Below are 71,767 nucleotides of genomic sequence, written 5' to 3'. Positions count from 1 at the left end.
CTCATGCTCGCTTCTGCGAGCCAAATTCAGTAGGTGCGCTTGCATCAGCAGGCAGCAATAAATTTCAATTGTTCTAAGTCCAAATTTGATCCGTTAACCATCCGGAACTCACCCGAGGCTCCCCGGGACCTCAACCAAACATACCAACAAGTCCTAAAATATCATACGAACTTAGTCGAATCCTCAAATCACATCAAATAACGCTAAAATCACAAATCACACTCCAATTCAAGTTAATGAAACTTAAGAATTTCCAACTTCTACATTCGATGCCGAAACCTATCAAATCAAGTCCGATTGGCCTCAAATTTTGCACACAAGTCATAAATGACATAACGGAGCTATGAAAACTTTCAGAACTGGATTCCGATCCCGATATCAAAAGGTCAACTCCCCGGTTAAACTTCCAAACTTAAATTTCCTATTTTAGCCATTTCAAGCCTAATTTAACTACGGATTTTCAAATAAAATTTCGAACACACTCCTAAGACCAAAATCACCATACGGAGCTGTTAGAATCATCAAAATTTTACTCCGGGGTCATTTGCATATAATTCGGCATCCGATCACTATTTGAACTTACGTTTTAAAACTTGGAACTAAATTTTCCAATTCATTCCAAAACCTCACCGGACCTAAACCAATTACTGCGGCAAGTCATATATCAGTTATAAAGTATAGAATGTGCAGTAAATAGGGGAATGGGGCTATAACTTTTAAAACGACTGGCCGGGTCGTTACAGAATCATACCCAATTCAAGCCTAATAAACTTTGAAACTTTCAATTTCTACAAACGACGCTGAAACCTATCAAATCATGTCTAATTGACCTCAAATTTTGCACACAAGTCATAAATGACATAACGGAGCTATGAAAATTTTCATAACTGGATTCCGACTCCGATATCAAAAAGTCAACTCCCCAGTCAAATTTCCAAACTTAAAATATCTATTTTAGCCATTTCGAGCCTAATTTAGCTACAGACTTCCAAATAATTTTACGGACATGCTCCTAAGTCCAAAATTACCATACGGAGCTATTGGAATCATTTAAACTCTATTCCGGGGTCGTTTACACATAATTCGACATCCGATCACTATTTTAACCTAAGCTTTAAACCTTGGAACTAAGTGTTCTAATTTATTCCAAAACCTCACCGGACCCGAACCAATCACCCTAGCGAGTCACATAACAACTGCAAAGCATAAATTGGACAGTAAATGGGGAAACGGGGCTATAATACTCAAAACAACTGGCCAGGTCGTTACATTCTCCCCCTCTTAAACAAACGTTCGTCCTCGAACGGGTTTAAAATCATACCTGGAGTCTCAAATAGGTGTTGTATTGTCTCTGTATCTCCTCCTCAATCTCCTAAGTAGCTTCTCCGACTGGCTGGCCTCTCCACTGTACCTTCACTGATGCTATGTTCTTTGACCTCAGCTTTCGAACCTGCTAGTCTAAAATGGCCACCGGCTCCACATCATACGTCAAATTACCATCCTGCTGCACTGTACTGAAATCCAGAATATGAGACGGATCCCCGACATACTTTCGAAGCATGGATACATGGAATACTGAATGAACACCTGATAGACTAGGTGGCAAAGCAAGTTCATAAGCCACCTCTCCAATTTTCTTAAGTATTTCAAAAGGCCCAGTATATCGAGGGCTCAACTTGCCCTTCTTCCCGAACCTCAACACACCCTTCATGGGTGAAATCTTGAGCAGAACCTTTTCCCCAACCATGTAAGAAACATTACGGATCTTCCGATGAACATAACTCTTCTGTCTAGACTGCATCGTGTGAAGCCGCTCCTGAATTAATTTAACCTTCTCCAAAACATCCTGAACCAAATCAGTACCCAATAGTCTAGTCTCACCCGGCTCAAACCAACCCACCGAAGACCGATACCGTCTCCCATATAAAGCCTTATACGGAGCCATCTGAATGCTCATTTGGTAGCTGTTGTTGTAAGCAAACTCTACCAGTGAGAGAAATTGATCCCAAGAACCCCCAAAATCAATGACACAAGTGCGTAGCATGTCCTCCAAGATCTGAATAGTGCGCTCGGTATGTCCGTCCGTCTGAGGGTGAAATGTTGTACTCAACTGAACCTGTGTGACCAATTCTCACTGCACTGCTCTTCAAAACTGTGATGTAAACTGCGTGCCCCGATCGGAAATGATGGACACTGGCACACCATGTAGGCAAACAATATCGCAGATATAAATTTCAGCCAACCGCTCGAAGAATAATTAGTACTAACTGGAATAAAATGTGCGGATTTGGTCAACCAATCCACAATCACCCAAATAGCATCAAACTTCCTCAAAGTCCGTAGAAGCCCAACTACAAAATCCATGGTAATACGCTCCCATTTTCACTCCGGAATTTCAAGTCTCTGAAGCAATCCTCCCGGTATCTGATGCTCGTATTTCACCTTTTGTCAATTTAAACATCGAGCTACAAACCCAAATATCATTCTTCATTTGCCTTCACCAATAGTGCTGCCTGAAATTCTGATACATCTTCGCGGCACCTGGATGAATGGAGTACCGCGAACTGTGAGCTTCCTGGATAATCAACTCACGCAAACCATCTACATTAGGCACACATAGCCTGCCCTGCATCTGTAATACACCGTTATCTACAATAGTGACTTCCTTGGCACCACAGTGCTGAATCGTGTCCTTAAGGACAAGCAGATGGGGATCATCATACTGGCGCACTCTGATGCGATCATATAAAGAAGACCGAGAAACCACACAAGCCAAAACTCGTCTCGGCTAAAAAATATCCAATCTAACAAACTGGTTGGCTAAGGCCTGAACATCCAAGGTTAAAGGCCTCTCTGTTACCGATAAGTATGCTAAGCTGCCCAAACTCTCCGCCTTACGACTCAAGGCATCAGCCACCACATTGGCCTTTCCGGGATGATAGAGAATGGGGATATCATAATCCTTAAGAAACTCCAACCACCTTTGCTGCCGCAAATTAAAATCCTTCTGTTTAAACAGATGTTGTAGACTCTGGTGATCGGTATAAACCTTACAATGGACACCGTACAAATAATGCCACCAAATCTTTAAGGCATGAACAATAGCTGCTAACTCAAGGTCGTGGACCAGATAATTCTTCTCATGTACCTTTAATTGTTTGGACGCATAGGCAATTACCCCACTGTCTTGCATCAGCACTGTGCCAATACCAATACGCGATGCGTCACAATACACAGTATAAGACCCTGAACACGTAGGCAACACCAATACTGGGGCTGTAGTTAAAGCCGTCTTGAGCTTCTGAAATCTCTCTTCACACTCATCCGACCACCTGAATGAAGCACCTTTAAAAGTCAATTTAGTCATAGATGTCGCAATAGACGAGAAACCCTCCACGAAGCGACGATAATAACCAGCCAAGCCGAGAAAACTCTGAATCTCAGTAACTGAAGATGGCCTGGGCCAACTCTGAACTGTCTCCATTTTCTTCGGATCCACCTTAATCCCTTCACTAGACACTATGTGTCCCAAGAATTACTCACACTTAGAGAATTTGGCATATAGTTTCCCCTCTCTCAATACAATACCCAAGTGTTGTGCATGCTCCTCCTGGCTTTCATCAATAAATATCATGACAAATGAGTCAAGATACGGTTGGAATACACTATTCATCAAGTGCATAAATGTTGTTGGGGCATTGGTTAGCCCAAATGACATCACAAGAAATTCATAGTGACCATAACGAGTTCTGAATGTCGTTTTTAGAATATCTAAATCCCGAATTTTTAATTGGAGATACCTTGATCTCAAATCAATTTTGGAGAATACCCTCGCTCCCTGAAATAAGTCAAATAAATCATCGATACGCGGCAAAGGATACTTGTTCTTGATTGTAACTTTATTTAGCTGTCTGCAATCAATGCATATCCGCATAATACCATCTTTCTTTTTCACAAACAAAACCAGTGCACCCCAAGGTGACACACTAGGCCTAATAAACCCCTTATCAAGAAGTTCCTAAAGTTGCTCTTTCAATTCTTTTAACTTAGCTGGTGCCATACAATTTGGAGGAATAGAAATGGGCTGAGTATCCAATACCAAGTCAATACCGAAATCAATATCCCTGTCGGGCGGCATACCCGGCAGGTCTGCAGAAAATACATCTGAAAAGTCCCTCACTACCGATACTGAATTAATAGTAGGATTATCTGCATCAACATCTCTCACTAAATCCAAATATGACAAACACCCCTTCTCAACCATACGTTGGGCTTTCAAATAAGAAATTACCCTGCTGGGAACATGATCTAGAGAACCTCTCCATTCGACCTTCAGCAAATCCGGCATCGCCAATATCACAGTTTTTGCGTGACAGTCCAGGATAGCATGACATGGAGACAACCAATCCATACCCAGGATTATATCGAAATCAACCATACTGAGCAATAAAGATCAACTCTAGTCTCTCGTCCCCCCTTGTTACCACACACGACCGATACACACGATCCACAATAATAGTATCGCCCACCGGCGTAGATACACGAACAGGTGAAACTAAGGACTCATGGGGCATATCCAGATAATGAGCAAAATACGATGGTATATGAATAATTGGAACCAGGGTAAAATAATATAGAAGCCTCCCTGTGGCACACTGAAACAATACTTGTGATCACTGCATCTGAAGCAACAACATCCGGCCTGGTAGGAAAAGCATAGAATCGGGCATGACCACCACCTGCTCGGCCTCCCCCTCTCGGGCGACCCCTACCTGACTGAGCCCCACCCGAGCTGGTTAGGCGGGTTGCGTAACTGCTGGTGCTGGTGCCGCCGACCGAGAACTCTGTTGTGGAGCCCCACTCAATAGCCTAGAACAATCTTTCTTGTAATGAACAAATTCTCTGCACTCGAAACAACCCCTCATTTGACGGAACTGCTGCTCCTGATAACCCAAGGAATTACCTGTAGAAGCCTGAGCGGACGACGCACGATGAGAGCTCTGCGCTGGTAGTGCACTGAATGAAGACTGGCCTGAGTGAGAACTGTAAGAACCGTGGCTAGTTGATGCACCACGATGAGTTGGACGAGTCGTCTGAGCGAGCCTATAAGGGCGACCCCTGTTGTGGTAGGACTGTCCCCCAGAAGGTATCCCACCAAAACTGCCCGAACCTCGAGGCCTCTTAGCCTCCCTATCACCATGCTCCTAGCTACGGACCACCTCTATCTGTCGAGCAATGTCAACCACCTCGTCAAAAGTGGCATCAGATACCCTCTCTCTAGTCATAAGCAATTGTAGATGATACGTGAGGCCATCAATGAACCTCCTCATCCTCTCCCTATCAGTGGGAACCAACCAAACTGCATGACAAGCCAACTCAGAAAATCTCACCTCGTACTGCGTCACATACATGCCATCCCGACGTAACTACTCAAACTGTCTACGCAGCTCCTCTCTGCGAGACTGTGACATGAACTCTCCAAAAAGAGAACGGAGAACTCCTGCCATATAAGTGGTACTGCACCAACCGGCCTGCGCCTCTCATAAGCCTCCCACTATCTGAAGGCAGCCCTAAAAAATTGAAAGGTAGTGAACGAGACCCTACTGGTCTCCAGAATACCCGCTGCCCAAAGCATCCACTGGCACTTATCCAGAAAACCCTGAGCATCCTATGACTTAGCACCACTAAATGATGGAGGTCGAAGCCTCCTAAATCTCTCAAATCTCCTATGCTCATCATCTGCCATAACGGGGACTACCGGGGCCTGAGCAACTGCAACTGGCTGGACTGGGACTGCCCCCGGTATCTGAAGTCCTTGTAATACCTGATCTGGAGTACGGGCAACAGGGGTATGAGTACCTCCCCCGGCATGAGAAGTGGAAGGTGCGTCCTAAGCCGAAACCACCTGAGCAAGGCCAGTGCAAACTGTCAATATCTAGGCCAGAGCCACCTGAAGGCCTGGAATCATAATAGGCACAACTGGTGCCTGGGATGATCCTGTCGGCTCAGCTATATTTGGAATCTATCCTTGAGCTAGAGCAACTGGTGGTGCTACAAGTGCTGCTCTAACTACTGTACGAGCTACACCTCGGCCTGTATCTCGACCTCGGTCTCTACCACGGCCCCGACCTCTCACGGCCGTAACTGGTGGCTGACCATTTGATCAGGTAGTACGTGTCCTCACCATCTATGAGAGAATAGAATAACATAAATTTAGTTTCCGTAATCGACATATTCGCACGACAGAATGCAAGAAGGTGAAATTTTCCTAAGGGTTCAACAGCCTCTCGAAGATAAGTACAGATGTCTCTGTACCGATACGCAAGACTCTACTAAACCTGCTCATGACTCGTGAGACCTATATAACCTAGGCTCTGATACTAACTTGTCATGACCCAAAACCTTAACCTGTCGTAATGGCGCTTATCTCAATACTAGGCAAGCTGACAACCTCAATAAGCCACATTTTTCTCTTAAGTTCGAAATCATAATATTTGAATTTTCATAGAAATATCTCACAAATTACTAACATAAGATACATTCCCAAAACTCGGTGTCACTGAGTGCATGAGCATCTAAATGGTAATATAGTCTGACTGATAAAAACACTGTCTAAAAAAAATATAGAACAATACAACAACTAAAAAGAAAAGAGTCATGGTCTGCGGACGCCAAGCAACTACCTCGATAGTCTCAACAGATAAAGCTCCAAAAAACTAGCAACCGCCGTGTCCGAAGGTACCTGGATCTGCACACGAGGTGTAGGGTGTAGTATGAGTACAACCAACTCAACAAGTAACAATACTAAATAAAGAGCTGAAGATAGTGACAAGCTTCATACTTGAGTCCAATTACAGTAATTTCGAACATGAGAAGATAGGCATGCTTTCATGTTCAATATTTAAAACTCAATAGTAATTTCATATCAAGTTCGACTGAAAAAAAAGATAATATCTTTCAGAAATTTCCAAAACAGAAATATGACAATTGTAGTGCAATTAGAATAAAATCAAATGCATCCTCTAAGGACCACAGTCACTCTGCCATTTCATTCATTCAGCACTCAACACTCGCACTTAGTAGGTACCTGCGCTCACTGGGTGTGTACAGATTCTGGAGGGGCTCCAACAGCCCAAGCGCTATAATCCGCACGGACAACTCACGTGTTATATTATCAATATTTGGATCCGCACGGATAACTCACGTGCACTCGGTTTTAGGGACTACTACTACGTTTGCTAACCAATCCGGGTACTTAACCTCCCGGATGGTCCCTATTTTAAGTAGTTTAGATATCTCGTCTTTGATGAATGCATGCTTGACTTCGGACTAAGGCCTCCTTTTCTGCTTGACCGGATGGAACTTCAGATCCAGGCTTAGCTTTTGAGTAGTTATCTCCGGCGGAATCCCTATCATATCGAGGTGGGACCAAGAGAAACAGTTTATCTTAGCTATAAGGAATTGAATAAGTTTTTCCTGATCTCGAGATTTAGCCTCGTGCCTAGGTGTATCTTACGATCAGGCAGGTGTTCGATCGATATGACTTACTCCAGTTCTTCGACTGTTGATTTGGGAGCGCCAGAATCATCGGGGAGTATGAAAGACCTGGGAACTCCATAGTCGTCATCCTCATCCTTCCCATGCTTCTCCGGTTCGATCGAGGCAGGTATCGGTAATTACTATTTGGTTTCGTCTCTGGCCACCGGACCTATTCGATGTCGAAAGTGCGGATATTGGGATCACCTCATCGATCGCAAACATCTCATTTACGGTCGGTTATTCTCCGTAAACTATTTTAATCTATCATGGCATCGGGAATTTCAGCACTTGGGGCAGCGTCGAGGGTACTGCCCTCATATTATGAATCCATGGTCTCCCAAACAGAGCATTGTACCTCATGTCTCCTTCGATCAAGCAGAACTTTGTTTACTGAATGGTTCCGGCGGTGTTCACCGGTAATGTTATCTCCCCTTTAATAGTCTCACATGCCATGTTGAATCCGTTTAGAACCCTGACTGCATGCATGATTTGGTCTTGTATTCCTAGTTGTCCCACTACACTCCATCTAATGATATTGGCCGAGCTACCTGGATCAATTAACACCGCTTAAATTAAGATTTATTTATAAGTATAGATATTACCTGTGCATCATTGTGGGGCTGTATGATGCCTTCAGCATCCTCGTCGTTGAAAGATAATGTTCTTTCTGGTACATAATCTCGAGTCCATTTTCCCCTCGTGATGGATACTATGGTGCGTTTTAACATCAGCTCTTAGGGAACGTCGACCCCACCGATGATCATGTTAATGAAGTGCGGAGGATCCTCCTGCTTGATCTTCTTACTAGAATCTCTATTCCTAAAATGGTTTTTGGCTCGATCGCTCAGGAACTCCCGGAGATGTCCGTTGTTGAATAACCGGGCTACTTCCTCTCTTAATTGAGGGCAATCCTTTGTTCTGTGGTCGTGAGAGCCATGATATTTACATATTAAGTTGGGATCCCTTTGGGATGGATCAGACTGTATAGGTCGAGGCCACTTGGTATCTTTGATGCGCCCGATGGCAGATACGATAGTAGCAGCATCGACATTGAAGTTGTACTCCAATAACCTCGGTGCTTCCTTAGGGCCGATGGGCATGCCGAAACCGTTTTTACTCATGAGTCCCCGGTTATTTTGACCTCGATCGCTTCTCTTTTCACTTTAACATGGTTTTGTTCAGACCTGTTACCCCTACGATCACCGTTATACGGTTGATACCGATATCTACTTGACCTTGGTTCATGATCTATGACTCTTTTGGATCTGTCACTAGCTCGGATGGGATAGACGGACCCGAAAGGAGCCCCAAACTGATCATCTTCAACCCTAATTTTTGATTGGTGCCGGTTATGCACATCGTCCCAAGTTACAGCCGGATATTCTACCAGATTTTACTTCAACTGTTGCGAATCCAATGAGCTTCGAGTATTGAGTCCTTGGGTGAAGGCCTGAACGGCCAAATCATCTACCACCAGCGGCAGGTCCATCTGCTCCATTTGAAACCTTGACACGAACTCCCTGAGCATCTTGTTATCTCTTTGCTTTACCTTGAAAAGGTCCGACTTCCTGGTCTCGACCTTGATGGCTCTGGCGTGCGCTTTTACAAAAGCATCTGCAAGCATAGCAAATGAGTCAATAGAATTGGGGGGGCAAGTTGTGATACCATATCATAGCTCCTTTTGACAAGGTCTCTCAGAACATTTTTAGAAGGACAGATTCGATCTCACCATCTTCCAAGTCGTTCCCCTTGATGGTGCCGTGTACGAGGTCACATGTTCATTTGGATCAGTTGTTCCATTGTACTTAGGAATTTCAGGCATGTGGAACTTCTTCGGGATCAGCTTCGGAGCTGCACTCGGAGGAAAGGGCTTTTGAACAAACTTTTTGGAGCCTAGGACATTCAATATCGGTGGTGCTCCAGGGATTTGGTCGACCCTGGAGTTGTAGGTCTCCACCTTCTTATTGTTGGCTTCGATTTTCTTTTCTCAAGTTTGTACCCGTTTTGTCAATTCCTCGAGCATCTTTATTATCTCAGGGTTGGTCTCGGGTTTAACTTTATTTGGGCTATCTGTGGCTGGTTTATTTCTGCAAATGTTTTCCCGGGACGGTTCGGGCTCAACTCTACTAGAAGCACAGCTTTGGCTCTGCAATTGGGCTATCGCTGTCTGCTGTGCCTGCAGCATTTCTAAGATCACCCATAAGTTAATTCCATCTCCTTCACCGTCACAAGCATTTTGGGATACTGATCGGACTCCTCCGCGGACGCTGTTCTCAGGATAGGTAGGCAAATTCGTGTTAATGGCACATGTGAGTTGGCATCGATCGGGTCCGCGGCCGGAATTCCGTTGGGATCGGCAGGGGGCACCTCGTTACTGGTCACCGTATTATTGTTCTCGCCATGGTGGCCAGACTCAGCATCCGTGTTTAGAGGGGCAGATTGGAAGTTTGACATTTTAAACTTTGACCTGAAATCAAAGATAATTCAAAGAACAAGTGTGAAGTAGGGTGTGTTATGGAAATTTGTATCAAATTGCCACTATTATCCTTAGCCCCACGGTGGGCGCCAAACTGTTTACCCTCAAAATCGGATAACAATTAAATTTGTTAGTGATTTTAAGGATATGCGAATTAATTTGATACAAAATGATAAATTGAGTTAGAATGAACACATAAAGATACAGTAAATTCAAATCACGCGAGAAGGATGATTCCCGCCTTAGTGGAGCATTCACCCTCGATCCGGGCTCACAGTGGACAGCTTTGATGAACGAGAGAAAAAGCTTATAATAACAGTGAAAATAGTAGTATATTGCCTTGGATTACGTGTTATAATATGCCTAATGAATTATCAGACCCCCCTTTATATAGTAGAGGAATCTTACTCTAAGTACAACTCTATAAAAGGTAAAAGAATCTTATGTTTAACTGATTGTCGGTTCTTCATCTATACGTGCCGAGATCCATACCGTGATATTTGGTCGGTCGTGGATATTACTGTCTTCTGTTGGTCGTGCTTGATTGCCCGACAATGTCCTCCGAAGTCTTTCAGGATTTGGATCGATCTCGAATCATAACCCTGATATTCTCGAGGACATGCATAGTGCCCCCGGATTATGACTCGATGAGACCCTTACTTCGGTTTCGATCCTTCGCAATCATATCTCGAGCAAGTTTTACCCTATTGAAGGTTGGAGTGTATCATGAGCTCGGTTTTTTCCCCTATACAACTTTAAAATTTGGTAAAACAAAAAAAGCAAAGAAGAGAAAGATGAAAGCACGTGCTTCAAGGCTTTCATTTTGAAGCTGTGTGTGTAATTATCAAAGAGAGAGAAATTGGACATAGAGAGAAGGCCACGTTCGCCCAAAAGGGCCACGTTTCGCCCACAGTAGCTCACAGCTGAGCATTCATGCCAAGATTAGCTAATGAAATGACAAAATAACCCTCAGTTCAAATTATAATTCTAGGAAGCACACATTGACCTTGAGGTGCTTGTTATTCGGATTGGTGCTCGATTTTGCAATTTCGATTTTTGGTTAAACCGAAAAATCGAAGTTTTCTAATATGGGTCCTAACCTTTGGGCTCCTCTTAAGTTGTGTCACGGCCCAATTTCTCCTATGGGCCATAAGGACGCCCAGCGTCGTCGCTAGGCAAGCCAACAATGAACTAACCACGTGATTTTTCTTTTTAATAAATTTTCAAGTAACTAAATTTGCCTTAATTTAAACGAGTTAAGAAAAACACAGATTTAAAATAAATAAAACGAAAGCAACTGAGTGCAATCATAACCATGAAATAAACTAAGACCACGAGTCTACTAGTGTGTGCCAAGACCTGATGTCACAGGAGTATGGGCTACTAGTAGAATATACAAAAGATTACTACTATACTGTCTGAAATAAAATAGACAGAACAATAACAAAGGAAAGACTTCGGCTGCTACAGAACGGCTCGAAAGGCAGCTCACCGAGTAGTCTCGTAACAAGGATCAAACGTGCGCGCCAGACTGATACCCAGATGCACCTGCCTCAGATCTTGCACATTAAGTGCAGAAGTGTAGCGTGAGTACATAAACAACATGTACCCAGTAAGTATCCAGTCTAACCTCGAAGAAGTAGTGACGAGGAGTCGACTTTGACACTTACTATGTGCTAAAAATAATATGCCAAAATTATAAATAAGCATGGATTACATGAATAATACCAAAAACTCAATAACATGAAATAATAAATAATCCTTTCACAAGTACTCAATCCCGAATTTATTTTCCTCATTTAACAATTTATATCTCAAGCCAATGAAGCAATATCAATTATAAATGGTTCCAAAGATTTATCCTGTGCAAATTTTATCGAGGTCGTACGGCTCGATCTAACATAAAATATTTAAATTGTGCACTGCCGAGGGCCGAACGGCTCGAACCATAGATACATCTATCTTCTACAGAGGCGTTCGGCCCGCTCCACAAAAGAAAATATTTTAAAGAAACATAAATTTTCAATAACAGTCAAGTGTCCCATTCACAACTTTAAGTGAGAGAAATTTAACCTTTTACAATTCTTTTATACATTTTCAAAATGACTCAAGTAATTAAGTTAACTAGTGGGGTGCAACATTTCAAATATAGCATGATATGAGTCCTAGACTACCCGAACAATAGCATGATTAGTAGCTACGTACGGACTCTCGTCACCTCGTGCGTACGTAGCCCCCACAAATAGGAGCAAATATTAATTAATTCACTTATGGGGTTAATTCCCTCTTACAAGGTTAGAAAAGAGACTTACCTCGTCTCAAAGCCTACTTTTCGGTCCGAGAATTTGGTAAAACACTCAATTCGGTGCCAAACGACTCGAAACTAGTCAAATATTATATAAAATGATCAATACATGTTCAAAAGTTCATATCCTAACTATCAAAGTGATTTCCCAAGCCTATTTGAAGAATCCCTAAAATTCACCCCCGGGCCCACGTGCCCGGATTCCGAAAACTTTCAAAGAAAGTTGTTGCCCATAACCTCATGAACTCAAATATATGATTTTTACTAAATTCCATAACAAATTTCGTGGATAAATCTCATTTTTATCAAAAACCTAGGTTTTTACCTAAACCCATAATTTTTACTAATTTACATGTTATAATCCACCCATAAACTATGTATTTAACTCACGTTGTGTAGAAATTACTTACCTCAAAGTGCTAGGTGAAATCCCCTTTCTAAGAGCACCAAGAATCGCCCAAACAAATGAAATAAGTGAGCTAAAATGCCTAAGTCCCGTCATTAAATGAGGATTCTGCCCCCGATCCGCTTCTGCGGAGGTCTTCAAGCCCAGCGAGGGCCGCATCTTCGGAAAGTGTGCCACTTCTGCGCCCTTCTTCATCGCACCTACGCGTTCGCGGGTGCGCACGAAAATACGCATCTGTGGTCTATGGCCAAACACTCCAGAACCGCTTCTGCGGTGCAACCCTCGCACCTGCGGACTCGCACCTGTGGCCAAAAGCTCGCAGGTGCGGGCACACCAGAACTAGTGCACCAGCAGCCCCTTTTAGGTCTAGACTTAATCTGCGCATCGTCCGAATGGCATCCAGGGTCCCAGAGGCCTCATCCAAACATACCAACAAGTCTATAAACATAATACGGACTTACTCGAGCTCTCGAAATGCGTAAAATAACAACAAAACAAAGAATCATACTCCAAAACCAAATCGAATCAAAATATGAACTTCAAGTTCTTCAATTTACTCCCAACGCGCCGAAACGTACTTAGACTACTTGGAATGACACCAAATTTTGCGTGCAAATCTTAAATCACCATACGGAATTATTTTCGGTCTCAGTATCCCATTTGGACCTCGATAACATCAAAACCTACTCCAAACGAAATTTAAAGAACTTCACAACCTTCAAAAAACTAACTTTTACTATTATGCGCCGAAACACTCTCGGGTCATCCAAAACCCGATCCGAACATACGCCCAAGTTCGAAATCATCATACGAACCTATTGGAACCGTCAAATTCTGATTCCGAGGTCGTTTACTCAAAATGTTGACCGGAGTCAAACTTAGCTTTTTTAGCCAACCTTAAGGAACCAAGTGCTCCGATTTCAACCCGAACCCTTTCAAATCCCGAACTAACCATCCCCGCAAGTCATAAAACAGTAAAAGCACGTACGGGGAGTCTTATTTAGGGGAACGAGGTTCTAGAAAGTAAAACGATCGGTCTGGTCATTACAAGTTGTCTAACCCAACTTTTTTTATATTTACATTATAAAATTTGAAACCCAAACCCAAATAAAATCTCACATTCTAAAAATTATCCCTTTTTGTTTGCCAATGCATCTTTCATCTTTATTTGTTTGTGCGTCGCTGCTAAAATTTTATATTCGGTGTTGTCGTTTTTAACGTTTCAAACTAGATGCATGGCAACACGAGATGAGCTAAGTATTTTCTTCTTTAACACTCCATTAAAAAAAGGTGATCACCATTAGACAAATTTTATTGAACTTTCCAGAGTTGATTTGGATTATGGCTTGGGAAATTGGCATGATTTGGGATTTCGGTTGCTGAAGTGTTTAAGGGGTTTGGTTTTGTCATTGTGAACCACGGCATAAAAGCAGAGGCAGACCTACGTCGGGAGGTGGGGGATCACCGGAACCCGTTAACCTCGGCAAAAATACAGTATATATATTTTGTATCTATATGTATATACAGTGAGGACCCCTTAAATATTTTAAGTGTGCCCCCTAAACACAAAAGTTGGACAGAAGCGTTGGTTTAAGAAAGTGCTCAAAGTGCTTTCACTTCCCTGATGTCCCAAGTTCGAATCTCGTCTCCTATAACTTTTATAATTCTATTTTACTTTTACTTTTTTTAATTCAATAATTACTTAGTAGTCAACCAATTATACAACGATGACTGAATTTGAGTCTCTTCTTCTTTCATTTTATTTGAGTCAGTTTTATTCTTTTGAAAATATTACCTTAGCAAAATAATGTGCTACAAACTTCTTCTTTTTCGAAAATGCCTCTCATTTTATAGATGAGTTTGATGTGGAATCACATAATCCCGACCCCGATATGAGTGGACGATGTACTTATGTTATATTAGTACCAAATTAATTATATTCGATAATATCGAAGTTTGTATTTTGATGATAGTTGTCATAATCATTAAGTTTTTATAGACTTGAACACCGAACTTTATCGCTAGCTAGTACTTGGTATACTAAAGACGGTACCCTCGCTATGCTCAAGTCCTGGGTCCGCCTCTGCGTAAAAGGAGATTGGCAAATAAATTTTATTTTATTTGAGGCTTGCTGAATTTGCACGGGGATATACGAGATAGTTATATTATAAGTGATATTTGTCAAATAAATTTATATTTCCTATATCAACTAAATGATTTGGCTAATTATATTATAAGTATCACGTTTCGAGTTTAGTTGCACTAAAACATGAAATTAGTCATATTTGTTAGTAGAAAAAGTTCGATTTAAAAGCTCAATGCGACAAGACCAAATCGACCGAATTGAACCGAAAATTGACTGAACCAAATTAACAAAAATCGAAGAAACCGAACTAATTTTGGTTCGATTATTGGTGCATCAAATAAAAAATCGAAAATCGAACAAGGCGAATCGAACTTCATGAAAATCGAACCCAACGGACAATACCCGCCCCAACTTGTTATTCCCTCCTATTGTAGGTAGTAATATAATACTGTACACTACGTGTTTTTTCATGTCCTTTGGAACTTTTTGCTTGGACTTTTTCACTTTTTGGTCACCCTTTTAACTGTTTGACATCCATATATTCTTCAACTTCTATTCCTTTTTCAGGAACTACTGTACTTCGGTAGACACTTTACAGTAATGTGAAAACGAGTTTCCTCTTTGAATATTGATCGAAGGTTATCTCCAATGTTTTACAAGGTATTTACTCAATCAAGTTGTTTATAAGCTATTACATGTAAATTTCTACATTAATTATTTACTGGTCATAACGAAGTAAAAATGGTAGTACTAATTTATTATGACATATTAAATTACACTGATATTGTAAAAATCTTCCCACCATATAGAAAAACAGATAGAGGATGTGCTCAGAATAAAATGAGAAGAAGCTTTGAGAGTCACCATAAAATGATATAAAAAAAATAACACCACATTATGGTTTTAATTGGTTAGACTTATACAAAAGATTACATGAATTGCTTTATGTAGCAGGGATTCTGCTGCTTCTAATATTTGAAGATTTTCTCCCAGTGGTTGTGCCATTTTTGCCCGAATTACCAGAGTCTTGACGGATTTCCTGTCATTTCAATAAGAATAATACAATCTATAATATATACTTCGCGATTTATAAAAGATGATAAATGACCTGAATATATGTTAAGCAATACAAAGGATATAAAATTTTATAGGTTAGTGAATATGTACTAACTATTCCCTCCGTCCAATTTATGTGGCATCGTTTAGACTTCGAGAGTCAAACGAGTTATTCTTTGACCTTGATTTTTTCATATACTTTTTAGATTTTTTTAGTTGTTAGTTATTGTAATTTTATGGTAGTTTTAAAATATATAAATATTGTTTCAAAAAACTTAAAGATTTTATATTTGAATTCTTTAAAGTAAAAAGGTTTGACTTTCGAAATTCGAACGGTGCGGAACGAAAGAAAGATAACAAAAATTAGAAATCATTATAAAAGATAATGTGAATCACTCTTTTGGTCGTGGAACCGATGAATAATGCAAGCTGGTCAGCCCAGTCAATAGACGTAATCATGATGATCTTGGTTAAACATTAGAGCAGATTTATTTTAAGTATTTTTAAGCCAAAATCGCTTTTAAGTCATTTTGTAGTGTTTGGATAAAGTTTAAAAATATTTTTAAGCACTTGTTTTTAAACTAAAATGACAAAAATAAGCCAAAAGTTAAAAGCTAGAATTCCTAACTTATGACTTATGCTTAAAAATCACCTAAAATAAGGTAGAAATGACACCAAGTAGCCACTCTAAATAGCTATTATTTAAGAATTAACCAGTGCGTCCTGAATTTCATTTTTTTCAGTTCAAATTTCCGTGACTAAAATGTCCTAAATTGTCCTAAAGGTAAGATTTAGTTTAAAATTTCAGAACAAAATAAATACTGGCTAATCTCTAAATAATATCCCTAAGAATGGTTATCTATGCACTTGCCCCTAAAATAAGTTCATCCAAACATGCTCATAGCGGGCCGCAACAAACATAGGATAGTTATGGACATCAGTTGCAACTTAGGCCCAGCCCAATTTAGTTCCTCATTGAAGGTTTCATTGTCTTTTTATGGTCATGTTAAATCACTATATAATTGATTAATCACTACTCGTATATGTAACACGTAAAATAATCTATGTGCAACATTATCCTTTGAAATGAGTAAAATTAGATACACTTACCACATTTGCTGATATTCTTGATATATGCCTTCCAAAACCAGATCTCTCATTTATACAACCATTCAACTTTGCCTTTGTAATTTCCTTTTCTTCATATACTGATTTCCTAGCATTCAAAAACTTGTCTACCATTTTACTGCCAAGAACTTGTGTTGTTACATTCCCCTGTTGAAATTTTGTACTAGTAGTACTAATATCCTGTTTTCGACCACGAGTTACACTGGGGGAACAAGATTGTCGTCTTATTGGTTTTGTAATGTGTGCTGATGATGAAGAAGATGACGATGATGATGATCCAGGGCGTTGGTTAGTTGATTGGTGTTGGTTAATAGACCGGCCCCTGGTTGCTGAAAGAGACCGGTCTGTTCTGAGATTAACCGGTGTTTCATCCGAAAATCCTGGTAACTGAGCCAGGATTTTCGGCCTTCCTGCAGGGGACACTCCCCTGCTTTTAGAGTTACTACTTAAAGACGACTTCATTCCCATAGTTTTTGATAGGTTGGAAGCAAGGAAATTAAGATGTGTCTCTTTTTGCCTTGTTGGTCTTATTGCATTCTGATCAACGGAATTGTTGGATTTGATCACTTTCAATTGGTTTGTCGCTGTTATTGTTGTTGTTGTTGCATATCTTGTGTTTTTCTTGTCTATTGATGAAGCACCTTGTTGTTTTCCTGTTGGTGTTAAGTTTCTTGTGGCTACTTTTGGTTTTGGATTAGGTGATGCAGATCTTATAATAAGAGTACTTCTTGTTTTAGCTGCCCCTGACTTGTCTGCAAACTATTGTAACAAACTTTAAGTATATAAAACTTGATCATATATTTTTGAAGATAGATATAAAAGGGATGAATCAGTCCTAGAGTAGCGGAAGCAGGATTTCACCAACGCAAAGAAGATAAGGAAATTCAACACCTAATATATATACGTAAAAAAAAAATAAACCTTATATATACGGTGTAATTTTTGGCAAGGGTATGCCCACCTAGCTCCCCCTTGATCCTCGGGCAAAGAAATTAATTTCATGCACAAATTGAATTATGAAAATTTAAAAAATGCTGAAATACACACCCTTGAGAGAATAATTGGTTGAATAATTGGAATCTCCTTCTGAATGACTAGTTCTGGAGCATTGGCTTCCATGTCAAGAGATGGAAATAAAGGTGTAGCAGGCGGCGTTTTCAACCTTCAATCAAAATTCAAAGTTATAAGTACGAAAGAACAATACTATCTCTGGTCCATATTATCTGTCTTTTAAGGTTTATAGGCACCCCTTAAGAAACACATTTAAAAGACTAAGCGTGCACTATTACTTAGTGCGACAATAAATCAATAATATGATCAAAGTAAATTAACTTACCAGTCATAATCATTCTTTCCAGTTTCATTCATCAAGTAATCCAATCCTACTTGTCCTTTCTTGCTAGAAGCCATTCTGTATAGTGCATAATTACCTGCAAGTTCCACAACTCTCAATCACGACGACGACAACAACAACAAATCCAGTCTTATCCTACAAGTAGAGTCTGAGGAGGATAGTGTATACGCAGATCTTACTTCTACCTGGTAAAGGTAGAAAAGTTATTTTCCGTAGGCCCTCGACCAGGGGCGAATTTATGGGGCGGAAGGGGGTTCACTTCGCCGAAAAATTCCACTGTATATATAATGCAAAATCTGTTTACCTCTATATATTATGTTTTGAATCCCCTCAACACAGCCCAAATGCATACCTTAGTGGTCAAGGGGGTTCAAAACCTTGTGAGGTCATTGGTTCAATTTCCACTAGCTACAATCTCTTTAATTTTTTAATTTTTTAATTTTTTGAATCCCTTAACGGAAATCCTGACATGAAAATAAGATAGCTGAAGCGAACGAAACAATAGGATGTAAATAAAGCTCTATGAAAATATAAGAGTGCTACTAATACAACCGATAAGGAACGGAAAAACTCTCAATCATGAACAACCAAAAAGAAGCAGTGAAAATTTATGAAAAACAAAAAATAATTAAAAAGCTTAAAATTCATACCATTTGCCTCTAATTCATTAGAGACAGGAAGAAGAAGAAAGCTAGCAAGTTCATTCTTTTCGCGCTTATACATGTCTCTAAATAGAAGAAGATCTTCATCTCTATTCATATTTCTTGATTCTTAGTATGGTATTAATCTTTAATTAAAGACAAGCTAAGGTAAGGATTAATTAAGGAGTTGAGGCTAACATATATTGTTTTATAGTAAAATGGTGAAATGTTGCTATTTCGCCGGCAGATATATACTGGAAATGGTCCAAATAGAGAATGATAAGAAGAGGAAATTAACATTTGTTAATAATGTTTTCCTACATTTGGCACCAGTTTGTTTGTTGCAGGCCTTGTTGAGTTAAATACATGGACATTTACAAAGTTCTTTTGATAACGACTTAATTTGTTGGATTAGCCACCTCCTGCAGAAATTAAAAAAAAAAAACTCCTAATATATAAGGATTTAAGTTTTATACAATAACAATGAATTTTTTTTAACCTGTTATAGTAAGTTATTATTTTATTTTTTCGATTATTACATCGTATTAATTATTAGTATGACAAATTACTTCTTGTTATAGACCGACAAAATCTTGCCTTCTTCTCATATGCGGGCACATGTTCCCTTTTTTTGTTTGTTTCACATTGGCACTCAATTTGGAGCCCGACTAATACACAATCACGTAAGAAGTCTCACTTCAGAGGTATAAATCGTTGTGCAAAAAGTGATTCTATTCATGACTTCTTATTAAAGATTAAAAAAAGGTGATTCTATTCATGACTTCTTATTAAAGATTAAAAGGTACTTACCACCCTAATTTTTGGTTGGGGCTAATGTCCATTAAAATAAAGTTGTTTGTCCCATTAAAAACTCCCACGGAAAAAATGCTTTAGTTCATGTTATGCAAGTAAAATTGACCTTCCTTCTAATATCATGTTATCTAAAATGGAGAATTTTAACTTAAAAAAGGTCTGAAGGTTCTAATTTTCTTTACTTTCACATATAAGGGATAAAGGAGAATTACCCCTCATTTTACCTCAAATATATAGCTAATATGATCATTTGAAGATGTAAATTCAAAAACAAAATTAAAAAGCTAAAACGACTCTCAAAAGTATAGTCCATATATATTAATTATATATGATTATATGAAGGGAAATGATAATGTATAGTCAATTTTAAAAAAATATTAAAAAATTATATATATATATTTGTGCATATATATATATATTTCTGTATGTTATATACAAATATATATATTTTTGCGGTAATCGATTATAAACAATTTTGGCCACATGATAAAAGTGATTTTTATCTTATATGAATTATATAAATTCATCGACTATTTTGAATTTAAATGATTGGGTGAATGGTACTTAGGTTAGTTGTCAAATCATCTTTTTATTTTATTTTAAAATCAAAATACTCAAAGTGGTTAGTTGTGGTTATTTTTTTTAAATTTCTTTTTTTTTGATATCCTCCACCTCTGTATTGAAGGGTTTTAGAATCTCTAATAAGGCCTAAAACCCTTCCCCTTACGCGCGCTCCGAAGGACACCGGCGTAATATTCCGTCGGAGGCTAATTTAATCTCCGGTGAACGTCGCCGGAAATACGCCGGTGTTACGATGTTACGAATAGGTCCAAGTCTCCGTACAGCACGAAAGCTCTTAAACAGAAATCTCCACTTTCAATCCCCTATTATCGCCGGAGATGTAGCTCCGGTACATCACCGACGTCAAGAGCTTCATCGATTTGTTCGGCGCTGCAATTATAGCAGCACTGTTGGTAATACTTCTGCTTCCGCCTCATTTTTTTCCACCTTGAATAACAGCAATAGCTCAACAACTTCTACGACACCTCATGCCGAGAGAGCTGAGGAAAATGATAGTCTTCAATCCAATGCATCGGAAGTAGAACCGGTGGCGGCGGTGGAGCAGCGATTAAGTAGTGGAATGGTGGATGCTTATTTAGCAATAGAGCTAGCATTGGATTCTGTAGTTAAAATATTCACTGTTTCCAGTAGTCCTAATTACTTCCTTCCATGGCAGAACAAGTCCCAGCGTGAAACTACGGGCTCTGGTATTTTTATTCTCTTTCATTTACTTTCTAAATATGTTATTCTCTATCAGTGTAATGCTTCCGTTTTTTTACTAGCCATTTGGTTATTGTGAAAATCTTACATTGGCACTTCATTTACTAAGGAAGCCTTGTCAAAAGGCTACTTTTTATGAAGTTGTTGTTCATTGAGATCAGTGGCGGAGGCATGCTTTTCATTGGGGTGTCAAAATATATATAAGTAAATAGACGAAAAAATTAAGGGGAGAACATATATATAATTTTTTTTACCTACCTATGTAGTATATTTTTTTCCCGTGAAGGGGTGTCAGGTGTCAAATTGACACCCCTTGGTATAAGGTGACTCCGCCACTGATTGAGATAAATAGTTTGTTGTTGTCCCAAGGGCTGCAAGTATTAGAGATTTGTTGTCCCAACTCCAACGCCAACTAGTTTAGGATTAAAGCATGAAATTATTGATGTTGTAACTACAATTAGTTTAGGATTGAGGATTGTTGATTGATTTGTTATGGGGACTCGATTTTGGAAGGTTAATTCTCTTATCTGCTTTTGTTACAAGTTTGGGTTTCGATTCCCCACTTGTAATCCCCTCCCCCATTTCCCCTTCCCCACCCTCTATGTGTAATAATTTCTTTTTCTTAAAAGAAGAGAATACAGAGCTCATATCAACTTATCAAGTATCTGACCTACTAATAATTTAAGAGAACATAAAGCTTACTTTCGGATTTTGCATTCTTAATGTTATAGGTTTTGTTATTCGGGGAAAGAGGATCCTAACAAATGCTCATGTTGTGGCTGATCATACGTTTGTACTTGTAAGAAAGCATGGTTCTCCTACCAAGTATAGAGCAACAGTGCAAGCTGTTGGTCATGAATGTGACTTGGCTATTCTGGTGGTAGAAAGTGAAGAATTCTGGGAGGGCATGAACTCTTTGGAGCTTGGTGATGTTCCATTTCTCCAAGAAGCTGTGGCTGTTGTTGGTTATCCTCAAGGTAATTTTTTTTTTAATCAGCGGTCATCCTCAAGATAATTATTTTTCTTGTAACTGATTCAAGATGTAATGTAAACACCCAACCCCCCATACACTTGAATCGAACTCTGAACCTCCCTTTCCCCCCTATTGTTTGTGTGATATACAACATTCATGTTTAGCAATGGGATGCTATACCTATTCGAAATAACTGAGTTATTGATATAATTTTCAGAAAAATAAAAATAACTGAGTTGTTGATACGGTGTCGAGTTAATATGAAATTCACATTCTTCTTTTCGTGTCTTAAAATACAACGGCAGATGAATCACAATTCACAAGTGAGCTCCTTTTATTCATGTTTTCTCACGAAATCAACCAATCAGCTACACCTCAATCCAAATCAATTGGGAACAGCAGTACGAGTACTATATATATTTCACTCCAATGGGGCTCTTTTTGGTCTATAGTTCAAATAAATTAGGCTAATGTCATTTGGTTGATTGGAATAGGAATATTTTGTTTTTTTGTGCGTTCCCCTTTACTATAGTTTTCTGCCAATTCAATTGACAATTTCCTTCCATTTATCAAATCAAATCCTATAAAAAATATGTGCTTCTTTTCTTGTGGAAACACAATGTTTCCGACTTGAACTTACCTTTAGAGCTTCTCCGACTACGTTCAGCTGGTCTATTCTGCACTCCCCTAGCAGCATTCGTCCGTCTGAACATTGTAACAGTAACGACAAAAATTCCCCACTCCTCCACATTCATAACAGTTACCACTGAGCCTTTTCTTGTCTCCTCTGCTCAAGTCGCTTATAGAATGCCGACGACTATTTTTCACTTAATTAATAAGCGAAGGGGAGAGGGAAGCGAGGCTTAGCGAGCTTTATAAGGCCGACCACTACATAAGCCGCTGGCGGAGAAAGCTTGAAGAGCTTCCCTTCATTCATTACTAAGCCAAGGTCCCAGGTCTCCGAGGTAGCCTGCGCTTTTTCGAAGAATTGTGCACCCATAGGCATACGGCCTGGCATGCCTTCCCTTTCCGCCAGAGCTTCATGGGCATTGCCCCATTCCCTAATCAGATGTTTGGATGTGAGCTATACTCCGCGAGAGAGTGCACTATTTTCTCGGATTCGGTGTACCCTTTTCGAGGGCTCATACGAGCAGCGAACAAATAAGATCCAGAAGAGTGAAAAGGAAACTTTCATGATGTATTTTGTTTCTCTCTGGTGTCAACTAGGTGCAAGGCTGGATATTTGTAGCTTGCATATACTAGATTCTTGTCTTCAATAGTGCAGATCCTTCTTAATCTTTTGTTGACGTCTAGTTATATTTTTGTTTTCTTCACTATACTATGTTCTCTTTTTTTTTTCTTTACTTAATTGTAAGCCACAAATACCTTCACCTGAGGAGTTCTCTAATAATTTTTGCTTTTTTCTAGGGGGAGATAATATATCCGTGACAAAAGGTGTTGTCTCAAGGGTAGAACCTACGCAATATGTACACGGCGCTAGTCAACTATTGGCAATACAAATTGATGCGGCTATAAATCCAGGGAATAGTGGAGGACCAGCAATTATGGGTGACAAAGTTGCTGGAGTTGCTTTCCAAAACCTCTCTGGTGCAGAGAATATTGGGTAAATTAGAATTTTATTTTGGTACTTTGTGTCTCTGTAACTACAACAACAACAACAACCCAGTTGGATCCCACAAGTGGGGTCTGGGGAGGGTAGAGTGTACGCAGACCTTACCCCTACCCCGGAGGGATAGAACTACTATACAGATTTAGTTCCATTGCATCATTTATTGCTGGGTCTACCATATATTATTTAGTTAAATATTGATGGGGTATATACTCTAATATCCACTTGCATCATCACAAAATTCAGATTTTTCTCTCCTTTACCTGAATCTGACTGCATGTTAGTCTTCCCTTCACACATGTATTCTCCTGCAAATCTTCTCTTCCATTTTTCTTCGTCATAATATTCAGATTTTTCCCTTCACGCAGTCCTTGTTCATGCATTCACAAATTTGAAGCTTGAGTTGTAGCCCTTTGGCTCTAGCTTCATAATATTATTCTTTTCATCTCAGAGGGGTTACAAAGGATGGCATATGTGGGAATGCCTGAAAGCTTTTAGTTGTGATGACATGCAGTTGATAAGGAGATTTGGTTGATGACATTTACTAGTTTTAATCAACATTTGCTTAGCTTGTGGGAACATTTAGTAGCTCTTAGACATGAGATAAAAATTCCAGTATTTCACTATGATTTCAAATAGCGGTCTCGAATTCAAGTTCATTCTATTTCGACTCTTCCTCAGTGCTGCAAACAATCAAATCTAAACTGATACCCTTGATTAAACAATCTACCTTGGAGAAAAACTGTTGTAATTGGAAAGGAAATTTACAGTGTGCATAGTTGGCCTTAAAAGTTTCAGTTCTATTTGGATTTTGCAGCTACATTATTCCTGTTCCTGTGATAAAGCATTTTATAGCTGGAGTAGAAGAACGGGGTGAATACATTGGGTTTTGCTCTCTGGGCTTGTCATGCCAACCTACTGAAAATGCACAAATTCGAGAGTACTTCCAAATGCAGTCCAAATTGACAGGTGTGCTTGTTAGCCGAATCAACCCACTTTCTGATGCTTCTAGAGTATTAAAGAAAGACGACATAATCCTCTCATTTGATGGCGTACCCATAGCAAATGATGGAACAGGTAAGGCTTTCTCTTATTGCCTTGCTTCTCTCTATTTCTTGTAATTCTTATGTACGACAGTTAAACTAGTACAACATTCTTCTTCACAGCTTTTTCTTACATTTTATGGCACATGCCTTTTTCTTTCTCTAAATGTTTCGTGACGTAAAATGACGGATTTGGATGAAACATGGATGTGGTTCTTGCTGTAGAGGCTCTTTTAGGCAGGCCAGCACCAACTAAAAAGTATTCATGTTCAACGAGCAACTATGAGTAACAAATAATGACCTCCTTTTGAGAGATGGAAAAGCCTAGAGTCTAGTCGTTTTTAATTCTGAGTTTCTTCTCTTGCCATGTGAATAGCTGATAATTATACCAGAAACCAGATAAGTGGGTGTGCAGGATATGAAAATTGTAAGGCTAGAATAACTTATTTTCTGTTAGAAAAGTTTGCCCTTCTGCATTTTGACTAAAATGCATATCAAAATTAGCAACCTTATTTCCCTGGACTAAAGTTTTGAGATTGCTTATGATCTGCAGTTCCTTTCCGAAACAGAGAGAGGATCACATTTGACCATCTGGTATCTATGAAGAAACCTAATGAAACTGCTGAACTTAAAGTCTTGAGAAATGGCAAAGTGCATGACTTCAAAATCACGCTTCATCCTGTAAGTCACTTTTATTTACCCTTCATAATTACCCTTCTATTAACCCTTCATAATTAATTGTTGTTTCGAATGTATCTCCCAGTGATTTTTCAAACTTCTGCTCATATCCTGGGTGCATGTAATCAGACGAATAGATCGAAATCACTGCATCTACATTGTTCAATTAGAATTACTCTGGTAAAATAATTTATTGACATTATCGCTCCGGTAGAAGTAAATTCATCATTTGCACAAGTTATAATATGAAGGTTGAACAATGCATCATCCTCTTTCAGGTATCTATAGTTGCTCTCATCAAGTATCCTTTTGTTAAATGGAAAACTTAAACAATCTGATCTTTTACAAAAATAGAAAAATAGAAAAGATGAAAGAAGCCTTGAAGTATTTGGGGGTGTCACATAATTTATGTAGTTAGAAGTATTTTGGTGCGGTATTGGAGCAAGGTAAATTTTTGTTTTGTTAGAAGTATTTTGGTGTGCGAGTGGACCAAGGTTATTTTTTGCTTTGTCGCTCTTGGGAATCTGATGCATAGGAGTAAGGTGTTGGGAAGGTGACTGCACTTTTTGCTAAGCCTTAGATTTAACACTTTATCAACTTGTATGATTGGTAATCTAAAGGTTTCTCTGATGCTGTGTAACTGACTACTGTATCTAACAACTAGTTAACATTATGCAGTTGCAGCCACTTGTTCCAGTTCATCAATTTGACAAGCTTCCGAGTTATTTCATATTTGCTGGTCTCGTCTTTATTCCATTAACTCAACCATTCCTTCACGAGTATGGAGAAGACTGGTATAATGCCTCACCCCGTCGGTTGTGTGAACGAGCCCTTCGGGAACTACCTAAGAAACCTGGTGAACAATTCATCATCCTTTCTCAGGTATCTAGAGTTTCTTATCCTTTTGTCAAATAGAAAACTCAAATAATTTGATCTCTTATAAAAATAGAAAAACAAAAAAGCATAAAGACGCCATGAAGTTCCACCATAATTTCACATGCTAAATACATACTGAGACACACAAAACTGATGGTGGACGGGTCTATCCAAATGGGCAGACATTGTTAACGTATTAAGGTATTTGCTGCTAGATAACCTTTTGTAAATGTTTCCAGTAAGATTTCTGACATGGGAGGAAGGCATGTCTTATTTTACTTGACAATCTATGTCATTTGGCTAACTTCATAAATAATAAACTTTGTATTTGTTTACTTCAATTTTTTGTGCCTTAACTTTTGCTTCGCAACATGATTCCTAACCTATACATAGAGACGGAGGTCTGTTTTTCCTTTAGGATTGTACTCGCAGATCAATGAGCTATATGCTGCTAATATGACCGTTTGCAATTAATTAGGTGTTGATGGATGATATTAATGCTGGTTATGAGCGCCTTGCCGAGTTGCAGGTAAAACACTTGTTGCTTCTATTACTTCATTCTCCCTTAAAAGACAACATAAGGGCGCCTTATAATTATTTTTCCTCTTTGTTTTCGGGGAAATTTTGAACCGTTTTGTACAGGTGAAGAAGGTTAATGGCGTAGAAGTTCTGAATTTGAAACATTTACGTCAGCTTGTGGAAGATGGTAACCAAAAGAATGTAAGATTTGATTTGGATGATGAGAGGGTGATTGTTTTGAACTATGAATCGGCAAGAATAGCCACATCGCGTATATTGAAACGCCATAGAATACCTCATGCCATGTCTAGTGACCTTACTGATGATGAAAATGCAGTTGAACTTCAGTCAGCTTGCTCAAGCTAATTTTTGTATTACTTCTCTTCACTATTCTTTCCAAATTTTTGCTATGGCTTATTCAAAATTATGTTATTATTATTATTTTTTTGTGGTTTCCCACCCGGTGTCAAGTATCAGCATTGGAGCCTGACTATATCTGGATTCGCGCTGCGTAGGGCCCCATTTGGGGGGAAGTGTTCCCTACCAAGGATTTTTTCATACCCAGGGCTCGAACTCGAGACCTATGGTTAAGGGAAGAGCAGCCCCATCTGCTACACCACATCCTTTGGTGGTTATGTATTACTCCCCCTGTTCCAATTTATGTGAACATGTTTGACTGAGCACAGAGTTTAACAAAAAATGAAGACTTTTGAAATTTGTGGTCCTAAACAAGTCAAAAAGGGGGTTCAGAGTACATTGTGTTGTTATAAAAGCTTCTCACTAATGGTAGAATTGAAAGTTTAAGCTAAATTGTTTCCAAATTTAGAAATGAGTCATTGTTTTTGGAACAAACCAAAAAGGAAATAGATTTACATAAATTGGAACGGAGGGAGTATTACTTTACTATTACTACTATTTTATAGAAGCCGCTAAGGAGAGGAGCTTGGGGTATTCTGGGAATTGCAATTGTTTTGGCTTTCTAGGGTCAGCATGGGGCTTCAGCTGAAATGGAGGGTGTTTTCGGTATTTAATACGAAATTTGTCCTTTAATTAATTTGTACTTGACTGTTTTAAGGGTGTACATTTCTCTTTCTGGACAAAACAACCATACCTTATTTGCATGTTCCATGAACACGTGTGAACAATATAGGGGTATTATCACTTTTAGCATGCGCCAGAAATTATTTATATTTGATAGCCGAAAAAGTATATAAAATTTGTATAATTTTTATATATAACATACATAATGTGTATATATATAAATTTTATATATTTTTTTTGCTATTATTTTTACAGCGGCTATACAATGTCATTTTTTCAACAATAATTTATACTGAACCAGTGGGCCTACTTTAGTTTGCTGTCTTACGCGTTCAATTATCTTTTTCAAGGCTATTTTTCCCACGTAAGCTCCACCTTAAATTTATCAGTTGGGCACTATCAGTTACACGTTCATCTGAGCAATGTCTTTTTCGAGTATAATGAGCTACTAGGCTCTTCCTAAAAAGTAAAACGTTAATTGTTTTTGAGAAGTCTTAGTGGACGTTTGGACATTAAGTATTGTAAAATTTTGAAAAAAGTGAATTTTTTTAAAAGTAAAAATAGTATTTAAAAATTAAAGTTGTATCCCTTCGAGATGACCTAGTTGGTTTGGAGGGCGGTCATCCATACAGATGACCTGGGATCGATACCCCCTCAATGCCTCCTGGGTCAAGCCTGTCGCACAGGGCTTGCCTAGTGTGGTTTACATCCCCTATGTGGTTTGCATAGTGGAGGGTTTACCCAATGCTCACCGCAGAGTGCTCACCCGAAGATCAGAGGCTGTAGCAGTTGCGGGTTTTCCTGAGATTCCAAAAAAAAAAAAAAATTAGAGTTGTGTTTGGACATGAATACAATTTGGAGCTATTTTTAAATTTTTGTGAGTGATTTGAAGTGAAAATTTTGAAAATTAACTTTTTGGAGTTTTCAAATTTTCAAAAATTTTGAAATTCAACTTCAAGTGAAACTTAAAATTTTCATGGCCGAACATTGATTCCGAAAAAAGTAAAAAAAAATCGAATATATATATATATATTTACACTAATAACTAACATTGATTCAAACGGGCCCTTAATAACTAACACTAGCACTTCACCAGATAATATTTACATCGTCCGCCTTAAACCATTGAGAAATTTACTGATTAACACTCAAAAAAGATTAGTGCAACACAACTCCAAAGCCAATCTGCATATTATTAAGGGTCGTCTGTTTAGAAGAATTAGGAGAAATCTTACAAGAATAAAGTTCCTCTTAAAATAACACAAAGTTTGATTGATTATGAAAAATAAATTTCACATAAGTAATGCACTTTTTATTTGATTGTATAAGAGAAAAAAATTCGTCCCAATATATGATAGTGTTTGACTGTTTACGGGGTCTAAAAAAACTTTTGAAACTTGTAGCCTAAAATAAGACATCGATATTTGTGTTGGCTATAAATTATTTCATTAAGGGTACAATAGACAGTTTAAAATTAAATTATTATTAAATATAAAAAGATAATATTTTTTTAGTACTAACAAAATAAGAAAAGTGTCACAGGACGAAGAAATATCATTTTATATGAGATAAAATGTAAAATAGAAATACTCATCTTAGGGTTAAAAAGGACAAGCTAATTACTACAAACCTATATTGTAGGGTTCGTAAAATGTTAATTGTGCTTGAAAAGCAAATAGAACAACACAAGTATTGTTATTTAATGAACTAGTATTGAAAGTACCAAATAAGAATTTATTCCATAATAACACACACTATATACATAATTGTTCTTCATATTTCGCCCTTTTACGTTTTTATAATTTTGATGCTATGTTGCTTTCAGTGTTGCAGTAATAAGTAATTTATGAAATAGAAAAATTATTTATTAATTAAAATATTATATATAATATACAAAATAACTTATTTTGGAACGTGCTTTATTATATTTATGACTATGTATAGATTTTATGTTATTTAAGGAAAGTCAAATTTAATAATAAAGATATATGTAGCGGGGAGAGGTTGGTAATAAATCTATGTAAAAGGGGAGCTCCTTAAGTAATAACAAATCTTACTCTTTCCAGTCAAACGATGAGAAATTTTTATAACCTTGATTAAAATATTACTATAACTTTCACATCTAAAAAGAATACTATTATAGTATACTCATCCTTTGTATTATTGAATTTATGTAATCTAAAAATAAGTCAACTAACGTAAAAAACTGTCGAAGAATTGCTCACACATAATAGCGGCATAACCTCACTAGTCCTTGTATATTTAATCATTACAAGTACTGAAGAAAAACAGTTAACCATTTTACTTATTGATTTGGAGAAAAGGAGAGGAATGGGATTATGGGAATGACAAATTCAACTTTACCCCTCTATGTACATATTCTATGTTTAATTAAATAAATAATTTTATTAGCTTTGTTGGGTATAACAGAAATTGTGCTTAGGAAAAAATATTGAAGCAGAGAGAGATTAAAGGAGGACCAAACAACAAGAGAAATTAAAGACCAAGAGGAGAACGTTGTTTACGGGCAACGAAGGAAAATTTGAATGGCTATTACCCTTTGAATTTACATTTTAAATAGCCATATTCCCCTTCAGAAAACCAATATCCAATCTATGTTCTTTTAAGCTTGTTTTCCTCTTTTTTTTTTCTCTGGTTTTCATTTTGGTTTTTTCGATTCAAAATAAAACCAAGTTTAAAGAATCGAAAAACCAAAAGAAAGACGAGAGAAAAAGAAAATAATGAATAATATGTTGAGGTTTGTGCTAGCAATTTTGCTAGTAATTCCTTGCATTTTAGTAAATGGAGAGGATCCTTATTTGTTTCACGAATGGAAAGTTACATATGGCACCCTTTCTCCTCTTGGGGTTCCACAAAAAGTCATTTTGATCAATGGCCAATTCCCCGGCCCTAGAATTAATGGCACATCCAACAACAACATTATTGTCAACGTGTTTAACCAGTTGGACGAGCCGCTCCTTTTCACATGGAATGGCGTCCAACAGAGGAAGAACTCGTGGCAAGAAGGTACCCATGGTACCAATTGCCCGATCCCTCCGGGGGCTAATTTCACCTATCGTTTTCAGGTCAAGGATCAAATTGGAAGTTACTACTACTACCCCACCACCACCCTACACCGCGCTGCTGGTGGTTTCGGTGGTATAAGTGTCTTGAGTCGCGCATTGATCCCTGTCCCGTTTGATACCCCTGAGGATGATTTCATGGTCCTTGTGGCTGATTGGTATACCAAGAGCCACACCGAATTGAAAAACTTGTTGGATAATGGGCGCGCTCTTGGAAGGCCACAAGGTGTGATTATCAATGGAAAGAGCGGGAAAGGCGACGGTAAGGATGAGCCAATGTACACTTTGACCCCCGGAAAGACGTACAGGTTCAGGTTTTGCAACGTTGGCATGAAGGATTCTATCAATGTTAGATTCCAGGGCCACACAATGAAACTTGTTGAAATCGAAGGTTCTCACACGGTGCAAAATGTGTATGAATCACTAGACGTCCACTTGGGACAATGCATGTCCGTTCTGATAACTGCTGATCAGGATCCCAAGGACTATTTCCTCGTGGCTTCCACGAGGTTCACCAAGGAACCACATGTTGCTACCGCCACAATCCGTTATGCCAATGGCAAGGGCCCCGCCTCACCCCAATTGCCTAAGGCACCAGAAGGGTGGGCCTGGTCCCTGAACCAGTTCCGCTCCTTCCGTTGGAATTTGACCGCGAGTGCAGCTAGACCTAACCCGCAGGGATCTTACCATTACGGTCAAATCAACATCACGCGCACCATCAAGCTAGTGACTTCGGCTGGCAACGTTGATGGCAAGCTTCGCTATGCCATCAACGGTGTCTCGCATGTGGATCCCGCAACACCAATTAAATTGGCTGAGTACTATGGTGTTGGTGACAAGGTGTTCAAGTATGACTTGATCAAGGATGATTATGAACCAGCATCTGGGAAAGAAGCACAAGATAAAATAACTCTTGCACCTAATGTTGTCAATGCCACTTACCGCAACTTTGTGGAGATCATTTTTGAGAATCATGGCAAAAGTGTTCAATCTTGGCATTTGTCTGGACACTCCTTCTTTGCTGTTGGGTAAGTATCTCTAATAAATAATCTAAATACTTGAAAGTTCTTATGTTATCTTATAATTACTTTGGATTTAAGTTATGTATGTCTGCGAAAGGATGTTTTACACTATCAGTGTAGTTTAACCTATTATAGCCTCTTCATCTTAAAATTATAAGAACTTCGGATTAACCAATTGATACTTACAGTAGCGGTGTACCTTTAGTTATCTTATAATTAACTTGATTGTGTTGACGATATGACTCATAACGATATGATTTATGTTGCACGGACTCTCCAAAGTATTGTCGCACCCGTGTCTGATCCTCCAAAAATGCATTGCTTTTGAAAAATCCAATATGCACTCGACGATATTTTCGGAGAGTTCGAGCAACATAGGATATGACTAACAAAAGGCAGTGGTGGAGCTTAAAGTAATGAAGGGGGTTCACGTTCAACCGAATCCCCCTCATCGGAAAATTATATTGTGCTAATAGGATGACTATAAATTTTTTCGTATATATATACACTGTTGAATCCTCTTAAATACGGGAAGTTTCTAGGTATAGCATTTTTTGTAACTTTCTTGAATTTACATGTTAGAATTCCCGGTTCCGCCGCTGACGAAATACATGAGTGATACATGCAGGATTGAACCAGGGAGGTGGACCCCAGAGAAGAGGAGGAACTACAACTTACTTGATGCAGTGAGTAGGAACACAATCCAAGTTTACCCTAATTCATGGGCAGCAATTATGACAACTCTTGACAATGCTGGATTATGGAATTTGAGATCTAATTCATTGGAAAGAAATTACTTAGGACATCAATTATATTTCAGTGTCCTCTCTCCAAATCACTCAGTTAAAGATGAATACAACATGCCCGACAATGATCTTGTTTGTGGTTTCGTTAAAGACATGCCACGTCCTACTCCTTATAAATCTGGTTAAATTTAATTCATTCTTGTGATTTTTTTTATAAAAAAAAATTATTTTGTACTTTGTACTGTGATTTTTTATTGTACATTGTTTGAGCAAAGAAAAAGCAAGAGTGAGTATAAGCAGGAGAAGGACAAGTTTTTAAGTCCAAGTGAAACAGATATTTTTTTGGTCTCTTTCTTGTGTAAAATATAATTTTAGTTTTGAAATGAATGTATTATTTGTTCTCTTAATGCGTTCATTTATAAATAAGAAATATAGAGATTTTTGTCTTTGTATTCCTGGGGTGCCTTTTGACTCTCTTCTTTGTCCTCTCTATTCTTTTATTCTTTTTCTCGTTCTAATTACTAAGATTATTCAAAATTAAAAGTTACTCACCCCAATGTCTAAAGCTCTTGTCTTACCTCAAATGATTTTATCAGATTTCCTGTTAAACATTTTAATAATATAAAAATAAAAAATAAAATAATTTACAGTTATTTTAGTTATAAGTAAAATAATTAGGAGAATATATATTATATAGTATATAATATAGAAGGTATTACATAAATGGGAGAATTTATAATGTCAAGGTATAAGAGATTTTCCGGGTGAAAGTTTTATAAAATTTGACAAAAGTGACTATTGTGATAATTAGAGCAAAGTAAAATAATTTTTGTGTACAAAAGATAAAAAGTGACTTTTCGGTAGTGAACATAAAGCTGAATGACTTTTTCGTAACAAAAAAAAAGTGACTTTTGGGTATGAATATAAAGCTGAATGATCACCCATGAAATTTACTCAGTTTTTCCTTGTTCTATATTTGTTTATTTACGGGATATTTAGCCAGCTTCTTCATTTATTTTCTTATATATATTTTTATTGGCATGTCAAATATTCAAAATTAAGGATTACTATAATGTTTTGAATTCTATCAAGAGACTCGGCTTTAAAAGAGAAAGTGTGTAAATACATGCATACAAGAACAATATATACTATCATTTTAAACTGCTAAAAGTATGTGCATCTACCAATAAAAAATTTTAAAAAAACTATGTGTGATAGCAATTCTTAACCATATTTAATTCAGTATTTCATACACATCATAGATTCAACTTGCTTTTTACTAAGATAAAATCCTAAATCTGTGATTCAGAAATTGATGAATTGAAGCTCCAGAGTTAGTTAATCCCCTCCCCACCCCACCACTCCCTCCTCCCCAAAAAAAAAATAATTTCAGATTTTATAAAATTAATCTCTTTATCGGAAACAACCTCGCTACCTTCTCAAAATAGGGGTAAGGTCTGCATACACAGTTACACACTACCCTCTTCAGATCCCACTTGTGAGTTTATACTGGGTGTGCTGTCGTTTGTTGTTGAATTTTTGCACCCGTTTGGACATAAATTTTGGGTACATTTTTACAATATTTTTTTTGTTTTGAAAACATCGTTTGTTCATAGAACATGATCAATTTTTGAAAAAATATTGAAATTTTTGTTCAAGTTTCCAAAAACTTATTTATGGCAGTTTTTGGGTGAAATTTTTTCTTCCACTCTCAATTATTTTTCAAATAAAATGCATGTTCAAACACAACTTCAACTTTCAAAAATTATTTTTCTAACACAATTTCAAAAACTCTTTTTTTCAAGTTTCAACCAAATTTATGTCCAAACGCTAGCTTAATCTCTTATTATACTCTTGTCACATTCTAGTATTTTTGAAACTTTTTTGTTACTCTTCGACAAAAGATTGTTTGCACATATTTTACAGTACTTCGCTTTTTTCTTCTTTTAACTCTTCAATTTACTTACCTCTCTTCTACCATATTACTAAAGAGGTGTCTGTGCTATTGGTATATCACGTCTGTTTACAATTTAAAATTTAGAAAAATAACATTTTTAGATCTCTTATGTGTAATTGATAGATCTCTAACGTGTAAAAGTAAATCTCTCATATGCAAAATAAAAAATAAAAAATAAAAATAATAATTAAAAAAAAAAGAGATAGGGTCATAAAACTAAAAACAATAAAAAAAAAAGTTTTTTTTGGAAGAAAAATATATGATAATTCAGGAAAAACTTGTGTTATCTTATAAAATAATTGTAAGAAAATCTCGTGAACTTAGGTTTGAGAAAATATTTAAGCAAATAAACTTTTTCTCTGCATGTATATGATTGCTAACCTTTGTCTTGCGCAGTTGCAACAAATATTAAATGTTATAAAACATAAACATCAATATAGACCAACATTCTTTATACTAAAATAAATTTAGCCCTTATCTTGAAGCAACATACAACCGTATAATAATGCTCAAGTATCTCCCCCTGTTATATTTATATATCATATTGATTTTATGATCTAGTTGTAATGCAATTTACGTATCACAAAGACGGATGAAATATAAGATGCTTACATACATACTAAGACATAATAATAAATTGAATTAATAAATACAAATACAATATATATATTTGAGATATATATATATATATATATATATATAAGAGATAAATGCAATTTATAATAATTAGGAAAATGACATTGTATAGCCACCATCAAAATAATGGCCAAAAAATACATATTTTTTGTATATATATACATTTTGTATGTTATATACAAAAATTATATATATTTTATACACTTTTTCAGCTACTAAATGTAAATAATTTCTGACGTGGGCTAAAAGAGATAATACCCTATTTAATTATATAGTGTAGTAACAAAAAATTGTGAATAATAGAAAAATAGTAGCACATAGAAGAAGAGGTGTGACCGTGTAATGCGATATTTTCTTATAAAAAGCAGACGAAAAGAATTGAAGGGAAAGATATCCCTTTAAATTATTCCTGTTACAGAACAACAATAATAGTAATGACTTCCAATAAAATACTTCATAGGACTAAATGGCACTATAAAGGATGAGAAGCTGAGTCTTGTAGCTTAATTTAGATATCTTTGAAAATGGAAAATAAATCGCCATTGATATAATCGTTATCGACAAGGCTGACCAAGTAGTAACTGTTTTGAACCTGTAAACAAATTGAAAGAGCAATATTATCAGTAAAGTAAGCGTTCGGACAATATTTGGTTGAAGTCGAAAAAAATGAGTATTTGAAGTTGAATTGAAAAAGTTTATATGGACATGCTTGGACATGAAATTTATACTCAAAGGGAAAAAAAATTGAAGTGTTGCGAGTGAAAAACCATTCTTTCACTCGAAATACTCTTCAAGCTAGTTTTTCAATACTTTACTAGCATTTCAAATACTTAAGTTTAGTATTTGCAAATACTGAAAGGGAACCTTGGCATAATCGGTAAAGTTGCTGCCATGTAACCAGGAGGTCACGGATTCAAGCGGTGGAAACAACCTCTTGCAGTAATACAGGGTAAGACTACGTACAATAGACCCTTGTGGTCCGACTCTTCACCGGACCCCGCGCATAGCGGGAGCTTAGTGCACCGGCTTTCTACTTGCAAATAATGACTCAAGTATTTGCAAGTGAAGTCATGGCCAAATACCATAGCATTTCGAAAAAATTATAAATTGTTAAATCAAGACATGAGACACAAAGTGTGAAAGAATACATACTTGTTCAAGCAATTTTCTAGATGGATCAGTCTCTGGGTATAATTGAGCCCATCCTCTTGACCAGATTTCAAATGCTTCATCCTTCCACACCATGAAACTGGCGGGATCAACGACTGTCGGTTGTACAATTTCCTTAGCTGGGAAGGCTCCCCATGTCACCGCATTGACATCAGTTTGGCTGATGTTGGAAATCCAGTTTCCTTCCTTGTTTATAGCCATGTATGTTAGATAGGGGAAAGCCTTGCATTTTTCGACGAGGGTGTTTAACTTCTCCCCGGAGCAGAAAAACTCCAAGTAAGCCTTTTGATAAACATATCCACCGGGACCGCCCCATCCTGCAGAAAAAAAGTAAATAATCTCGTAAACAAAAAGGTTATATAACCAAATCCCACGTCATGTAGTTATAAAGAATCAGCATACATGTCATGGAAAAAGCAAAATGTTTTTGCAATAAAAAGAAGGCTGACTAAAAGGATGTACAGCTCGTAGATAAGTAATGAGGTGATAAAAAAAGGCTGCTATAACAAAATCCCTCGTCATGTAGTTATGGGACGAGGTGATAGAGCATCCTAAACGCGCTAAGCAGGAAGTGACATAAAGATAGTTAGCAACTCAAAAAGGATATTATGGGAACAGTTGAATCTCATTTCAAGAATGTATGGACTTGTTTATTAAATAGTGTAAATTGAACTTTGACCATTCAGTAGAAGTTAATTGGTCTCTTTTCCTGGTTGATGAAGCAATGAATAGGTTTTATCCTGACAAGTTCCCATAAGAGTTGGACAAGGACTTATAAAGAAAAGTGTGAAACAGATGCAATTCTTAGAAGACGGTATCTGTGGATAAGACATTTGAGGGTATTGAACAAAGTTATACTAGAGAGGACTAAGCCTTGTTGAATTCCAGTGCATATTAGCGGAACTGTTTTATTTTTTGTACACTTTGGGAGGACCTACAATATTTCAGTTAGTATTAGTGATTGATGCTTGCATCAGGGTAGGCTGCCTACATCACACTCCCTTAGGATGCGCTCCTTTTCCGAACTCTGCATAAACGCGAGATGCTTCGTGCATCAAGCTGCCCTTATTAGTGACTAATGCTTTTTGTTGAGAATCATATTTTTGTGTAAAACTCTAGATTTTCTGTATAAAATCTTGTATGAAAGGTTTTCCTATCACTTTTTAGTTATCTACTATCTGATTAATAATTTTAGGTTCAACCATTCGAAAGTAAAAGAAGAAAAATGATGGAATTGTGCTTACCAACAGAAGGAGAGTCAGACTTCTCAGCATTAACTGCAGGTTGGCTGTTAATAGTCAGGAAACCTTTTGTATTGATATGACCCAACTTTTCGTTTATGATCTTTGTCTCTGGCTGAAGACCGTCTAATTCAGACCAAGGGCAGCTCCTCAGCTTCCCAAGACAGTAGTCCTTAAATCTCTGAAGTGAAAATTCTATAAGTATCAAGACTTAGAAACCAGTCTTCAGTTTTAACAAGAAATGAAAAGTATAAATCATACCTCATAGATATCGTCCACACTATTCAAAGCCACAGCCCATTCCTCTTGCAGCTTCTTATCACGTGACCGTGCACGCATGAACTGTAGAGGTCCAAAGGAAGCTATGTTACAGATAACAAACGTACCAAAACAACTCAGAAAAATGCACAAAAAAGCTAATTGTATCATCTTGATTGTGGTTGACCAGCTGAATGATGATTCGAAGAAAGGAACTACGCAAGCACTAAAACAGGAAGCGTTATTTAGGAGGACAAGACAGCTTTTAAACAAACTTAGAAAAATAAATCAAGTGTACATCCCAGACCACAAGTTTCCTTCTTTTTATAAGTGCCTAAACCTAGGTAGTTCCCACAGTATTTCACAAACAATATTAGAAGTTAAAATAACTTTGATTTTGCCTCAAACAACATAAGCACTGTAAAAGATAAACAAAATTTCGTGTCTCGTCTTCCCAGGGCCAAACGTCATTCGTGATGTAACGATAAGATATATTTAATTTTTTTTTAAAAAGGAAAGATTGCTCCAGGGTATGCTCAAGAAGGTATGTGATATCCTATAGTATCTTCTGCTAATCAGACGTTTATTAGTAAATATTTAAACTAATCATTCCCCAGAGAGACTTACACGAACAGAACAAGTTGCAATTACCTGATAGTCGGTAAGTGCCCCGTATGATGGATTTTGAGCATTGCCCCATCTACCATGTGGATATTCATCCCAACCTAAGGTCCTAGAGATGTAGCTCTTTGGACGATTTGCCCTACCATCATTGACGACGATAGATCAGATTATCATCACAAAGTAAAAGGTGTATTCTGACATTAATTCACATCTCTACATACCAGAATATAGGACGAACATCTTCTTTGACACGGAAAACATTTGTAGGACGTCTCCAAGGCAATGGCCTAGAAATTTTGGACTCTTCTATTAATCCAAGATTCTGCATATCCAAGACATCTCACAATTGTGAGTTGAATTCTTGCCTATACTAGAAATAGTGACTACTTCGTAAATCTCAAAGTAGAAAGTTCAAAAGGTAAGAGAATTAACCATCAAAATGGCTAGTGCTGATTTCTCCATGTTTAATGTATAAAGATGCAAAGTCTTAATGCCGCTGGCCAAAATCTTTTTGCACATTTCAGTTCCAAGGTGAATTCCGTAGGCTTTGACAGCCTCCTCGTTGTCCTTAATAGGTTCCAACGCAGCCATTATCTCTTCTGGAATCTACAACATAATAAAGGAAAACTGAGTATCTACAAAGCTGAAGCAGGAGCTGCTAATCAGCCTTTAAGCAAGCATCAAACATGATCAACTTATTGTCTTAATCAGCAACATCGCTTACGTAAAACATAACAACAGGTAAGGAAAGCATGACCATTTAGACACGGATTCAAAATACGAACAACTCAACTAACATATTCAATTAAGGAAGACGACTCACAGTGTTACAGCAAAAGCAACAGATGGAAAGAAGATGCAAAAATCTAACTAGGAGTGTGAAATAACGCGCAAATGAAGAAAAAATAAAAATATGTGTAATGCAAAAAATATAACAATAAATAAAAAGCAATAATTATTTGGAGATTTAAAAAAATATAATAAAGCGAACTACATGAAGTAAAAATCATGTCAATCAAATTCAAAAACCCTTTTAAATTTTTGTTTTAGATGAAAGATGTAGTTTAAATTTTTAGTGCCTAGTTTTCTTATTCTAAATTACTAATTTCTTGTTCCTAATCACAAAAAAAGTTTAGTCATAATGTTTTTTTAACAGTTAATGTATCATTTTGTCAACGATATTTATTGTCTATAGCTTCTCTCTTAAAGACAGAGCACATGGGCAATGAGGCACATGCCTAAGCACCTTACCGCCTACACTACTATAAGTGAGCAAAGCACACAACATACGTATCACGAGCTTTAGAACTTAAGCGCACATCAAGCAAGCCTTTAACAACACTGAGAGACCATACTATTAAGATTGAAGAAAAGCACTAACTTGACGGTACCTAACCGAACTTTTGGGCAATATAACATCTCCATATTTTTGGGGTTACCATGCATTTTAATAGGAGTGAAGTAATATGTCGTTCCACAAGCTAACATAAAAATAAACACAGAGGTAAAGTCTGTACTCCAAAATATGGGGATACCTTAGTCTTGCAAAATCCAGTCATGCGCAAGAAGCCCTTGTAATTGTTAATGGGCATGATACCCGGGACGATGGGGCAAGTAATTCCAAGTTGGCGGCAATCGTTGACAAATTTGAGGAAAATATCAGTATCATAGAAGAGTTGAGTTACAATAAGATCAGCTCCAGCATCAACCTGTAGAATACAAATGTATAATCTAACGCAAGTACCACAAACTCATTATATTCCTCGGATGACAATTATAATGCTGGGAATAGACTACCTTTCTTTTGAGGTAGGCAAGGTCATTTTCATATATCTCTTGTGTAGCTATTCCATTAGCAGGTATAACATCAGGATGTGCCTCTGACAAAGAATCAAAATAGTAGTCAGTAACAGCACACAAAACATCAGAAAAAAACTCATTTTGCTTCAAAACTAATGTGGAATAAGTAAATCATGGTCCATATTTGTCCAAATAAATAACTCAAAGCCCAAGATCTTAGTAGCTAACCTGGATAACCAGCAACAGTTATCCCAAAGTAGTCCCCATACTTGGCACGAATATGCTTCACCTAAAAACAAAAAAGAATATCAATTAATACTAACACAAATATTACACCAGCCATAACATAATTACTCTTTAAGCAATTAAAAATGTGCTCTTTCCAAAAGTTTAAAACTTTTAGACGAGGTGGTTGCACAATTTAACATGGTATCAGAGTAGGTAACAGGTCCTCAGACCAAATCTCACTGCCACCCAAAAAGCAAAAAGTCTTTCGATAAGTTGCGTCCAAGAATCAAGCTCACACACGTGAAGGGACGTGTTGAGATACAACATAGTTTTTTTTCCAAGATATCATATAATTAAGTAAATCTTTTGTGATGGTAGGTTGTCTCATGATATGTTGTGGCTAGTAAGTCATTTCGTTTGCAAAATTATGCTCGCCAACATCATTAGATGTGTTGGGTCCATGAATCAGGTCCACAAGTGAAGGGACGTACCGAGACATAATATATTTTAAGTGACTAAAAGTAATGCTATCTCTAACCGATTAAATTTTTAGATAAAATGATCACACAATTCAACAAGTACAATATTTACAACATCGATGAGGTGGTTGCACAATTTAACATGGTATCAGAACAAGCAAACAATAAGTTCTGAGCTGAAATCTCATCGCCACCCAAAAGCAAAGAATATTTCAATGAGTTGGGTCCAAAAATCAAGCTTACATGTGAAAAAGGGTAGCCCGGTGTACAAAGCATTCTACATTCACGCAAGGTCCAGGGAAGGGCCGCACCCAAGGGGTGTGATGTAGACAGCCTACCCTAATACAAAGCATTAGTGGCTGCTTTTTAAAAGTGTGCTCACTCTAACAACTTAAATTTTTTCATATGTTAGGTCCATAATAGCCCGTTTGGCTAAGCTGCAAAAATCAGCTTATTGTGAGAAGTGATTTTCTCATTTCGTGAGAATCAGTTGGTGTTTGGCTAATTAATTTATTTATTTATTTATTTATAAATTAATCCATCAGCCCGGGCTTTCACCTCCCGTGGTGATGGGGGTTTGGCATTGACCCCCAACTTGTTTATTGATAATCAAAGTAAAGTACAAGAGGAGTGGGACATAAACCTAACCTCCCAAACATGGCTAATTAATTTGAAAATCACTTATGAGAAGTAATTAGTATTTGGTCAAACTTTTAAAAAGTGTTTCTAAGCGTATTTTTATCAAAAGTGTTTTTCAAAGTGCTTTTAAACAAAAGTTACTTTTTCTGGTTCTCCTCGAAAGCTTTTTTTTTTTTTTCTAAAACCTTTGCCAAACACTTCTAACTTTGGAAAAAAAAAACATTTTTTTTAAGGATCCGAGAAACTTAGCCAAACAGGCTATGAATCAAGTCCACACGTGTTGAAACATAATACTATTACGTAATTAAAAGTATGCTCGGTCTAACAACTTAATCTTTTAAATGAAAAGATCATACAATTCAACAATTCATATTACACAACTAGATCACAGATCAAAGAATAATTAAGTAGAGAAATTACCAGATCCAAGGCACAAGCAAAACCACCTTCAACTTGAACAAACTTATCTTGACCATGAGGAGGATCACCACGAAGAGCAAGAACATTTTGAATACCATTAATCTTAATAGTATCAAGAGCATGATCAATCTTTTCAACAGGCATATTTGTACATGTTAAATGCATCATAGTTTCAACACACACCATATTTTGCATTCTTTTAGAAATCTCAAGTGTTAGATCTGCTGTTGAACCACCTGCACCCCACGTTATATCACAAAATGATGGGTTATGTGCTACCATTCTTTCCATTCTTTCGAATAGATTTTCAACCCCATCTTCTGTCTTTGGTGGGAAAAATTCAAAGGAAAATACTACCCTGTTTTCATCTTTAGCTGCCTCTTGGATCTTCTCAATTACCTTCATTTTTCTGTCTTGCAAAATTGAGAAAGAAAATGAAGATGCTCAAGATTTGGCAAGAATCTTGAAAAAAAAAAATGCAGCTTTTTTTAGCAGCTGCTGCTAATTGGGTACAGAGGGGCAAGTGAAGAAGTGAGGTTAGGAGGATATATAATAATAAGTAGAAAGATTGGGAAGTTGGTGAGTTGTGATGGGCTACCACTATAGTCTATAATAATAGACTATTTATAATAGTAGTAGCCGACGTATTATATGTGTATAATTAATATATAATCTATTTATATGTCTAGCAAAAGTAAATAATAATATAATCGACTATTTGGATAAAGAGTCCTTCTTTTTAAAATTTAAAACTAAAATGGCACGCAAAAATGATTAGTGGTCAATGGAATGAGTTGAGAATAATGAGATCTCAAATTCAAATTATCACATATAAAAAATACTAATTTTTTTCTCATTTATGCAAGTCTTGTTGAATAAAATTAAGGGTTTTATTCACTTTTAGCCCGCGTCAGAAACTATTTATATTTGTTAGTCGAAAAAGTATATAAAATTTATATAATTTTTATATATAACGTATCGAATATATATAACATACAAAATATATATATATATATATATATATATATATATATATATATATATATATATATATATATATATATATATATATATATATATATTTTCGCCTATTATTTTAAGAGCGGTGATACAATATCATTTTTTCTAAAATTAAATTAATTGAGATGCGCAAATAGATCCGAATTTCATGATTTTATATGTCCTTTTAAGAAAGATATATTTAGAGCTCGTTCGGATTAACTTGTTAAAAGTATCTAATAAGCATTAACAATTACTCCGTATAAAATAATTTTAAGTGTTAAAGCTCATATCATAAATAAATAATTACTTATTTGATTGAAATATTAAAATTGACAATAAGAAGTAATAACGTTAATCGTAAAAGTTTTTATCTAGATTATTATTTATGTCTCCTTAAATATCTCATTTGGGTAATACTTCACTAATTTAAACAGTAAAAGTAGATCCGAAAGGAAGTAGTAAATGACTTCTTCTTTTCTAAAACATAAAATTGTCCCAAACAAATTCAATTTACTTGTTACATTTGTATAGAATTTCATTAATAATTTTCTTGTATTTTAAATTGATCAAATTACTACTTTTAGATTATTATTTTAATGAATTCTTTTTACTAATGGTTATTGCAATAGGAAGGTTAAATAAATTTTAAAATTTTTGTATCCAATCAAAAAGGTATAAAATCAAAGGAAAGGAATAAGTTAGATGACGTAGTTTGTAGGTAGGCTGTGTTTGTCGGTAGCTCGAGTCTTTCAATTTTGAGGGTGGGCGGTACATTTTGCCTTTCTTGTACCTATATTGGATTTGAATAAATTAGAATTTTAGAACGCTTCGTATTGAGGATAAAGCACTATTACTAAATGAGAAGTATACATAAAATTTAAATTCAAGATAAATTGTATTACACCTTTTTATATATGATTAATTTCACTGATGTCCATTCAACTATCTTTTAATTTTACTAAAGTCACATAACTATTTTTTGTCACTTAAAAGTAATTAAACTTTATTATTGTTACTTAAAAGTCATCTTAGCTCAAATCCTACCATAAATATGATATGTCATAAAATTTAATGAGAACAATCCAAAAATAAATACCACATAAGCTTAAATGGGTCATACCCACTAAATTCATTTCTCCCTTAATGTGATTTGACCCATAACCTAAATGGGTTTCAATAGAGGGAAAAACACATATCCCTCATAAAATTAGGTCTTGTGATTTTTTGGGGGGTTTTGATCGTACAGATACAATCTTTCGTTTGTCTAAACAATTGCAAAATGTTGTCTATAATTACATGTCTATTGACAATTTTTGTTATGCACTTTAATTATATGTGTTGCTTACTAAGCAGGTTATTTGTATGATGGTGTTGCTTAATAAGCAATATTTTGAAATTAATAGAATGGTAGTTTGTGAAAATATATTCTCACTAGCCTTATTATTCTTGTATGCTTATGATACATTCATATGTTATGTGAGATGGATACAATACTATTTTAACTTCACTAGAAAATTATAAATATGTTATGTGAGTTGGATACAGTAGTATTTTAACTTCAGTAGAGTAATAAAACGACTCGGATGGGGCATACAAACAAGAGAAGAATTTTTTAGTATAAAATAATTATAAATGGGCATTATGTATCAGAAAAGGCAAAAATTGTGTAGTGTAGGATAATTATTTTAAACTAATGTGGAATTTGTTTTAAAATTGAAATCATTTGGGTTATGGGTCAAATCACATTAAGGGAGAAATGGATCTAAAGTTGGTATGGTCCATTTAAGCTTATGTGACATTTATTTTTGGATTTTTCTCATTAAATTTTATGCAATGTCATATTTAAGGTAGGGGTTTAAGCCAAAATAACTTTTAAGTGACAATGATAAAGTTTAGTTACTTTTAAGTGACAAAAAATAGTTAAGTGACTTTAATGAAATTGAAAGATAGTTGAATGACCATAAGTGAAATTAACCCTACTATATCCCAGGCAAAAATTCTCAGCAAAAATCATTTGCTACCATCTTATGAGTCTCATTAAGCTTCATCTTTTTTTTTTCTTTTTTTTTGTGATTACTCAATTAGTCAATCTGAGCAAGGAGAAAGCAGCAGACAAGGTCAAAATTAATTGGAAAAAATATATAGTTGATCTATCTACTGTAAAGATAATATCACCTAATTCTAGTTTATTTTATCCTACAATTGTTATTCTACCACGTGCTGCTTTCCAATTAGAAGTTGAAAAGAACAAACGTGTCATTATCATTCACCTATAAAAACTTTTCACCTAAAAAAGAAAGAAAAAAAAAGGAAAAAAGAAGAGAAAGAGGAATGAGAAGATATAATCTAAGTCAACAATATTTTTGGTTAAACTGCAAAATTTTATTTAACCAAGTAACTCAATATGTACAAGATGACTCGCCTGGACTATAGAGTCATTCCTCAATTACAATTGGAGCTGCTATTTCACTATATATTCACTAATTTCACTTGAACTATACTCACTAATTCCATTTAATCTATACAGGGTAGCTATTTAACTGTTCTAACTCTTTCTTCCACTTGAGTATCTTCTACCCTTTCATATGCAGTTGTAGTATGATCTCTCTGATGAGCTGTTTGCTTTCCAGTTTCTGGTTGGTAAACCTGCGTCTATTTTTTTCTGACCAGATCTGGTAGACTGTTGCCGCAAATAAGAATCCCAGGATACCTGCCTTTGGTCTGCAATTGTTAACTTTACTGGAGTACCATGTTACCTCTTCATCCCAGTTGCCAATTGGTCTTATTATCCCTGCCCATCTTGTTAGGATCCTCCACATGTTGTTTGAATATGGACAGGAGAAGAACAGATGCGCAAGATCTTCAATAGAGTCAGTCTCACATAGCACACAGTTCTGAGAAACCTGCACCCTCCATCTCTTTAGTCTGTCTACTGTGGATAGTCTTTTTTGGACAGCTAACCATAGTATGAATTGGTGCCTAGGTAGTAAGCCTTTAGCTAGCACCAGACTTTTCCATGAGACCTTTTCATACTGAGGCATAAGAGATCTGTAAGCTTTCTTAATGCTGAATCTGCCTTTGTCAACCATTCCTTCTAGCATTGTGATAGGATCTCCTGCTTCAGCTAGCCATTGCCTTGCTTCAAAAATCTTTTTAACTAGCCAGCTAGCTTGCTGTGGTGTCTTCATTTGCATTAGATCTTGCGTCTTGATGTAGATACCATGTATCCATTGTATCCATAACCTGTCCTCTTTCAATGCTACTGCCCATAGGAGTTTGCACAAAGCAGCTTTATTCCACTTGAAGATGTCAATAATGTTGAGTCCCCCAGCAGATCTAGGCAGGCATAATTTATCCCATGCCACAAGGGCTTTCCTGGAGTGATCAGTACTTCCTGTCCATAGGAAAGTTCTGCAAATGTTAGTAACCATGGTTAGAATCTTTTTGGCAACAAGAAGACCTGAGCCCAATAAGTTTGCATCTCAAATAGTACACTCTTAATCAGTTGCACTCTCCCACTGTATGACAAGAACTTTGTTGTCCAACATCTGACCCTTGCAACAATTTTGTCCACCAAGGGCATATACTGATGTATGTTTAGCTTTTTAGAAGAAAGTGGCACCCCCAGGTATTTGAAAGGTAATTCACCCGCAGTAAATTTCCATTCCTTAGTGACTTATGCTTTAAATTCTTGTGATACTCCTGCCAAGTATATGGAGCTTTTATCCAGATTTGCTTGTAGCCCTTCGACTTCAGAGAAATGTTGGAAAGCTTGTAGCATCAGTTGGATTGAAATCTTATCTGCTCTACAGCACATCAACAGATCATCCGCGAAGCAGATGTGTATCAATTCTCGATTAGCACACTTGGGGTGGAAGTTAAAATTTGGGTTATGCCTCAATTGTTTTAGAGATCTGTTTAAGTACTCCATTGCTAAGACAAAGAGATATGGAGACATAGGATCTCCTTGTCTTAGTCCCTTCTTTGCTTGAAACCTTGAAGTCAGTCCTCTATTTATCAGCAGTGTATAGCTAACTGTAGTGACACAAGTCATAATCAAGTTCACTATTCTAAAAGGAATGCCAAACTCAAGTAATATCATTTTCAAGAATCTCCATTCAACTGAATCATAAGCTTTTCTAATGTCCACCTTGATAATGCATCTAGGAGACACCCCTTTCCTTGAGTATCCTTTTACCAGTTCATGTGCTACTATCACATTGTCCAGAATGCTCCTACCTTCAATAAAAGTAGATTGGGACTTACTAACCAAGTAATTTACTGCCTTCTTGAGCCTGTTGGTAAGGAACACCCTGTCTTCCTGTGCCGCTAGTCTATCTGTACATATAGGTTTCCCTAGGTAGCTTGCAATTCTTCCTAAGTTTTCCTCTGTCCAGTACAGTAGTGGACGTCTAGGAAAGCAGAGCCACAGTGGAATTAGACGAATGGGTTCTTTGCTCATCTGGAACTCAGGCGTCCATGTCTTCAATATCAAGGGTCTGTTATTGTAGGTGTAGGGGCCATTCTCCATGATACTGGCTTTGTCTTGCTCAGATTCAAACCGGTAGATAAAATAGCCATCATCGTGCAGATAAACCTTAGGTGTAGCTACAAAGTGCCATACCCCATAGACAAACTTTAGCATATCTTTGAAATTGGGATTTCCCCCTAATACATACCCAATCAGTCCGCAATCCCATTTTCTATGCTGTTTTTCAATTTCACAACCTTTACACCATCCTTCATGATTGGAGCATAGTAATTCAATTTCATACCTTGGTGTTTTAGTCGATTGTCCTTTAATACCTCAGCCATGGTTGGCTTCGTCTCCCTCGCTTCATTTGAGAATGTTAATTTCCTCGCAATTACAGTTGCTTCCTCTTCACCTTTGCTTTCTGTTGATTCAGAAACTTCAATTTGAATTGGTACGGCAGTTCTCTCTGCTCTAGGAATCCAATTGACCAGTTGCAATGGAGCTAGGTTTTGGGGAATTCCAGAATCTGGTGTTACCATTCTATCTGGTTTAGTCATTGGAGGAGTGGGCTTATTAACATTTGGTATAGGTTGTAGGTTTGGTTGGGGTGGAGGAACCTGTCGTTTCCGGCGAGGCATGGTGAGTGGCGCACGTTAGCAGACCGTGTCTAGCATGCGCTTTCAGAGCTACCCTTGATTTCTTTTTTAATCTAAGTCAACAATTAAAAGCTCTTTAAATCAAGATTGTATTGGGTATAACGAAAATTTTTAAAATGTTATAAGACATATCAAATTACGGTGTATGTCTACTTTTTCTCCATGATCTTCATCTCAAATATTTAGTGATATATTCAATGATATATTTTCTATGTTTAATGACATATTCAATGCCATATTTTCTTCACTTTTCATGCTTATATAAAGACATTGTAATAGATAGGAAAATACACACAATTGAACAAAAAATAATAATCTCTCCTCTCTTTCTCTCTATATCTCTTAGCTTATTTTTCCTTGTTCTATATTGTTACTTTGAGCTATATTTATAACACGTTATCAGCACAGGACTCTACCGTCTCAAGAAGCTCTTTGAGAAGACTAATGTATAATTTTTCTCCTCTTTTAATTATGACGGATATTATGAAAAGAAAGTTCGTTGCCCTTGAAATTTCGAGCAATAACTATATGACATGGGTATTGGATGCTGAAATCCATTTAGATGCAATGAGTATTGGAGACACCATTAAAGATAGAAATAAAGTATCTACCCAAGGTTGTGCTAAGGCCTTGATTTTCTTACGCCATTACCTTGATGAATGGTTGAAAATAGAATATCTCACAGTCAAAGATCCACTTGTTTTGTGGAATGGTTTAAAGGAAAGATATGACAACTTAAAGTTGGCCACACTTCCACAAGCACGATATGATTGGGCTCATCTAACGCTCCAAGACTTTAAGTCTATTTTTGAATATAATTTTGTGATATTCAGAATTACTTCTAAATTAAAACTCTGTGGAGATAGTATCACTGACTATGATATGCTTGAAAAAACGTTCACAATGTTTCATGCCTCCAATATGGTCCTGCAACAGCAGTACCGAGAGAAAGGTTTCAAGAAGTACTCTGAATTGATTTCTCTTCTCCTTGTAGCTAAACGAAACAATGACTTGCCCATGAGAAATCACGATAATCGACCCATTGGGTCTACACCATTGCTCGACATGAATGAAGTGTATTCCCATTATGCTATTCGTGGTCGTGGTCGTGGTCGTGGCCAAGCAATATTCTTCTTTTCTTATGTGTTAATATTATATTATTTCACTTAACATTGAAATTAGTACTAAACAAACCTTGGATTTTTTTATGTCAATATGACTTAATTATTTAAAGTACCAACAGTATCAATGCCGCACTTTGTTCAAGCAATTGGTTTGTAAGCCTAGTAATCTGAGTTCTAATAAAGCGTCATTAAATTTTTCTTCACGAAGGATGTCAATTAAGAGGTTACATGTATAACTTTGACCATTTTTTTATTTAGCATATTTTAAGAAATATTTTTGTTACTTAACTATTATATAATATATTATTTATGGTAACTCGTTAATATAACTACAATATTTCGTCATTTTGTTTATTATATACCTTATGAACGTTGGTCCTGTTTTTAATATTTATACAGTTTATTGTCTACTTTTGTGTTTAATTACCTTTATTTGCACACTCATTGTTTCATGTGTATTAATATGTCTTAAGTTTTTCTTGTTTTAAAATCATATAACAACCTAAAAATAATTGCATTATTTATAGCTATGGAATTATTTGTATCATAATCAGAGTTTGCTCGAAATTGCATTAAAAGTCACTATTGAATCATTTGGTTAACTTTATTTTTTTTTCCTTTTCTCTGAAAATACTAATATTTATTCATATACTTCTGTTTGTATATCAAACCATGGGAAGCAAATATGAATATATTTCAAAGTAAACTTGGATCAAAGTTCAATTGTAAAAATATTTACTTAATTAATTCATGTACAACACATACAATATTCAAAGAAAAGAAATATTTCTCTCATTTAAGTATGTGTAAGGTAGATGTTACTACAATTTCTGGTAGTAGTAATCTAATTGAAGGCTCTAGAAGAGCTAATATAACTCTGCCTAAGGGAACAATACTTATCACAGAGAATGCGATGTTCTCCTCCAAGTCCTAGAGGAACTTGTTGAGTTTTAAAGATATATGTCGAAATGAATTTCATATTGAGACAATAGATGAGAATAATCTTGAATATCTCATCGTTACCAATTATGTCTCTGACCAGAAAAAGGTTATTGAGAAGTTCTCATCTTTATCTTGTAGCATGTATTGGACAAGAATTAGTGCAATTGAGGCACATTTTATCGTAAACCAAAAGGTTTCTAATTCCAATACTTTTGTACTTTGGCATGATCGATTGGGACATCTTGGATCAATTATGATGAGACGAATTATAGAAAACTCAAATGGGCATCCATTAAAGAATTTAAAGATTCTTTTAAATAATAAATTTTCTTGCACTTCTTGTTATCAAGGCAAGTTGATTATTAGACCATCACCAACAAAGGTTGGGATTGAGTGCCTTGTGTTTTTGGAACGTATAAAAAGGGATATTTGTGGACCTATTCACCCATATAGTGGGTCGTTTAGATATTTTATGGCCTTAATAGATGCATCTTATAGATGGTCTCATGTATGCCTATTGTTATCTCGCAACCTGGCATTAGCAAAATTAATGGCACAAATAATCCGATTACGGGCACAATTTCTCGATAATTCAATTAAGTCTATTAGACTTGATAATGCCACAAACTTTTCATCCCAAGCATTTAATGATTATTGCTTATCAATTTGGGATAAAAGTGAAACATTATGTAGCTCATGTTCACACTTAAAATGGCCTTGCAGAATCTTTGATTAAACGTCTGCAATTGATAGCAAGACCATTACTCATGAAAACCAAGTTGCCCACTTCAGTTTGGGGTCATGCCATTTTGCATACAGCAATGTTAATTCGTCTCATACCGATAAAGTATCATAAATATTCCCCGTTGTAATTAGTTTTGGGTCATAAACCTAATATATCCCATTTAAGAATTTTTGGATGCGTTGTATATGTGCCTGTAGCATAACCATATCGCACCAAGATGGGTCCCCAAAGAAGGTTAGGAATATATGTTGGGTTTGAATCGCCCTCCATTATTCGCTACCTCAAAACATTAACGGGGAATTTATTCACTGCTCGATTTGTGAATTGTCGATTCGATGAAGCATTTTTCCCAAAATTTGGGGGAGAAATCGGTGATATCAAATGGAAATTTTCATGAAAAAATCCATCATTGTCTCATCTTTATCCATGTGCCTATAATTGTGAAAAGGAGGTGCAAATAATTATCTATTTGCAGAAAATAGAAAATCAAATGCCAGATGTATTTACGGATCTGAAAAGGATAACAAAATCACATATTCCTGCAGAGAATATTCCAATCCGTATTGATGTACCTGTTGGACAATCTTCTAGTGTCATACCTAATGAGTCAATAGCACGCCTAAAGCGTGGCAGACCATTGGGTTCTAAGGATCGAAATCCTAGAAAAAGAAAAATAAATGATCAAGATGACACTACGAAAGAGTCTCATAAAGAAACCCATGATTTAACCAATCTTGAGATTCATGAGGATATCGATGAGCCTGAGACTCAAGAAAATAAGGAACTATCAATAAATCCAATCGATATTAAGACAAATTTGAATCGATTGAATATAGTGGTGGATTATGTCTTTGTATACAATGTTGCATCTAGCATTATGCAAGATAATGAGGATCTTGAATCTCAATCTGTTAGAGAATGTCGATAAAGACGTGATTGGCCAAAATGGCAAGAAGCAATCCAATCTGAGTTGGATTTACTTGCGAAACATGAAGTTTTTAGGTCTGTAGCCCAAACTATACTTACACACCTTGATACTTTTGATTCTCTTCTTATGGATTTAAGTAACATAGATGCTGAAATCAAAGATGAGGATCAAGCTGTGTTATTGCTTGTTTCCTTACCCCAGTCATTTAAACATATAAGAGATATTATGCTTTATAGAAAGAATAATATCTCTTATAAAGATATCAAATCTATTTTGAAATTAAAAGAACAAATAGATAGAGATATTACTGGAGAAACTAATGGGAACCAAGGGGAAGGCTTATTCATAAGAGATAGATCCAATAAGAAAGATTCAAGTAGTGAGAAACCTAAATCAAGGTCAAAATCCAGATACAGAAATGTCATGTGCAAATATTGTCATAAGGAATGTCACATTATTTATGAATGCTTTAAATTAAAAAATAAAGAAAAGCATACAGAAAAGAAAAATGAGCATAAAAATACTGACACTGCCGAAGCAAGTGTAGCTGCTGATGAGACTGAGGGAACTATTTTTTTAGCAACTAATAATAGTTTCAAATCTAATAATCAGTGAATTTTATATTCGGGTTGTTCTTATCATATATGTCCCAATCGGGATTTATTTACCACATATGAATCTATTGGAGGTGGAGTTGTCTTGATGGGCAATAATGCTGCCTGCAAAGTTATTGGAAAAGGTATAGTCCGAATTAAAATGCACGATGGTATGGTGAGAACTCTCACCGATGTTAGACATGTTCCTGACTTGAAGAAAAATCTCATCTCTTTGGGCACTCTAGAATCTCTTGGGTGCAAGTACACATGTGAAGGTGGAGTTCTGAAAATTTCTCATGGTGCTCTTGTGATCATGAAAGCATGCAGATCTGGTACGTTGTATACTCTTTTGGGATCTACTGTTATGGGTGCTTCTGCAGTTTCAATATCAGATAAATCAGATTCTGACATCACCAAATTGTGGCATATGCGATTGGGGCATATGAGTGAAAAGGGTCTTTCCATCCTCAGCAAAAGAGGTCTCTTATGTGGCCAAAGTACCGAAAATATAGAGTTCTGTGAACATTGTGTGTTCGCAAAGCAGAAAAGAATCAGCTTCAAATCTCCAGCGATTCATAGAACAAAAGGTACTTTGGATTACATTCATTCAGATCTTTGGGGTCCTTCACATACCCCATCAATAGGTGGTGCCAGTATATGTTAACTTTCATTGATGATTATTCAAGGAAAGTTTGGGTTTATTTTTTGAAAAATAAAAGTGATATTTTCTTAAATTTCAAACAATGGAAAGTTTTGATTGAGAAGCAAACAGGAAAACAGGTTAAGCGGCTTAGAACAGATAATGGCTTGAAATTTTATAATGATGAATTCAACGAATTTTGCAAGAATAAAGGAATTTCTCGACATCATACTGTGAAAATGACACCACAGCAAAATGGTATGGCAGAAAGGATGAATAGAATTCTTTTGGAAAGGGCTCGTTGCATGATTTCAAATGCTGGGTTGACAAACGCCTTTTGGGCAGAAGCTATCTCTACAGCTTGTTATATTATCAACCGAGCTCCTTTTGCACCTTTGAACTTAAGACTCCAAAGGAAATGTAGTCAGGTACTCCTGCTAATTATTCTGATTTAAAGATATTTGGTTGCCCTGCATACATGTATGTAAATGATGGAAAATTAGAGTCAAGGGCTAAAAAGTGCATTTTCCTTGGGTATGCATCTGGGGTGAAAGGATACCGACTATGGTATCCTGATCCCACGACACCAAAATTTATAATTAATAGAGATGTAACCTTTGATGAATCCTCTAGATTACATTCTAGAAAAGAGTATTCTAGTTCTTGTAATACAAATAAAGGAAAGAGTACACAGAAGCAGGTGTAGGTTGAGATTGGCATTCTTTCTGAGCCAAGCTCATCAACTTTGGAGCAAAATACAGTTGAAACTCCTGAAGTTGAGCCAGAAGCTGAAATTCCTGAAGTTGAGACTCCTGAAGTTGAATCAGAAGAAGAAGAGTATTCTATAGCCAAACATAGACCAAGAAGAGAAGGTAAACAACCATTAAGGTTTGGAAATTATGTTGCATTTGCTTTTTCAGTTGCACAAAAAACTGAAGAAATTGGGAAACTATCAAAATATTCAGAAGCAGTTTCTGGTACTGACTCAGCCAAATGGCTAATTGCAACGAATGAAGAAATTGAGTCTCTCCACAAGAATGGTACTTGGTCTCTTGTGAAGCCGCCATCAAGAAAAAGAATTGTTGGTTGCAAATGGGTCTTCAAGAAAAAGGATGGCATTCCAGGGGTTGAAGATGCGAGGTATAAGGCACGATTAGTTGCAAAGGGCTATAGTGAGGAACAAGGAGTTGATTTTAATGATATTTTCTCACATGTTGTTAAACATAGCTCTATTCGTGTCTTGCTTGCCTTCGTTGCCATGTATGATTTGGAATTAGAACAACTTGATCTTAAGACAACTTTCTTGCATGGCGAACTTGAGGAACAAATATACATACATTAACCCGAAGGATTTGAAAGTGAAGGAAAAGAAGATCATGTTTGCTTGTTGAAGAAATCCTTGTACGAATTAAAGCAGTCTCCAAGACAATGGTATAAAAGGTTTGATTCCTTTATATTGGGTCATGGTTATTCGAGGAGCATGTATGATAGTTTTGTTTACTTCCGGAAGTTAAACGATAGTTCATTTGTGTATCTATTATTATATGTTGATGACATGCTCATTGCTACTAAGGATTTAACAAAAAATTCACAATTTGAAAAGTCAGCTGAAAAGTGAATTTGAGATGAAAGATTTGGGAGCAGCTAAGAAAATCCTTGGCATGGAGATCAAAAGAGATCGAAAAACCAACAGGCTATTTCTAACCTAGAAGAAGTACTTGGAGAAAGTCTTGGAGAGGTTTGGCATGAAAGATGCTAAACCAGTTAGTACCCCTCTTGCTGCTCATTTTAAGTTATCAACTGCTTATTCCCCGCAGTCAGAGGAAGAAGAGAGATACATGGCACAGGTTTCTTATTCTAGTGCAGTCGGCAGTATTATGTATACAATGGTTTGTACACGTCCAGACATTTCACAAGCAGTGAGCGTGGTAAGCCGGTAAATAGCTTGCCCTGGTAAAACACATTGGCGTGTTGTGAAATAGATTCTCAGATACTTGCGAGGTACTTCAAACACATGTTTGGAGTTTGGGAGAAATAGTAACACTTTGGTTGGTTTTGTAGACTCAGATTATGGAGGTGATCTTGACAAAAGAAGATCACTGACAGGCTATGTATTTTGCATCGGTGGTTGCGCTATTAGTTGGAAAGCTACATTACAACATGTAGTAGCTTTATCTACTGCCAAAGCAGAATATATGGTAGTGACCGAGGCGATCAAAGAAGCTTTATGGTTGAAGGGTCTATTTGCGGAACTCAGTTTACACCAAGGTGGTATTACCATTTACTGTGATAGCCAAAGTGCCATTCACTTGACTAAAGATCAAATGTATCATGAGAAGACGAAGCACATTGATATAAAGTATCATTTCATCCGATAAATCATTGCTGAAGGAAAAGTCTCTGTTCAGAAGATCAACACTAGAGACAATCCTGCTGACATGTTCACGAAACCTCTTCCAGTGTCCAAGTTCAAGCTTTGCCTGAACTTGATTGGCATTTATGAAGAATAATTTTGCCCATTGGGATTTTTTGCGGAGAAGGTAGAGCAAATTTACTATATATAAGCCGAAATTAGGCCAAGGTGGAGATTTGTAATATGACCCTTAATTTGGCTTCTTCTCAAGTGGGCCAAATTTTTATGACATTTACTATGACATAATATCCACTATAACAAAATTTGTGGATCATGACATTTGTCATAACATAATATTCACTATTAGGCCAAGGATTTCTTGCTATAAATAGAGGAGATTCTCCCCATTTGTAAACACACCAATTCAAGAGTTTTTCACTCTTGTCTTTCTTTCTCCTCCTTTATTTCATTATAGAGAATATTGTAAGAGAGTGAGTGTTGGAAAACACTTGTGTGAACCCTTTCTTTGGAGTGATCTTGTGAGGTTATTCTCTTGGGGTATTTGGGACTAATTAAAGTATTTATTCTAATTTTATACTCTCTTTTGTACTCTTATTGGTATAGTGAAATTGCTCCTCTCCGCTTGTGGACGTAGGTCACCTTGACCGAACCACGTTAAATTTGTGTCTTCTTTATCTTCTTTAATTGCCGTTATTATCAACTTGCATTGTCTTTGTTATTGTCATTATAACATTGTTTTGCTAAATTCCGCACTACCCGATTTACCGATCCTAATATTAAAAGTAAACATGAGATGTTATAATTGCATTGATTGCTTATGTTGTTATTTATGTGTTTTATTTTCGTTCACGTTTGTTAATTTAAGAGTTTCCTTCTTCTGTTCTTGTAGGAAACATTTGAATGTCACTCCCTAAAGTTCCTTTTTAGCTCTTCTATTCTCTATTTAATAATTTTCCAAAATATATTTTTTGTCGGTGATGTTTTAGTTTAATTATCGTGTTTATATTCCGGCGGTGATAGCTACCGTTCTCCTTCAAGAAAAAAATGTCCAATTTAATTTGAATATTATTCACAATCAAATATGTCTACGTCATATATGCGTACAGTCAAACCTCTTTATAACAACCTCATTTGTTTCGAATATTTTTGAATGTTATAGCAAAGTGTTGTTATAGAAAACATATATTATAACATAACATAAAAATTGGTTTCGAAAAAGCTTGGCTTTTATAGAGAAATGTTGTTATATAGGGATATTGTTATAGAGAGGTCTGACTGTATATCAAATTTAAAACTTTAGGACAGTAGCTATTTTTCAAAAATAAAGTTGAAAAATGACCAATGAATGCTATTTCTACCCTATTGTCCCAACTAATTATTACATCTTTCTTTCCACATTAAATAATTTTGCCGAAATGATTTTTATTGTGATTGGAATTTGTCACTTTCCTTTAACAATATACTCCATATTTGATAACCATCACTCTCTATCAATAACAATAAACTCTCATCTTGATTAGAGTTGCATTCACAATCCTACATCTAAATATGTGTAAGGTTTTGAACCCATCAATATCTTTCTTTTCTTTTTTGGTTTTTACCGGGTGTTCAATATTTGCATTGGCGCCCGACTAAATCTAGTTTCGCCTCAGAAAATTTTATATTGGGAGGTAAAGTATTTTCTAATAAAGGTGACTCTATATCTAGGACCCAAACCTATCAAGATCTCACCATCCAATTCATACACCAAAACCAATTTAAAACGTCGTGTTAGCCAATAACGTTTTTCAACTGTCAATTAGGGTCTAATGATCCTAACCTAAGTTGAGCCAAAATCTCGCAAAATTATTCACTAATTTTCAAATATTTTTTTGGGAAAACAATTTGACGAGCTGAATTCTAACAACATCTAAACTTTGATAAAATTATTATCGTTGAAGTCTCGTTAGAAAATATATGATTTCTGACGATATTTTGATGGCTTCTTCCATCATAATACTGAAATTATCCAAACAATAATAATAATAATAATAATATAAATGAACTTATTTATTTTCTCCGAAAGAAAAAGGAAAGAAAATATACATTTGAATGTTTTTTCCAACACCGACAAACTATATAGGCAAGTAAAGCAATCATAGTACAATACTTTTGACAAGAACCAAAATCCAATTTTGTTTTGGATTGGAAGACATAAAACAGCAGGCCAAAAATAATCTAATAAAAAAATTCGGCATACACCATTCATTACCCAAACGTGCATAATTTATAATATTAATATTAATAATAATAATAATAATAATAATAATAATAATAATAATAATAACAATAATGAACTTATTTATTTTTACTGAAGTAAAAAAGAAACAAATATACATTTAACTTTTTTCCCACACCCAACAAACTCTATAGTCAAGTAATCCATCCAAGTACAATACTTTGACAAGAACCAATTAAAGGTAACATTGACACAAATTTTCCAACATATAAGAATTACTTCATTCAAATTGATCCTTTTTTGACAGTGGGAAACGAGCCTGGCTCAGGATGAACACTGACGACATGCTTAACACATACAAGTCGGACGAAAAATAGTGTTTCCAGTGGCGGATGAGTGAAAAGCGGTAATTAATGAATTAATTAATAAGAGGAGCTAGCCATGGAAATGTGATTAGGGGAGTGAGGTGAATGAGCAATGGCAAAAGGAGATAAAGGGAAATTAGAAGGGAAATGAGTGAGGAAATTATCATTAGGGGATTTAAGATGATCCCAATTTCTTGTTGAAAGGCTAGAAGTAGAATCACCATCTATTCCAATGTGAGTTACATGCTTCACATCTGTTGGTAATCCTATTTCCATTCCCATCTCCTCCTCTTCGTCTTCCATTTCTTCCTTGTCCACTGGTTCACAAAAATAAAATAAAAAAATAAGTATACACTTAAATCAAAATGGATGCATCTAACAATATTCGAAGAAAAAATACACAAATATATATATGTAAATAATATCTTTAAATATATGTGTGTGTGTCTCTCTTTATATGTATATATATATATATGGAATAAATGGATATAGGCGAACATCTTTGAGAGTAACGAAAAATAAACATTCATTTAGAATAAGAAGTAAAGTCTTAGAACCTCTATAACTCCACACCCAAATCTGTTATTCCCGGTCAATATTCCTGTATTTGTAAATATTAATTCTGCAAAATATAAGTTAACGTAATGAAACAATAATAATGAATTCGAGCCCACTGAATTCACAGTGTTTCCTTAAGGAATTTAATCCCCTCCTAGTACCCAAGGTAATGGATTATTTCCTCCCAGGATAGAACGAATTACACACTGGTGTAGCGGTACTTCAAACCCCAGTGTTTCGGCGAACACAAAGTTCGGTAGCAAATCACACTTACAGTTGCTTTGTTTGAATCGATCATTTGACCGAATCCGAATCCGAATCCGTAGCCGTAGCCGTAGCCGTAGCCGTAGCCGTAGCCGTAGCCGTAGCCGTAGCCGTAGCCGTAGCCGTAGCCGTAGCCGTAGCCGTAGCCGTAGCCGTAGCCGTAGCCGTAGCCGTAGCCGTAGCCGTAGCCGAGCCGAGCGAGCGAGCGACGACGACGGCGCGAGGCTTGCTTTCTTCTTAACTCTTTAAGAGCTACAAGAAGAGCAATCATATATATACCCACCAAAAATGTCTTCCACTTCCAATATGGGACAATGTCTTATTGTTAAGAGGGGGAAACTTAAAATTTTACTCAAAATTTCATTTTCCCTCCATTTCCCATTCACCCTCATTTTAAGAATATTACATCTTAAAATAAAACCTCAACAAAATCTACATACAAACTGAGTTGTGCTAATAGACTGATATCGTTTTGTACAAAATCTCAACGTGTTTTTTATCCATTATCACAAATTAAATGACTAGTTTTTCTTTAAATCTACAAAGGAATATTTGTTTAATGGTAGTAATATGTATTCGCTGACTTAAGAATCTAGATGATCTTGAGTGTAAATTAAGAATACATTTTTATTTTGCTGAATAATATGTTAAAAGAAAAGGTTATAAGCAAATCCAACTGATTTTTTTTTTTAATTATAAACTTTACATTTTTTCACGCTGATTGTGTAGATCTTGTTTCTTTTTTCCGTTTTTTAACTACAAATTAAGTTGACAATATACAATATTTTAATTAAAAAACTAAGTGATATGTATTCTCATTTAAATTTGCATCTTGATTAAATTATTTGATTTGATATAAACACGTAGTATCGTATGAATAAATTAAACACAGTGCATGCATTAAACAGAAGGCAGCCAATTCCATCATAGGTATTATACTAATATTTGTTTTTTTTTAAAGAAGAGTATACTAATATCCAAGGAGAACTTACCAAATAACTGGGACAAGTTCTTGAAAAGCCTCTGAAACTTGGGAAGGGCCATAAGGCCTAATGTACTCTTCAAATTTTCACCCTCCAAACCTTTGTCATCTTCATCTTCTTGATCTTGCTCCTCCTCCTTTCCTTCTTTTTGGCTTCCTGCATTATGACAAATGTTAAATACCAATATAAACCAGAAATTGACATATGAATTTATTAAAAAGGGGAAGAGAAGTAGCGGGGCATGCGGAAGCAGCCACTAATGCTTGTACTGACTGTCCACTTCACACCTCTTGGGATGTGAACCTTCCCCGACCGATCCGTCGTGAACGCGGGATGTCTTGTGCACTGGTCTACTTTTTTAGAAGTAGTGGGGTGGTGTAGTGGCGGAACTACATGTAATGAACGGGTTCAATTGAATCCCTTTACGAAAAATTATATTCTTTAAATAAGGCAAAAATAATTTTTTTTTGGACATAAAGAAACTTTTAGTGAAGTGATAAAGATGGTTAAAAAATTACTTTATATCGCAGGTTTAAATCCTAGAGCTAACATTCTTGATTTTTTTTTAAAATTCTGTTAAAATTTCTGATTTCGCCACTAAACGATGTCTGAGAAAAAGGAAATAAGACATACTTGGGAGAGTTAACTTGGGTTCAGGACTTGGACTTTTATTAAGCTGATGATGATGACCAACTGCAACACTTGATTCAGAGATGCAACCCACAGAAAATGGAAGTAACACAAATCTTTCCATTCTATACCTCATTATTGTTGTAAACTAAAAAACCTAGTAAAGAAAAAAAAACACTAAACTTATCAAAGGGTGTATTGTTTTTCTTCTTTAGAGTTGTAGGAGGTTGAGATATAACTGATGGAGGAGGAAGATGGTTGGTGAAAGACAATAGTTTGTTATATAATGTTTGCTAGTTGCCTTTGTTATTAAGTCAGAATAATGGTACGTATTTAAAAGTCTATAACAAATATTTAGCTGAAAAAAGATAAATAAAAAAACCTTAGAATATCCAAATCAAACGTAAACTAAAGAAGAAATCCCAACTGTACATTCTTCATATCTCTTTCTTTGTCTTTATTTTGTTTCTTTATATATATGTTAGAAATTAACTTCTATATATATGATATCACAAGAAATTTTAACACTATCAAGTTATTTAAAAGGTAATTATAAATAATTTTTCATAATAAGCGAGATTATAACCTAAAAATAAAGTAAATAATTAATTTGTTACAGCTGGTTCTTGAAATGTACTAATAGTCCGTGGCGTAGTCACATAAAGTGAAGGGTGTTAAGTTGAACTAAATATCCTTTATCGAAAAATTATATTGCATATGTAAAAATTATACTTTGTATATCGGTTAAAAAATACTTTTTGTATACATATTTTAAACTTTGAACGCAACAACAACAACAAGAAATCCAGTGTAATCCCATAAGTGGGGTCTTAGAAGGGTAGTGTGTACGCAGACCTTACTCTTACCTTCAAGAACACAGAGAGATTGTTGCCGTAGACAACCTTTGAATATTCTTAACGAAATTTCTGACGGTTAATAATGCATAATATATTTTTTATATTAACAGTGTATCTAACTTAAATCCTATCTGTTGAGTGGTAGAAAGATGATGGGCTAAATGCATGGTGGGGTCTTCTCCTTTTTACTTGCTACACTTAGAGGAGAAGTCACCATTTGTTTTTGTTGGAGAGATCATACCAAACAGTACTCTCCCATTGACACTAAACATATATAATCTAAAGTTCTCTTTTCCTTTTCTTTCATTTCATTTCTAGTGGAATGTTCATATACTTAAATTGGACTCCACCTCTATGGAGTCTATTACAAGCAAATGTAGGATATTAAGTGTAAGGAATATATCAAGTGTAACTAACTTTGGATCCAAACGTCTTGCATTGAATTATTCCTTTATAGAATAAGATATTTTCTTTGTACCTCGTGGATATTAATTATAACTTGTGTATAACTTGCAAATGTAGTAAACATTGCACTGTCTTTTTGTTAATGGTGGTGTCCGGTCAACTGGCATACACCTCGATTATTTCACTAAGTATCTGCCTTTAGTATAAGTGTCAATAACTGCAAAACTTTATATTATACATGTTAAATGGGGAACTTTATGAATTGAACTTAGCTAGCATTCTAGAACATGCTTATGTTTCGGTTTTAAAATTAAGACAAGACTATGTTTGTCTTGAGCCGAGGGTCTATCGGAAACTTCTCTACCCCACAAGATATATATGGGGAAAAATTTGCATATACACTACGGACTTCAAACCTCACTTGTGAGATTTCACCGGGTATGTTAGTTATCCTTAGAATTCTAGAACATCCTCAAAGTACAACTCTTTAGTTAAGACATAAAAACCAGCATATATCCATAGAGTTACACCCAAGATAGCTAAGTACAAAATCAAACTTTTTTTTAATGAAGAAATAAACATTCCAAAAGGTCATGTCCTTGCAAAATTTTCTTGATTGAGTTCTTTGATGTGGACATTTACCCAAGTTTAGGCATTGAGGTAGACAAATGCCTATACATTTGTGGGGACGGAAAAAAACTAACAAACCTAACAAAAAGGTTATATTATCTGGTCCCTAGATGCAGTGAAGTAGAATTAAGTAGTAAAAATAAGTAGGCAGATAGAGTAAAAGTTCATACTTTTTGCTGAAATTTTGCATTAAATATTTTCTGTCTTTCATTTTCCTTTTCTAATATGAAACAAAGATAGAATACCTAACTGCTAGTCAGTCCAAATTGTCTGAAATATAATCATTAGAACAAAGAAAAGATCAATAAATTTAGTCTCATTTTTGTAGGAAGGTGGCTTCATGAGTAACTATTTTAGGACCTTTTCTCCCTCAAATAACCTTATCTATGTATTGCTAGTATTCCGCATTCTATCTCGTATAAAATAAGACAAGATTCTCGCTAACCAAAAAGGCAGCCCGGTGCACTAAGCTCCCGCTATGTGCAGGGTTCGAGAAATGGCTGGACCACAAGGGTCTATTGTACACAGCCTTACCCTGCATTTCTGCAAGAGATTATTTTCACGGTTCGAACCCGTGACTTCCTGGTCACAAGGCAGCAACTTTAACAATTACACCAAGGCTCGGCTCCCCTTCAGATTCTCGCTAACCAAACGCTGAATTAGTTTTGCGAAGATAACCTTTTCTTATGCAGCCAACCAAACTTTGTATTAGTTCCCCCCTTGTTTCCAATATTCTAACTCGTAAAGGAGCTCTTAGACATTAGGCATTTGATGGAATAAATTGACAGGAAAATAAATTTTAGGGGATATTCATAGTGAAGTTCCTTCACAAGGTAGGGGTAAGGTCTGCGTACACTTGTCCTGCCCCGACTCCACTATGTGGGATTGTTATTTGTTTGTTGTTGTATTCATAGTGAAGTTAAAAGCAATAGCACACTAAAGGAGAATACTCTAGTGTAGGAAGTCATCTCAATTTTTCATACTTCTTTCTAAAACAATGTAAACATAGACAACTGCCCATTTTTCAACAATGTTTCTGATTTATGTAAAACATGTTCCATACCCTTGCATTTACACACAAAAAAATAAGGTAAAACTCCTGTAGTACAAATAATTCATTTCCTTCTTAAGCCTATTGAAATAACCGAAAAATTGGATTCAACAATGCCATTCCGGAAGAATTAAGGTCGATTAATGAAGCCAAAATCATAGAGGTGGATAGAAATACGATGACAAGGAAAACCCGAGGAATAGAAGCCCTCCGACTGTAGCTACTGTTCGTTGTGAGATCTTCGATGCGAGCATGCTTCCACCTACCACTGCCACTGAAGTACATATAGTGTGTCCTATTGTTGCCCCAACAGCAACACCAATTGCATTTTTATGTGTAGCTAACTGCAGAATGAAGATCATAATCAATTAAACACGTCGCTTGAACTTAAATGACACATATTACTAAGCTAATAAGCCCTGTATGTTTCTGCTTAGCCATATTCTTGCTCGAGACAGTGAATACCTCTATAGCTTCTACTTACCAGTAATCTTCTTTACTTTCCTATTATTATAAGCTAATAATTTCTTGACTTATTAACTATTTTAAAAAATTGCTACAACTTGAAAACCAAGAGATTAACGAGCACGTGAAAACAAAGGTAGCACCCAGCTTTTTGTGAGCCCCAATCAAAAGGAAATAAGAATATCTTACAGCAATTGTTGCTATCTGGCTGCGGTCTCCCCACTCTGCGAGAAAGGTCAAGATAAAAGACTGCACAGACGACAACAAATTAATGTTAGTTATTTTATAAATTTCATAGATTTTAGGATTTTAATTAAGTAATAAACTGATATGGTCGGACCAACAAAATACAACATGTGACACAATTGGAGGAAGCAAAATAATGGGAAATTGGATAGAAATTAGAATGTGGGAACATGTCATTTAAGAGGGAAACGGGGAAATGAAGTAAACTTGAGGAAGATATGTCAGCACTTCCATTCCACATATTTGATGGAAGAAAAAGTAATACTCTCTACGAAATTAAGAGGAAATCGGATTACTTAGATTCCCTCTTATCACAATTTTCTGGTCTATCCATTGGACACACCCTTGAGTGAAATTAAAAAAATAACAGACATTCCTTTGAATGGAACATATATTGAGCTCAAATGCAGATAAATACCTCCAAAAATATGGGTGTGAACAATCTAGAAAAGAATCGCCTGACTGCTGCTTTGCTCTGTCCAGCTTCAAGTTTTTCTTCCACCTGAAAGATTTAATATTCACCAAGAGATCAAATTTACCGGGCAACTCTGGACTAAGAGAAAATCAAAAGTAATACTCCAGGTTTAAAGAAAGACCATATAGCAATATAAAACATCTCACAATAGAAAGGGGAACATCCATTATCAAAAAAAAAAAAAAAAAAAACAATAGAAAGGGGAACATACTTCCTCTATTTCCTTTTTCTGCGAAGCCTTTGAATCTGATGATCTCCATGCAATATAGAGAAGCCGAAGCCCAAAAAAGAGATAAAGAACTGCACAAAAATAGGAAAAATAGAACTTTGTAACTATCTAATCGAATGAAATAAGGATGGGAACGATAGAATCAGTCTTATCCCACAAAATATGCAGAAAATAGGCATGTCAAGAAGAAAAAAACAGAAAAAACGTAGTAGTATTGCAACCCAATAAGAAATCACAATTTACATTATGTTGCATAGAAAGAATGAGTAGCTATTCACTAATTCAATTTTCTACAAAGGAAAAATCAAAAATCTGGCAAGAAACTGGAATAAGAACACCGGAAAAATTACTGTCAGGTTTCAAGTCGAGATCTTAGAGACAGTTATAGAGCCAAAATCAACAGAAAGGTATCACATTGTTAAAGTAAACCGAGACAATTACAGAACAGCAATATGTAAAGTACCAACCTGTAGCTGCACTATTTGTATGCTTCCTTGATATCAAATTTGGCACTATCCTACCAAGTCCAGTAGAAAGTATCTAGTTATATGAAGAAGAGACCTAGAGTTAGTACTAAACATATTTGCACATACTAAAAGTGAGAACTGTAAATGTAGGAGAAATAATTTAACATAATGAAGGGGAGAGAAGTAATGATGTATGTGTGAAGTAACAAAGTATTGAAGGAAGTTCAAATTACTTACAGTCATAACAAACAAAGCGCTGAGTGCACCAGATAAAACGATTGATTTGGGGTGACGCATTGCCATCAGAGCTGCTATTATAAATGTCTCATCACCAATCTAGCAGCATAGCCATCCATAAAACACTTATTAAACAAGAGTAAGGCAATGTTTTGACGACGGCACAGCCAAAATGAATAGTTCATCGCCAAACTGCAGTTTGGTTTGAGAAACAGAAGTGTTCAATTTAAAAGTCACCAACCAGCTATTTTGAAGTAAAAGATTTTCAACAGCTAACCTCATAGTCATCATCACTAATATCGTGAGAAGCAGAAAATCACAAATAACTGATAAGTGTACAACCTTTGTCATGAAGAAAAGCAGACTAACCAGAAATTAACTGCAACGAAATACAGCAGTAGTAAAAGAATAAACTGGCATAGTTACTAACCTCACTGACAAGGATCATCGACAAACTAGCAAAAAAGGCATCAAGAGTGCCAAGATTAGAGTCCAAGTCCAGACCAAGATCAACGGAATCTGGATCATCATCCCTCACAACACCAGACTTCAGTTTCTCAACAATAATCTGCCCAGTAAATAAATGCAAAAACAAACTAAATTAGAAACACGTGTGGTAGAAATGCCAAGCAAGATTGTATAAGCTAGCGATGAGTATTATTTCCCTAATCCCCATTCAAAGACATGTTCCTATTATTTGGAGAAATACCAAAATGTGTAATGCCATTCAATTATTTTATACAACTTTAAAAGTCTCAAAATCAAACTTCATTTTATCTAAATAAATTAAAACTGGATATGATGTTTTTACAATAAATCTAACTTTCCAATTACTGTTTTAATAGTTTTTTGAGTTGCTGCTTATATAATACACAAGTCAAAAACATATTAAACTCCTCAAATAGTGTCACATTAAAATTTGATGTTCGGTTATTGGTAACCCATTAGTTCTCAAATCATACATAACAGAAGGAACCATTTCTTGTTTGCAGTTCTTTCAATTCTTTATTTAACACACTATGGATCAATTTTTTTTCTGGTCAGCTGGAGCACGGTTCGAAACACGATGGATAATGAGCCCGCCCCCCCTATCCACTCCATGTGAATACCAGACTTTTGTCAAGTGCAGAGTTCGAACTCGTGGCGTGCGCCTAATCAAGACATCACGCGTTTTGCTCTTACTACTAGACCAAAGCCCAGGGGGCCACTACACATCATTTATCAGCAGAGTTATACCAAGGTATCCATTCAATCATATAACTCCCAGCCTATATCGTTTTTGTAGATCTTTTTTCACCTGACTCGATGATACACAGACAACTAAATCACTGATTCGCAGTAACTTTCGAGTATAAAACTGCTGCTCAGACAAAAGCTTATTAAACTAAATTGATACTCTCTCTGATGGATGCTCATGCAGTGCATATAACATGTCACTCTCCGCACCTGGTAAACATGCTTGCATCTAATCTTAGCTCCATCCGACATTGTACTCTATAGCAAGACTAATATTCCACCGCTACACTTCTACTTCAGTAAATATATAGGGTCTTTATAGGGGTATGTCTTTAGTTCTGTATGCATCATATCTCTTTAAGTTTACATCGATTAAGGTTCTACTTCAGTATTTGACACCAAGCTTCAGTAGATATGGAGAAATGAGCAAAAAGTAATCACAAGATCTTCTATTCCACTCTCTGCGTAATCCTATGACATACTACTCCAGCATCAAGGTCGAATGAACTTAGTATATACGCAGTGCGTTCAGCCGAACCTACTGCTTCAAAAAATACAGTTACAGTAGTGGAATTCCAAGCAAAGGCGGATCCAAGATTTGAGCTTTATGGGTTTTGGATTCTAGAACCGCGACCTCAAGTGCTAGCAACTAGGTTCTCAATTTCAATTTTTACATATTTTGTGGATTTCGTTACATATATACAGGGTTTGAGTCATATCTTAAAGCCTACATCTACCCCTGATTCCAAGTCCACTAACTCTAAATTCTGGATCCACCTCTGTGCAGCACTATAATAAGCAGCTGCCAGCAAGGTAAAACAGTAAAAGTAAATGACTAAAGACAAACACATACACTCACACACCAAACTAATAATGTACACCTTTCAATGCATAAAAATCACACACATTCAGTAAATTTTCAAAATATCAAACAGATAAAATTGCAAATTAAGCTAAAGTATACTCACTTTACTACGCCTACCCAGATCTTTGAACCGTCCACCTGACTCAACAATTTCAGTTTCATCCACAGCATCCTAAGTAAATCCAAAACAATTAAAAAAATCAAAATTAAAAGGACATCATACATCATTTGCACCCCCAAAATGTTAAAGAACCGATTTTAACACTACCTGAGCAAAAATCAGAGGGGTAGTAATGAGAAGTAAGAGGATCCATATATATTTTGGGTTTAAATGAAAACCCATTTTGTTTCTATTACTGGGTAATTGAGTACAAAGCTCAGTTCTTGAAATTCTTCAAGAAAATGAGCAAATAAGTGGAATTTAAGGGGGAAAGGTGAGGTTTTTATTGAAGGAAATGAAAAGGGTGTTAGGGTGTTAGTAGATCAAGTAGAGGGAATTGGGATTTGGGATTAACGCGGAAGTTTTATTAATTATTACAAAGGAAAGAGAGAAGAAGGAGAGGAGATCTTGCGGACAAAAGCAAAGCAAAGAGAGTAAAATTGCCAGCAAGACCTCTCTCTCCCCCAAAAGCTGGAAAAGGAAAGTGGGGATCTTGTTTAATGTTTTATTTTGAGAAAGAGAATTAAACCGGTAAATAAACCGGTGCAAGTAGATGTAGGTAAGAAAAACACATGTATGCGTTTATTACTTGTGTTAAACACAGTATATGTATGAGCGTTTTTAACTTGAAGCGTGTGGTGTGTTTAGTATGACGAAAATTTTTGATTAAAAAGTTATTTTTAAATGTTTGGTTGACAATTTTTTCAACAAATAGAGGAATATAACTTCTCTCATTTGTTGATCTAGGTCATCTTCCTTGTAATATTTTAAATTTTGAATTTACTTTTATTCATCAAATATATAGCCATTATTTTTAATTTTCAATTGAAAATTTCGTTAAAATATTTTTCGAATTGCTTTCACCATTATAGTGCATGTTAGGTTTCGCGAATGAGTGTGAATGGGAAATGGAAGAGATATCTTTTAAATTGCATCTCTTCATCTCACTTTTTCATTGTCTATAAATTTAGAGGCTTATGTCACGTCTTTAGTCTTGAACTAAGCACACGTGCGGCACTTGACAACTTGCTCACGATCCTGCTATGCCAAGTCAGCCTAAAATACTACACTCAAGACTGCTAAGGGAATGTTAGATAAGAAAGCTAAGAGAAATTTGCTAAATGAAATTTTTTATTGTAGAGAACTTGATTGTTTTGCTTGATGAATTACAAATGAATGGTCCCCTTTATATACTAATCTCTGAGGGGCTAGTGTGTAAATATTAATTATTACACAAGTCCCTTATTATTTACAAGTAAGACCCATATCTATTATTCTCTACATAACTAGAATCTTCCAAGGACTTTCCTAGCAAATCCATAGAGTTCTAGGGTCTTTCTTGGGAAATCTTTATATTTCTCTAGAACTTTCCTACAATTTCTAGCCTCTTTCATGTGTAAGCTTTCCATATGGCAAAAATATATGCCAAGTGGTACCTACGTGGCATAATGATGTGCCGGGTCATGACACTCTCCCCCACCTAATTTTGTGCCGCCCTCGGCACAAAGTATCAACACGTACGTGCGCACCTACCTCGCCTTGGAGTCGCCGAAGATCTTTGTCCATTAGCCATGATATCCTATGGAGCGGTTTGCCTTCCCATGTCACAAGGTACTGGTCACCTTTCTTCTTGCTCCGTTTGTACTTTGGATGGCTAGCAATGATGGCCTCGATCCTCCGCCCATCGGATGCCTCTCCTTGCTCTTGGCCTGAATCTCCCCATGACTCGACCAAGTCTAGCAGCTTCTCAAGCATCGGGTCTATGCTTTCACTCTCTATTTGGCTGCCCTCTGTGGTCCCACCCTTGCTAGCAAACTTGATCCATCTGCTTTGTGCATTGTCTAAGTTCGATAGTGTGCCATTACTTTGTAACTCTCTATCCTCTTTAACTATGTCCGCCCAACTTTTCTTGCTGCCACCCTGCTTCATTTGCATGGCGCCAAGATAGGCTTTGGAATCCCCTACTTTCGGCTTAGATTCCAAGCGCATCCTCCCAATGTATGAGGTCCCTCCTGTGTCACCCTTGTGTGCCTGAGCAAAATTCCCGATCATTGTTGCAAGTTTTCCCAACTTTGCGCATTCACTTGCCCGATGTGATCCTTTACAGAAGTAGCACCCTCCCTTAGGCACGTACTCGCTACCGTTTTTTGGCCCCTTGCCGTTTCTCTTGGACCTCTATCCATTAAGGGATGGCCCCTTGCCTTTGCCCGTGTATACCTCGGCTATGACTTTCCCCTTGTCCTTGTCATGATCTCCCCCACCCCTCTCAGCATTTTTTTCTTTGGACTTGGCAAGCTCCATCTTGAATTCAACGAGCAACTCGGCTACTGCGGTGGCCTCGTCCACATTGGCTACTTGATGTATTCTTAACTCCTGTTTTGCCCAATTTTGCAACACATCCATGAAGTAGAAGAAATAATCTTCTCGGACAACGATGAGATTTGCAGAATTAAGGTAGTGAATTCGCGCACATACTCCCGAATTATGGCCGTTTGTCGGAGCTCTCTTAGCTTCCGCCTAGCCTCGTACACTACATTCATCGAGTAGAATTGCTCTTCAAATCCTTCTTGAACTACTTTCATGACCCAATCTTGCATGGCCCTTTTTTCCATGTTGGCACACTTCCGACGCCACCCCAGCGAGGCAACCTCGATCAAGTACATTGAGGCGTTGTGTACCTTAACAAATTCGTCATCCTCCTTGACTACCTCAAAGTGCTTGTCCATCCTCCATAGTAAGTCGTCCACCTCGCGTACATCTCGTACACCGCCATACTCTTTTTGCTTAGGGACCTTCACATTTGTCCCTTTTTCAAGTACCACGCCCTTGATAATCCCGATCATGGTTTCCTACAAAGCTTTTTTCTAATAATCTCTTGTATTCTTTCTAATGTTCCTTTTGTAACGACTCGGACGATTATTTTGAGAGTAATAGCCCTGATCCCCTATTTACTGTTTTCCCTGTATTATTTTATGCTTATGTGACTAGCTGGGAGGTTTTATTCTTGGTTTCGGAGTGATTTGGGACACTTAGTCCCTAAAATATAAGCTTAAGTTCTAGGATTTTGATCGTAGTTCGAACTGTGTGAAGACGACTCCGGAATGGAGTTTCGTCAATTCTGTTAGCTCCGTTGGATGACTTTGGACTTAGGAGCGTGTCCGTATTGTGAATTGGAGGTCTGTAGCTGAATTAGGCTTGAAATGGCGAAAGTTGAATTTTTGGGAAGTTTGACCGGAAGTGGACTTTTTGATATTGGGGTCGGATTCCGATTCCGGAAGTTGGAGTAGGTCCGTAATATCGAATATGACTTATGTGCAAAATTTTAGGTCAATCGAACGTGAATTGATAGGTTTCGATATTGGTTGTAGAAGTTTGAAGTTTCAAGGTTCATTAAGCTTGAATTGTGGTGCGATTCGTATTTTTGTTGTTGTTTGATATGATTTGAGGGCTCGACTAAGTTCGTATGGTATTTTAGGACTTGTTGGTATATTTGGTTGAGGTCCTGGGGGTCTCGGGTGGATTCCGGGTGGTTAGCAGACTAGAAATTGACTTGGGAGTATTGTTGAAACTTTCCAGCTTCTGGTGTCATCGCACCTGCGGTGAGATTGGCCGCAGGTGTGGACACGCACGTGCGAGAGGAAGGTCGCAGATGCGGCCCTAGTCTAGGTAGTGAGTGGTCGCAGGTGCGATATAAGGACCGTAGAAGCGGAGCCGCTCATGCGGAGGTGTGATCGCAGAAGCGAAGAACGAGCTGGTGAGGAGTCCGCAGAAGCGGGCTAGTTCCGCAGGCGCGCAGT

The 71,767-nt window shown here is 36.5% G+C and overlaps 6 protein-coding genes across 6 annotated transcripts; 2 read left to right on the top strand and 4 right to left on the bottom strand.

The window, feature by feature from the left end:
- Positions 1 to 15,620: 15,620 nt before the first annotated feature.
- LOC104104901 (uncharacterized) lies at positions 15,621 to 19,118 on the bottom strand. Its single transcript, XM_033658354.2, has 5 exons — positions 19,001 to 19,118; positions 18,333 to 18,426; positions 18,044 to 18,158; positions 16,979 to 17,755; positions 15,621 to 15,851 (listed from the first exon to the last, which is right to left on the bottom strand). Exons 1-5 carry the CDS (start codon positions 19,107 to 19,109, stop codon positions 15,756 to 15,758), a joined length of 1,191 nt encoding a protein of 396 aa, XP_033514245.2. The 5' UTR covers positions 19,110 to 19,118; the 3' UTR covers positions 15,621 to 15,755.
- Positions 19,119 to 20,466: 1,348 nt separating this feature from the next.
- Positions 20,467 to 27,247, top strand: LOC104104899 (protease Do-like 10, mitochondrial). Its single transcript, XM_009613090.4, has 8 exons — positions 20,467 to 21,072; positions 21,817 to 22,062; positions 23,487 to 23,682; positions 24,506 to 24,765; positions 25,285 to 25,412; positions 26,088 to 26,291; positions 26,764 to 26,814; positions 26,928 to 27,247. The coding sequence occupies exons 1-8, from the start codon at positions 20,619 to 20,621 to the stop codon at positions 27,168 to 27,170; spliced, it is 1,782 nt and encodes a 593-aa protein (XP_009611385.1). The 5' UTR covers positions 20,467 to 20,618; the 3' UTR covers positions 27,171 to 27,247.
- A 3,203-nt stretch (positions 27,248 to 30,450) lies between these two features.
- Positions 30,451 to 32,906, top strand: LOC104104897 (L-ascorbate oxidase homolog). Its single transcript, XM_009613089.4, has 2 exons — positions 30,451 to 31,956; positions 32,579 to 32,906. The coding sequence occupies exons 1-2, from the start codon at positions 30,587 to 30,589 to the stop codon at positions 32,880 to 32,882; spliced, it is 1,674 nt and encodes a 557-aa protein (XP_009611384.1). The 5' UTR covers positions 30,451 to 30,586; the 3' UTR covers positions 32,883 to 32,906.
- Positions 32,907 to 35,797: 2,891 nt separating this feature from the next.
- LOC104104896 (probable methylenetetrahydrofolate reductase) lies at positions 35,798 to 42,553 on the bottom strand. Its single transcript, NM_001302523.1, is given in 11 exon segments — positions 35,798 to 35,881; positions 36,442 to 36,776; positions 37,704 to 37,881; positions 37,962 to 38,042; positions 38,610 to 38,721; positions 38,804 to 38,904; positions 39,015 to 39,188; positions 40,118 to 40,291; positions 40,380 to 40,462; positions 40,611 to 40,671; positions 42,149 to 42,553. Coding segments are annotated over 11 exon segments (1,788 nt in total).
- Positions 42,554 to 57,952: 15,399 nt separating this feature from the next.
- On the bottom strand, positions 57,953 to 60,955 carry LOC104104895 (CRIB domain-containing protein RIC4-like). Its single transcript, XM_009613087.4, has 3 exons — positions 60,651 to 60,955; positions 60,027 to 60,173; positions 57,953 to 58,529 (listed from the first exon to the last, which is right to left on the bottom strand). Exons 1-3 carry the CDS (start codon positions 60,781 to 60,783, stop codon positions 58,270 to 58,272), a joined length of 540 nt encoding a protein of 179 aa, XP_009611382.1. The 5' UTR covers positions 60,784 to 60,955; the 3' UTR covers positions 57,953 to 58,269.
- Positions 60,956 to 63,494: 2,539 nt separating this feature from the next.
- Positions 63,495 to 68,477, bottom strand: LOC104104894 (GDT1-like protein 3). Its single transcript, XM_009613086.4, has 9 exons — positions 68,079 to 68,477; positions 67,914 to 67,982; positions 66,140 to 66,277; positions 65,710 to 65,808; positions 65,473 to 65,545; positions 64,988 to 65,076; positions 64,720 to 64,803; positions 64,245 to 64,304; positions 63,495 to 63,934 (listed from the first exon to the last, which is right to left on the bottom strand). Exons 1-9 carry the CDS (start codon positions 68,151 to 68,153, stop codon positions 63,746 to 63,748), a joined length of 876 nt encoding a protein of 291 aa, XP_009611381.1. The 5' UTR covers positions 68,154 to 68,477; the 3' UTR covers positions 63,495 to 63,745.
- Positions 68,478 to 71,767: the final 3,290 nt, after the last annotated feature.

Source organism: Nicotiana tomentosiformis, chromosome 5, assembly GCF_000390325.3.
Source record: "Nicotiana tomentosiformis chromosome 5, ASM39032v3, whole genome shotgun sequence".
Taxonomy (NCBI): domain Eukaryota; kingdom Viridiplantae; phylum Streptophyta; class Magnoliopsida; order Solanales; family Solanaceae; genus Nicotiana; species Nicotiana tomentosiformis.
The sequence above is the reverse complement of the archived record's forward strand: the minus strand, read 5'-3'. Positions and strand labels throughout refer to the sequence as shown.

What these genes read in the sequence shown, in the direction of transcription:
- LOC104104899 (XM_009613090.4), top strand. Translation starts at nt 20,619, where the DNA reads ATGTTACGAATAGGTCCAAGTCTCCGTACAGCACGAAAGCTCTTAAAC. An exon ending in TGTTGTTGGTTATCCTCAAG is followed by an intron (nt 22,063 to 23,486) that starts GTAATTTTTTTT and finishes GCTTTTTTCTAG; the next exon opens with GGGGAGATAATATATCCGTG. An exon ending in AGCGCCTTGCCGAGTTGCAG is followed by an intron (nt 26,815 to 26,927) that starts GTAAAACACTTG and finishes CGTTTTGTACAG; the next exon opens with GTGAAGAAGGTTAATGGCGT.
- LOC104104901 (XM_033658354.2), bottom strand. Translation starts at nt 19,109, where the DNA reads ATGAATAGAGATGAAGATCTTCTTCTATTTAGAGACATGTATAAGCGC. An exon ending in TAATGAATTAGAGGCAAATG is followed by an intron (nt 18,427 to 19,000) that starts GTATGAATTTTA and finishes TGGAACTTGCAG; the next exon opens with GTAATTATGCACTATACAGA. An exon ending in GGAAAGAATGATTATGACTG is followed by an intron (nt 18,159 to 18,332) that starts GTAAGTTAATTT and finishes TTTTGATTGAAG; the next exon opens with GTTGAAAACGCCGCCTGCTA.
- LOC104104897 (XM_009613089.4), top strand. Translation starts at nt 30,587, where the DNA reads ATGAATAATATGTTGAGGTTTGTGCTAGCAATTTTGCTAGTAATTCCT. An exon ending in CACTCCTTCTTTGCTGTTGG is followed by an intron (nt 31,957 to 32,578) that starts GTAAGTATCTCT and finishes TGATACATGCAG; the next exon opens with GATTGAACCAGGGAGGTGGA.
- LOC104104895 (XM_009613087.4), bottom strand. Translation starts at nt 60,783, where the DNA reads ATGAGGTATAGAATGGAAAGATTTGTGTTACTTCCATTTTCTGTGGGT. An exon ending in ACCCAAGTTAACTCTCCCAA is followed by an intron (nt 60,174 to 60,650) that starts GTATGTCTTATT and finishes GTCATAATGCAG; the next exon opens with GAAGCCAAAAAGAAGGAAAG. An exon ending in GAACTTGTCCCAGTTATTTG is followed by an intron (nt 58,530 to 60,026) that starts GTAAGTTCTCCT and finishes TTTGTGAACCAG; the next exon opens with TGGACAAGGAAGAAATGGAA.
- LOC104104894 (XM_009613086.4), bottom strand. Translation starts at nt 68,153, where the DNA reads ATGGGTTTTCATTTAAACCCAAAATATATATGGATCCTCTTACTTCTC. An exon ending in CGATGATCCTTGTCAGTGAG is followed by an intron (nt 65,809 to 66,139) that starts GTTAGTAACTAT and finishes CTATGCTGCTAG; the next exon opens with ATTGGTGATGAGACATTTAT. An exon ending in GCCAGATAGCAACAATTGCT is followed by an intron (nt 63,935 to 64,244) that starts GTAAGATATTCT and finishes TTCATTCTGCAG; the next exon opens with TTAGCTACACATAAAAATGC.